This window comes from Anabas testudineus, chromosome 3, assembly GCF_900324465.2.
Source record: "Anabas testudineus chromosome 3, fAnaTes1.2, whole genome shotgun sequence".
Lineage (NCBI taxonomy): Eukaryota > Metazoa > Chordata > Actinopteri > Anabantiformes > Anabantidae > Anabas > Anabas testudineus.
The window spans coordinates 19,834,211-19,906,299 of record NC_046612.1 but is presented as its reverse complement, the minus strand read 5'-3'; the positions used below and the strand labels follow the sequence as shown (position 1 = coordinate 19,906,299).

The 72,089-nt window shown below is 40.6% G+C and overlaps 3 protein-coding genes across 3 annotated transcripts; all 3 read left to right on the top strand.

The window, feature by feature from the left end:
- The first annotated feature begins 24,219 nt into the window (after positions 1-24,219).
- On the top strand, positions 24,220-36,621 carry mmp2 (matrix metallopeptidase 2). Its single transcript, XM_026378308.1, has 13 exons — positions 24,220-24,507; positions 24,695-24,921; positions 25,736-25,884; positions 26,573-26,701; positions 27,161-27,334; positions 27,997-28,170; positions 28,904-29,077; positions 29,315-29,470; positions 29,607-29,730; positions 32,089-32,225; positions 32,816-32,975; positions 33,292-33,401; positions 35,130-36,621. The coding sequence occupies exons 1-13, from the start codon at positions 24,361-24,363 to the stop codon at positions 35,231-35,233; spliced, it is 1,965 nt and encodes a 654-aa protein (XP_026234093.1). The 5' UTR covers positions 24,220-24,360; the 3' UTR covers positions 35,234-36,621.
- Positions 36,622-37,365: 744 nt separating this feature from the next.
- Positions 37,366-44,610, top strand: lpcat2 (lysophosphatidylcholine acyltransferase 2). The gene is made up of 14 exons (XM_026378180.1): positions 37,366-37,627; positions 37,985-38,127; positions 39,157-39,374; positions 39,828-39,940; positions 40,222-40,282; positions 40,483-40,541; positions 40,855-40,889; positions 41,111-41,165; positions 41,342-41,424; positions 41,735-41,860; positions 41,987-42,140; positions 42,379-42,477; positions 43,110-43,251; positions 43,430-44,610. The coding sequence occupies exons 1-14, from the start codon at positions 37,517-37,519 to the stop codon at positions 43,606-43,608; spliced, it is 1,578 nt and encodes a 525-aa protein (XP_026233965.1). The 5' UTR covers positions 37,366-37,516; the 3' UTR covers positions 43,609-44,610.
- Positions 44,611-49,879: 5,269 nt separating this feature from the next.
- Positions 49,880-71,088, top strand: slc6a2 (solute carrier family 6 member 2). Its single transcript, XM_026378179.1, has 15 exons — positions 49,880-49,961; positions 50,384-50,842; positions 52,263-52,394; positions 53,596-53,830; positions 60,913-61,051; positions 61,391-61,525; positions 62,415-62,518; positions 63,651-63,775; positions 63,889-64,001; positions 65,087-65,215; positions 65,573-65,672; positions 66,216-66,316; positions 68,238-68,405; positions 69,024-69,095; positions 69,339-71,088. Exons 2-15 carry the CDS (start codon positions 50,545-50,547, stop codon positions 69,360-69,362), a joined length of 1,875 nt encoding a protein of 624 aa, XP_026233964.1. The 5' UTR covers positions 49,880-49,961; positions 50,384-50,544; the 3' UTR covers positions 69,363-71,088.
- The last annotated feature ends 1,001 nt before the right edge of the window (positions 71,089-72,089 follow it).

Sequence of the window (72,089 nt, the reverse complement as noted above, 5' to 3'; positions counted from 1 at the left end):
AATGCAGACAGAGCAGGCGGTGATGTGGATGGGTGGTGGTGCTGGGCATCTGTGACTGGCACCAGCATAAGAGCTCTTTCATTTCCCCCTGTTCTGCTCAGTGCCACAGGCACACACACACACAGAGCCGGGCACGGGTACAGGCCAGGGCACCAACACATGTCAGGAAATACTTTCTCTGTGATCTGACTGAGTGAGGCCCAAGTTAATACTCCCCCGACATTTGAACAGCAGCGTGAACGCTGTATAGAATGCAAGAGAGAAAAGTAGATGCATGCAGAAGATCCAGAGGGAGTCCACTAATTTTACTCCTAAACACCAGAATACTCCTTTATCCCTTATTAACTCTGACATGTGCTATATGGTATGATACAATGTTTGATTCAAGATGACACAATATGAAACAGCATGATACTGAACCATGTGTGAAATTAAACAACACAAGTATGATACATGATATTCTGTATAACAGAGTCCAAGACATTACAGTACATACTTCACAACACAATATGACATAATACGATGATCATGAGAACATGATGTTATACTGCACAATATGATGTGATAAAACATGATACTATGTAATTTACATGCATAATATATAATACAAGGAAGTCTGATATCTTAAAATAAAATTCAGAACCAGAACTGGATATTATACTATACAGTACAATATGATAGGATACTGTCATACATTTCATTACAATAGAAAACTGCAGAATACATTTCAATACTGCAATACTACAAAATTATCTGATAAAAAATTACAACATTATAATGAAACAACATGGTGCCATACAATATAATCTTCACACAAAACAAAACAACATGACACAAATAAAACAAAATTACAGTAAATGATCTGAGACAATATGATTCACTAAATTACATAACACAATGTGATACTCTCATACGACACAATTTCATATGAAAACGCAACCAAATTATCAAAATTGTTCATGTATCATCAGTGTAATTCGAAAAAGAAAAAGATTCAGAGAAGCTGGAAAAAATGCTGTGTAAACAGGAGAAGCCTGAAAACCCATTCATTCTAACCCTAATCCATACTCATTCATACACACACCAATGACATCAGAACTGCATTGTAAAGCGCAAAATATGACAAACGTCATCCAAGTCATTCATGTTTTCACCTCATCATTCTACACCTCCATAACCTTCTTCTCTCATTCGCACACCGGTGACGGATCCTTGTAATTAATGTAACGACTGCTGCGTGTGCTGTGCTTCACGCAGCTGTAGCAATGAGTCATTGCTGCATCTTTTTAAAGTTATAATTATGAAAGTGGCAACCCATTGGACAACAGTGATAAAACGGGCATTCACTTAACAAACCCTGGGAGTGTCTGCTACCTAGGGTGTAATTTCCGTAACCACCATTCTCAGCAGTTAAATAGAGGCATTTGGGAGAAAACATTGTGCAATCCTGACACACTGGGCCCTGCCTTGAGGCAGCCGTTGCAAATTAATGAGTGTACCTTCCTCATTACACCAGAGAATAATCAGCCGTTTAATGCAAACCTATAATTTTCTGGGCCTCTGAAGGCCACAGGTGGAATCATACCATTTAGCTGCTCACACTGCTGTAAATGTTAAACAAGCATGACTCACCTCTGTTTTTAAATGTGTTATTTATTTTGTCTTATTTTTTAACTTGTCATCTCAGACGCACATGATGGTAATCTCAGATATTGATCGGATATTCCTGAGACAGCCTGTTCACACCTGTATCGTGAATTTGAGGTTTTAAGAGGATAGAGAATATATACCCATAAAGTAACCAAAATATATATACAGTATATAGGATTTTTCTGTCTGGCTGGTCAAATAGCCAACCTCAGACCGATATTCATAACCACATACAAATAAGAAAAGCATTCATGCCTGATCTTCACAGGACCAGTTTGCTTTAGACTTCTTATAAATCAGCCATAATTCTTGTCAACAGACTGCTAAACACACACAGAGCTAAACACAGTTCACCAAACACTCTATCACTTGAGTTGAGAACAGAAACCTGACTCTCCATTCAGAACAAAGTGGAAAAACACAGGCCCGGTTAAGAGGGAATCAAAAGGAGAACGATTTAGAAATTCAAGGGGATCAAATGGTAGCTTTATTAGGACCTGAAGCCGCAGGGCTGGGTGGAATGAAAGCCTGTTCTGTGCTAGTCCTAACTGGCCAGGTCAGGCGAGACACTCAGTGAGAGAAAGCACTCAGGCCTGGAGGAGCCTTCACACCGTCAACCAAACCCTTATGGGTCATTCCACCCTTTTGCCTTAGCATATCGCTGCACTAATGTCTTTCTCAGCAGGTACAGTGAGCATGGGGTAACCCAATGCTGATGGGATGAGTCAGCCTCTCTGCAGGCAGGGCGGTCATTTTTGTGATCATCGTGTTAGCGCTGTCGCTTATGAGATGGCAGGCTTTTAAGTGAATGGGCAAAATGAATGGGGAAAGCATTGCTGTGAGCAGCGAATGCAGGTGACGACAATTCAGGTCAAAGATTATCTTGTGTCTTACAGGGGTGTGTGGAACAAATCCAATTTTTGCAGCAGGGACAGAAAGTAAAGCAGGCCAAAGAGGATATCATTCATAATTACAAGGCTTAGCCAAAGCAAATTCTCCCCCACAGAGAAATTCAACAATGGCCTTAATTACATTTTTTCCTCCAACCCCACCTCAAAGTAAAAACATGGATGACAAATTTGGCATTGGGATTCCTGCTCATGGCTATTCTCTGTGCCAATTTCACTTTTTGCTTGTTGCCAAGACAAATCATATTAACATGTTACTAAAGAATGCTAAAACCTTTTGGCTACATACCAGCCTACTGGTGCCAGTAAACTTCATTAAAGCAAAAAATGCTTTTAGGAAACCTTTCCTCAGTTGCAATTATAAATAAGTTCCTTCATGGAGCTCCCGTCATGGGTGGGCTAGCAGCCCAGGGGCCACTGGCGTGCAGACAACTGATCACTAGGCTGAATAGAAAGCAAGCCCAGGGAGCCAGCTCAAGTAACTGCTTTGTTACTGAATAAATGTCGCCAGCAACAAAGTTTACAAAGGGCCATTTGTCAACATTTTTATGCAATAACGGCCTATAACTATGGTGACTACAGCCGAAAAGGGAGAGGAAAAGAGCCTGTTCTGACCTAATACAAAACAACCTTGGTGGGTACTGTCTAATATGACAAAAAGAGCACAGGAGACTCGGTGCATGATCCAGTGTGAATGTGAAAGCTGAGATGACTGGAACTTCTACAATACAGGAGACTCTTACATACTCCCGCCAAAGGCCTCTGTCTCTGCCTGCTGTCACTGCTGATAAAACTAAAGTCCTCCCTGAGTTGCTTTACCTAATTAAATCTAACTCGAACACATTGAATATGCAATCCGTAAGAAGTGTTTTACAAATCTGGCAACGCTCACATTCTCTCAGCCTCCTTACAAACCCCAGAGGTATGTGTGGGCACATTATAACATATCAATTTAGTCTTAAATTGCATTGTTTATTACTCCATTTATTTGTTTAAGAAGAACTCCCAACTCTGGCAAACAAGTTTCACCTGTCTCCTAAACACCAACGTGTTGAGATGGGCTTTCTCCAAGCTTGTAAATCCATACTAATGGTTATGTACAGTACAACACATCAAGTCTAAGCCTAAAAAACTCAAAAGTCAAAATAATAAAAGAATCAGTTATTACACATTTTATATTTTAAAGACGTTCCAATCCCCTCATAATATTTAGTGCCATAAATCTAGACAATATTTCTGAATCAAATCATAGTAAACAAACTTTTTTCTGTTTCTCTGTTGTCCTTAATCTGCCCTAACACAGTTTAGTGTACATAGACAATTAAGAATTATTAATAATTAGAGTAAGTACTTCAACCTGTGTTTGTCATCATGTTTCTTCTTTGCCCAAATCATTTAGTACGGTATTTTACTTTGTTTTCAAGCTGCAAACCTGTCAGGTTAGTTCTATACAAGCCCGTATTTTCATATCCTCATTAGATAAGGAGAGCTGCTGAGTGTTGAGACCTACTGACAACCTATTAGAACCTTTTCATCTGCAGCTGGCCTCTAGAGACTTGCTAGAGACTGGTCTATGAATGAGGGAGCTGTTTGAAGAGGCCAGCCAAAAGCAGTCTGCTGTCTTCTCACCACTCCATCACTCAGTGACCTTCTCCACAGGACACGCCAAACCAATCAGCAGAGGGGCCTAAAAAAATCACCCTACCTGTCCCAGGCAATCCCTGATCAGTTAGAGGAACCCTCATTTGAGAAAGGCCATTAATCTTTCTTTCCTTCTCGTTCTGACACCTGAACCAGTCCCACCCAGCAGCCAGCCACTTCACAACAGCCTCTTCTCTGAGCTCAGTGCGGTCTGATCAGAGTCGTGCACGACGCCGCCTGCAGAGAGCCGGCATCGCCATGCAACCTCCAAACAAACGTATGAACAAACACATACGATGTAAAAAAAAACAACATACTATATATACTGACACAAACATGCACTTTTTCTCTGCTTACTAACAGTTAACCATCTGAGACTGACACTGACAGCGAGCTGATCCCCTCATCTCCCCCACACTCACATTCACACAAACACATCTCTACCTGACAATTTCTCTCATTGTAGTCAGATGCCAAACGGAAGGGAGTTGAGGGGTTTAAGAGATGACTTTACCGACACAAACGAGGCGCCTTAAAGATGCTCTTGAGGATGGGGTTTTTGCCTAAATGCATGTTTGTTTGAACACACGCAGGTGTGCTCACACCCAGATGTTATTCCTGTGTTACTGACACTAAAATGATGTTTCTCACTGAAACCCCTGATACTAATGCTTCCTCATGATGCTGATGACGCTCAGTGATACGACAGCTTACAGCTGCGATACCTGTTTAGACAAACCCTCCGACAACAACATGTGTCACTAAGCAAGGCTTTAGAGCTGCAGATTCCCTCATAACAAGATGCGGATTTGTTTGCCTTAGATGTATGGAGACTAGTCTCTGAGCCTCTCTTATGACAGTTAGCACTAAGCCACAATGTTTACACAGCCCATTGGGGCTATTTCACTTTTCAGCTCCCAAATCTTCTTGTGAAGACAGAAAGTCTCATAGGTGAGGATAAGAGGAGAAAGGGACAAGACAAGCTCGGGGTTTAGAGGCCCTAAACCCCTGCACAGCACACTCCAACGTCTGGTACAGCGCATTGAGCCGTCTTGACAGAAGGGGGACGTATGGCATTTGAGTGGGTTAGATAGGGTCATGGAGCCTTGCTCAGCAGGGATTAGGAGGCGTGTGGCCCCTTTCGCTTTTAATCAAACCCTTCCAATCAGTTGAAATTACAATGGGATAAACAGCATTGTGCGGTTCATATTCTTCCCGTGATGAGTATCCCAAAGTCTCCCCTCCCTGTGACCGTAGGAGATCTACATTATGTCAACAGAATATAAATTACATTTATTATTGCTTTTTATATAATAGGTTAGTTGAAGATGGTGAAGCAGCATTTAGAGATCTTGTTATATGGAACCTTCTCTGATTTTTGTTTGTTGCTACCTTTATTTATCCTGAATATGTCTGTGTACTTCAAGGCAAATGCTCTGCCCTTTAATGCTGCCTTGGAGTTGCTGCACATATACAGCAAAGCTCTGACTGTCAAGAAAGATTGATTCTCCACAATTTTTTATTGGTAAAGAAAATTGATTAGAGTCCTATATGTGCGGCTGCTGGTTTGATTCACATGCATCTCTTCAGGTCCACATCAGGCAGATCACAGGGAGGTTTTGTCACAACTGACTGTTTTACTAGTTGTATCAACTTTGCAGAGCTTTTCTGAAGAGTTAGGTAAACAGTGTTAACAAGGTAAAGGTTTTCATGGTCTGACTGAACAAAAGCCCGAGACAAGGAACTTAGCCTGCTCTACCATCCAGCCTGATCAGTATCCTTAATCTGGGAGTCAGGCTGCATAGCTTCTGATTTCTCTGTTAGAACAAGGAGAGAAGAACGGTCCATGGAACATCAAAGGGGCAAGGAGACGCACATGGCTGCTAATTTTTCAGACCGGGCATATGTGGCGGAGAGCTTGGATTTGAGGCTCTCCTCTCACTTCAAAGCCAGGCGCCTTAAAAGGTCTGGCTGTGTTTTGACGTGGATCTGCAGAGGTGAATGAGAATCAAGCACCCGCTGCAGACCCTTCAGAAGTCAAGCTCACTCTGTTTAACACCCCCCACCCCCTATTCTCCCTCTGCACACACTCTCTCCTCCCTGCCTTGACAAAGAGAAGAAGAAAAACAAGAAAATTCAATAATGCCTTTGAGAGGCAGGATTACCTGAGGAGACGCCTGCGCTGCTATGCTGCGAGTGAAATCTCATGTGCCCTCCTCTCCTTCTGCTCTCACTACATCCCTCCCTCCTTTCACTCCTCTCTTCCTTCTACTCCCTAGCTTGGCTAAAGACAGCCCTCAAAAGCACATCAAAACTCTCCTTTGATGCCATGGCAGGCAATTAACCCCTCGGGTCCAAATTTACAGATTGCTGGGGATGTGACACATTTTGGATGGGTGGGGTGGCAAGTGTGCATGTGCCTGCTCAGGGGGATGTGGGATTGGGGTGGTTGGGTGTATTGTTTGTTTGTTGTAAAGCGGGCTACTTCTTTAATGAAGTGATGCCGTGGCAGACTTGATACAACCCATTTCTGTCAGTTTGAAAAGTAAAGTAGGGTAAACCTCTAGAGAAAGGGCTAGCCTCACCGGAGGAAGTGTTTGCACTCGATTATTTGTACTCCTGCTCACTTCTGATGAACAATGCTGCAATACAGAAGGAACAAAGGAGCCAGGCTCCTTGCGAATTTTAATTAAGTTGTGGGCGCAGCCAAACAATGATGAGGTCTATCCCAATTTCAACTGTGTTTTTGTGTCACTCTCTCCTCTTGTGTTGTTTTGCATAAAAAATAATTAGCCTGGGTTGGAGCAGGAGTTTTGGATGGAGATGGCAGATAAAGCCCTGTGTTCCCCCGACTGATGTTGGTGATGAAGTACATTATACGTCACTGGGTATTAATCACAGATTGAATGCCACGTGCGGTCTCGGTGCTGAAAAACGATTTACAGAATGACTCTATTCTGGAGACCTCTCTCAGGACGCAGGACAGGTGTGTAACAAGCCTTGCCAAGTAATGCAATGACACTGTGGTGAAGGTGTGACAAGCATTACACAATGTGACAAGAATGGTCAAATGAGTCCAGTCATCTGGCGTGCCGTGACTGGCGACCCCTGGCAAACAAGGGCTGTCTGTCTGATAAAGTGCTATGGCTGTTGCTGTCCAAACTGCTGACATTAAACACATCAAACCATCTGACACCTTCATTGCATGGCATTCAGCCTCTAGCAGCCTGTGCACACCAGATAAAACGCAGCATGGGCCAAATAGCACTGTAAAAACACAGAAAAGAATGACTGATGAAGACGCGTATACACACACGCTTTTCTTTTTTCGCCTTTACATTTCATTATTCATTAAAGCAAGGACGTACCACAGCTTTTTCTCATGATGAGTCCCATTTCTGGCTTTCACACATGGGCCTTTCACTTGCTAGCTTTAGAGTTAGCGACGCTGTCAGTCATGGTCGTGGGTACCCTCTACTCTGTTGTTCATATGAGGCCTCGAGTTGTCTCTCTGTGCTCTCACCCGCACAATTACCTAAGTTCAAGCAAACATACAGCACTCTGATCTAGACAATTAGCACACATCACAGCGGTCGGGTACACAACAGCAATCTGTAGTTTTTCTCTGCTGACGACCAATGAGTCATCCTAACTCCCTCACTGCAGACTCCCTGCCTCTTTATCCTGCCAGATACAGGCAAAGGCTTCTGATCTCCTCAAGACATTGTTTTACAGAGGGATTTCGCGCCGCCCTCCCCTGGCAGACAGTGAGATTACACAGTGATTATAAGGAACTCAATATTGTATGACAGCCTTTTCCACGTGAGGGACTTACTATCATGTTTCATTAATTCAGCTTGAATGAAGCCTCATTTCAAGCATAGAGGAGCTTAAGATTTATGTGAAATTAATAACATAACAGATGTCTTTGGAATATTGTATCTCTGGCATAAATAAGGGAAATCAAATGTTTTCAAAAACACATAAATATAGACTTTAGGCAGACATGCAACCGTGCTTACAAAGGTGGCACATTAAAGTTCAAGAGCTCTCCACTTACAACATGCTTTGTAAGATATTATAGGGGCTGTCAAGTGACAGATTTGTATCGCACGTCTTTATTTACCACTATCTCTTGGCTTTAATTCTGCCAAGCATTGTGTTGGATATTTCAATGGGATGTAATCATCCTGGGATCTTGTTGAAACATGCTATGCATCAGAGCTTCCCCTTTTTTAATTTTCATGAGTTGCCATTACTTCTCATCTATTCTTCTGTAACAAAATGCATCTGTGTTTCGAAAAATGTCTCACGCACTTTGTTCAAGCGCAGGGAGCCCTACACAAGATAGCCTCGGGCCAGAACCGCTGTACTGCCTTTCCCTTTTGTGTGCAGTCTCTCTGCCTAGACTAAATATGGGGACAAGAGCTTCACAGCCTTCTGTCTCGCATGGTGCTGCCCTCCCCAGGTACTCCACCAGCGCAGCTCAAACACAGGCTGTGAGGAGACAGCATTTCTCTGCTTCAAAGAAGGGAAAAAGATAAATCATTCAGGTTGGGCTTTTGTTCCAATATGCCATGAAGCTGCGATCACAATCCCTTTATCCACTCTCTTTGTTTCCCAAACTAAAGCTTCTGGATGTGACAGTGAATATGACTTCCTCTGCAGGTTGTTTATGCAGCTCAATCACTTTAATTCTTCAAATTTGAAATGACACCGCTGACATGCTGGCTTTCATAAAAGTGGAGCTGTGAGATCTTCTTGAGAAAAAGATTGGCCACTTGACATTTAAGAAAGAAGTATATACACACACTCAGTGTATACTGCCAAGTGCTCAAATATATAGCTACACATTGTGGATAAATGATGTGCTACTTTAAACTCTACAATAAAGGCAATTGAGTGACAGAACAATAAGTGCAAGATCTGAAATGAAAAAATATGATTAATGGAAGCTAAACTGACAATGATAATTGTGATTTTTGAAGCTATTTGAGCTGAGACAGTGATTTACTCTGTAATTAATTTCCTCACATTTATTCTGCTCCACTAAGCCACAAATTCAACTTTTTGTTATCCTGGGCCTGTATTGATTCATGCTCTCAGTCACTGATGTGAGCCCTGTGTACGTCTTTGTCAGGCGAAGCTGCAGAACTCTTGTCTATGCCAGCCCGCCATCCAGCCCGGTTAAGTCGTTTAAAGGAATACAATGCAAACAGAAAAAAACAATAAAAGAAAATCTGAGTTATTAAATTGGATATTGTGGTAATGCGTAATCTAACTTCATCTCAATGAATCCGATGGAAAGTCTTTGTTTAGCCAGAGAGAGATGAGGCACTCTAATAATTGAAAAACCAATTCAAATTTATATGAGAGCTGGGTCTACGCAAAAGTGGGCGGATGGAGGAATGAGGTGTAAGGGTGCATTAATCTTTATAACATTATTATTTTTTCTTCATTTCTCGAATAACAATTGTCTGCTGTATAATAGGATCAAAGTGAGTTTGCTAATAATGTCTGAAGAAGAAGGGGCTTACAGTATGTCAGTCAAACACTTTCTAATGGTGTCTAATTCAGTCTGAACCCAGCAACCCTTTGCACTGCTTGCTCTGCTTTACACATCAATGGGCACAGTGGCCTCCAGCTCCTACCGTGAACATAGTGAGGCAGAATGAAACACAGCATTGTACTAAACTGTCTTTAATCTATTCACTGTTAGAACTCGGCTAATGTTCAGTGTGTCTGTTTTATAATTACATCCTGACAACCACTAGTACAACTCTTAGCATTCATCTTACATTCTTGCTACATCGCACCATCACACTACGGAAGCTCTAAAGCGTCTAAAGTCACTTAAAAGAATCCAAGTCTTTATGTGTTTTTGCAATTCTGCATTGATTGACAGCCAGATATTTCACATCTTGAGTTATTTGGGGGACGGGATGAGTGTATCAGTGTGACACGGTGTAATTTACTAATAAATAGACAAAGGCGGCCCCAGGACAGGAGGTCCAGAAAAGGGAAAGTGCTGCTGCTTATGGCCCCTGGGGTGATGTGTGGAGAGACATGGAGGCCAGAAGCTCTGGCCATTTGCCAGCACTAACTGTACTTCTCCCACCCCTCCCTGCTGAGAGCACATCCATCTCCTACCCCAACCTGACACTCTGTTTATTCCCACATTCATTTGTCATGTCCCCAATCAGCTGGATGAATAGAAATGCTGTGACCATGATGGATGGTGATTCTAATTAAGACCAAACTTGATATGCAATTTTCCCTTTTTTCACCTTTTCTGTTTGTCTAACAAGAGGATACCCCCCATCTTTTTTCCTGCTGGTGGTGATGGTGTCTTTACAGTCACTGTCAGTCAGCTGTAGGTCATCTGACAACAGACAGGGAGAGACACAGAGAGAGGTGGGGTGGGAGGTGGTGGAGCAGCTGAAGTAACTCTGGACCCAGGATGCTTTTGTTTGTTTGTTTGCTGTGTTTAAAACAAAGAGCGCATGGCATTGAGAATTCCATCTGAAGGAACTCCCCTTAGAGATTAGTTATTCAAAGGCATGCAAATGACATTGCCATGTGCTGGTTTACAAGGGGGCTGTGTTCATTTTGGATCTGCTTAATTGCTTCATTTCTAAAATAACTTCTCTGTTGTTTACCAGTTCAATACAGATAAAGGCTGTGTACAGCAGAGCTGCAGCACATATGATGCATTCTTTTTTCTTATTTATTTTTTTTGCATTGTTGTGCATTATTTCACTAGTTGGCCTTCAATGTGTTTATCAAAAATCCATACGCTGCTTTTTCATTTTTTTATTTCATTTATGAGTAAGGTAATTTGACAGCAATTTTAAAAAAAAAAACACACACACAAAACAATGGAAACACATGAAGCTGAATGAGCTGAGACACATTATACACTTTTAAAAATTAGGACACACCAAACCAAGAATGCACAATGGACTGAAAATTTTATGTTTTGATTTACTTCTAAAACCAGTACAGCTGATCTCAAAAATGAATTTGCTATCGGCCCTTGAACAATCTTAAAGAAATGCTAAGAGGAATTAGATCATTTAGCACTATTTTTTGTGTTCTGCTGTGAGTATACAGCAAAGTAAAATTTAGGTTTAGACCAAGGTATGAAGCCCCTACATTTTGCCTTTGTAGCATTTCCAACAGTCACCAAAAAAAAAAGCAACTAACCAATAACATTCACATTTCCAAAGCCAAGTCAGATAAAAAGAGGGTATCTATTTCCAGACTGTGTGTCATTATGCATGAGATTACATGGAGAATGTGATAATGGGCATAATCCAGGGGAGGAAGTCCAGCAGCACTTGTGTCCAAAGGAGTTAATCACCTTGGTTAGGCGCAGCAAGGCACGGATTGAATTACAAGGCAGAAGCATATCTGTGGAAGTAGGCCATGCGTGACATGCCTGCACTCCTTTAAACATGCAACGCCAGCAGGGGCCTCAGCATTTTAAAATCATTGAAAAGAATCAATTACTGTAAATGCATCAGGGGCAGTCAAGCATGTAACATCTGTCGTATCTTCACAGTTCAGTTTGGGGAACCTGGAGCAGTATTTGGACTATCTATTGTTAAAGTCTGTAGGGCAGCCAACATTATTCAAAACTAATGCCAATAATTCATGACACGTACGTCCACTGAAAAAAGCTGTATATATTAAATACACACATGGAAATGTTTTCATGTGTTGCTGAATCAAAGCTATTGCTTTGGACAACAATTTAATTTTGAATATTTCCTAAATATTTCGACAGGTAGCTATTTCTGTTCTCAATTGGTAAATGGCACACTGTAGCATCTCATCAAGCCTATGATACTTATACAGAAAGAAGTAATATGAAATCTGTGGCTTTTAGATTACTGTCCTCAACTGAACCTTATAAAATAACTCCAATATTGCCCAAATATTCTTATTATGTACATCACATAACCTGCTTTCCTTCCAATCAGCCCAGAAGTCTTACTTCAGCTTTGTATCAACAGTAACATGCCTAATCCCATGTTAAAACGGAATAACACATAATAAAAGGGGGGGAAAACATCATCCCTTGGTGAAGGCCTAAATCTGTTTTCCATGTTCGTCCTGAGTGGACAAGCAATGTTATTTATTGTGAAACAAGATGAGGACAAGGATCAGAGCTCCTCTTTGGGCACCATCTTAGGACCGAACCACTGTTTTCACATCATATCCCAGTGTATACAAGCTGTAAACCCGCATTGGTATGGTCTAGACCCTTTGTTAACACTTGTATATTGGTCGTTCTCTTGATCAGACACACTCACAAATATTGATCACTACAAATGTCCCCATTGCCAGAACAGCAACCTTGAAATAAATACGGGGTAATGCTGAAGAGGATTGCCTGTCTATCTCTGTCTGTGTTATGGAATGACAAACCCCCTCCACCCCTCCACCTCCTCTTCCTTGCTGACCGTGCTTGCTTATTCTGGCTGTTCTTGTTTGAGGGGCATTGCTTGATCATTCATTATTAACTCACGTCTGTCAAATCAAACAATGAATAGACTGCTTAAAATTGATGACTATATAGAAGTGCATATGAGCAAAAAGCTTTTCATTTAGTGCCCTACTCTCCATGTAGGAGGTGACACCCATGATGGATATGACACTATACACCAGATTTATCTTGGAAATGGAATAATTATGCATTTAATGCATGACTGGTGGTCTGCATTTATACTGATAGCTAACAGGGCAGGCCGCAGGATAAGCAGAGGGGGTTGGACAGTAAAATCCCCGAGGCTGTATAGCCTTGGGCCCCATTGAAAATCTTTAAGTACTGGAAAATACATTTTCTTTGGTCAAGGTTAAGATACAAGTTCACATATGCCAAGTAACACTCTGACAGTGTCACCTCCACAGGGACGGTGGGTTCATCGCAAGGTGACCTTAGAACAGCTAATGGTGACTAATACCCCCATAGAGGAGCGCTAAGGGTCACAACATGCTGTCCCACTTACAGAAGAACGATACAGGAGACACCAGCTGACACGATCAATACACTGCATTACAAATTCCTCCATCTTTCTTTGTTCCTCTCTACAAGATCAGACACGGGGACACGTAATGTAAAAATAATGTGGATTTCAGTGCAATCTCCTGTGAAAGCAGAACATAAACACCTGGCATCTAAATGCTCAGTGTTTCAAGAAAACGACTTTCCATTCCTTTGGCTGTTCTGCTCAGGGAACTGAACAAACAGCTTTACATGCAGCACTGCCTTTATAATTGAATGTGCACTTTCCAGACATCAGAATGATCTGAATGTGGCAGTGGAGGCCTTTCTCTTCATTTTACCTCAGCCTAACTTCAGACAGGGTTTCTCTTTTTATACCGTGGGGGGAGGATGGAATCCCTCACTAGTGCAGCTGAGTGTTTTGTGTAACACTAGACAAATAATCCTTCCTTCTCATTTTACAGGTATCACTCATCCAAGTGTCAATCCTGCCGGCAGATTTCACACGCCACTGGCACCACTGCACCTCAGCCTGTTCACTTCCTGATTGCACAAATACTCCCAGTGACACAGTGGACTGCATCCAATTCCACACTCGCTCAGACATCTCAGGCAAGTACATGCACAAGTCACGAGGGAGAGTGGGAAAAAAAAAAAAAAAAAAGAAAATTTACTTACACAAAATGCCAGTTAAGGACAGGATGAGGTTTTCATCATATGCATGCATAGGTGTATATGCATGTACATATCTACAAATACAGCAAAAAAATGTTTTGTCAAAATGATTAACACCGTGACTCATATTAGCTCAATACTCCGTGTCTCCACACCTCAAACAACTACTCTGTGATTAAAGTAATTGCAGTCATTAGCCTTGCATTTTTAAATAATAAATTCCCAGAGGCTTAGTGTGACTACACTGTTGTGCAGAGGCTTTTCGAAAAGCCACAAATCCACCCTGGTGCTAAGCTATGTACAACAAATGTTACAATGCCAAATTCCAGGTACAGGATGATGAACAACAGCTGAATGAGAAAGGAGTTCAAATTCATCTGGAGGTTTTCTATTCATCGCTGCTCCTGTGGCTTTAGAAGCGTGTGGTGGTGGTTCACTGCCGTGCCTTTGATCAGCTGGTGAAGACAATGCAGTTCTCCCCAGCCCGGTGGCACAGAGTTTACCTGCTGCTAAGTCAGGTATCACAGCTAGGGACCAAGCACCTTAAAGAGGCTTTTACCCTCCTCTGGATCAGGCTGACAAGATTCATGTGGGTTGGGTGTGGATTTGAGTCCCTGCTGTGGCACAGCGTCTTTCATGTCAGACTGTTTATGAGAATATGGAGATGGGTTATGCGTGCTTACGGTGTTCCTTAAAGCAGCGATACGACCTCAGGCTGGGCTTGATCCCTGACGAGTCAGAATCTACCTCTCGATGAATCTCTTGTAGCACACTTAATACCCATAAGAACATGGTGCACGAGGCCCCTCATCTTGGTAACAGAAAGGAATTTGAGAGCAGATTAATATTATGAACAGTAATATTCCCCCGGTGGCAACTGCATGTGCCAGGGATTACAGGGCTCTGGGGTGATTACCGGCAGGGGAAGAAGGGTTACAAGTCCAAAAAACTTTTCATCTTCACCCAAGGCACAAGAGTACATACATAGAAAGACATAGAAACACATAGTGATAGAGCATATGTTTTGTGTGCATCCACTTTTATTCTTTGCCTTACTATGATGTCCACTCTGCTTTACATTTCTTTAGATAATTACTAACTAATCATACATAGATCACATTTTCTTTTTAAAATAATTATATAAAAATCAGTTTATTGTGCAGTAGGTTTTCACATACAGTACAAGGTATTTGCCCTAGTTGTAATTCACAAAACAATCATATCAATCAACAATCATAAATACATGATATATACATTTAGGTGTGCAGCTAATATAAATAGATTTGTGCCCATTATGTATGCAGATTTAAAAGAAAAATAGATATAAAAAAGGAAAATGCAGAAGTACATTGTGTTAATGTGATGCATTGAATAGTTGGATCTCTGTCTCTGTCAGTGAGAGATTTGGGCATTTGTCATGAGGCCAACAGCAGTTGGGAGGAGTCAGTTTTTGTGGCATGAGGTACTTTCCCAATGGAGAAAAACTATATGTGTCCACTTGCAAACCATATTTCTGCAAGTGAACACATATTTTAATAAACACATCAGAAGAGGTGCATGAGCTTGTTGAGCTACTGCTGAATTCCATCACCAGGACTATCATTAATAATATAAAGTAACTACAACAGATTGGATCTTTACAGAGGCTGCTTTCTTTGACTATTTTATCTGAGGTTTTTTTTTTTCACTGAAGTGTGAGAACACTATTAGCTTAGTGAATTAAGAAAGGAAGCATACAAGGTAAGGAGTAGCAAAGCTAATCTCCCATAGGACAGCATCAGAGATCCCTCAGGGCTCTTTGTCCGGCCCGCTGTAGATATCAGTTTTCAGTGAGGCATGAGGACCTGCCAGCCTTAAGGCTCTGCTCACTCTAAGCCTCATTATTCCCCTTGCCACCAGGCTGACGCCAGGCCACGCGTGCAAAGCAAGCCAAGGAAATCTCCTTCAGGACTTGTCTTATGATAGAACACTCAGCAATTTCCTCTGGTCTATTTGCATGAGGATAACACACAGTTCACTTTGACCATATGCAACCAATAAGTGAGCTTAATGAAGGCCAGGCCGCACAGGGAAAGGGGGGCAAACGAGAGGGCTGAAACAGGCCTCTCATGTCTGAAATTATCCAAAGGAAAGTGGTCACGCCATTCTGCTGCTAGGTAGTGGCATGAACGAAAAGAAACAACACTGTTTCCATTTAGAGTTAAGTTGGAATCACAGAGCACCAGAGATTGCACACATTTCTAACAGTAGGATATTTCCCTTCTTTAGACTTCAGTGTTGACTTTGTAGATTCCACAAGGTCTCTTAGATTGAGCAGAGGAAGGAAGGAGAGGGGCACTGCAGTACGCCACCATGCAGAGTCTGAGTTTGTCAGCAGCTCGTAAGCCTGAAGTTCAAAGAGCAATCTGAAAAAAAAAAAAAAAAAAAACTGTCTTGGCAGCGGTTTCCTCCTGTGTGTTTGTCAGTAGACTGCTTCCGCCCGACTGCACCCAGTAGCCATCAATTAGAAAACTGAAAGGTGCCATCCACGCACAAGCCCAGCCACCATTTGGATGTGAGTAAAGCAGACAGCAGTGCTGAAAGTGATTTCAGACCCACAATCATATAAGACCAATGAACAACAATGTTACACAGTGGTTGCCTGCGCAAATCAGCATTCTTTGTAGTTTCTGGTTTAATGTCTCTCATAATAAAATACAAAAATGAAACACAATAAAACCTATACTGTTTTACTGTCTATTAAAGTACGTGCTCCAGCATATTCTGTGTTAGAGAAACAAATTTAATTTAGAATAAATCATCATCATTTGGAAGCAGGATGTTGTCAAAGTGATTATACATGTAACACCTGTACATAAAGTAAATTTGAAAGGGCTTTACACACAGCATATAACTGTTCCTTTTGATATCCAGTTTCTAAAGTTTTGGACAACAAATGAAACTCTCAACATGTTGATTAGCACCACTAACAGTAGAGAGATAAAGTTAACAACCACCTGCTGAACATTGTGTAGTGGAACATTTAGCAGTTACTGTAAATGGACAAATACTTCCCTCATAAGTTAGAGGAAACCAAATCAGAGCTAAAAGGTGAACATTTGGATATTTGGAATCCAAGTAACTGCTTACATTCAATGTGCAAATATGAAACTGTTTGCAAACAATTATCAATTTACAAATCAATTACAATATCAAAGGGGAGAATTGGTCATTTTTGTGTTCCCAGCTTGTTTATCCTGCCCCCAAGTGGGCAAAAATGATCTATTTGCAAATAAATGTCTGCTGATATTTTAAACTAGTTAAAAAAATCTAAATTATTAAAGGAAAATAACTAAGATAATTGTTTTTGAGAATGCTATATTCATAAAACAAAGACCTGCAGAAGCTTCAAAATAACTTTTTTATAACTGCTGCATGAGAAATAGACAAGAAAAAGCAAATGAGTCTCAGACCTTTTACCTAAATATCATTTAAAGTCTTGTATGAGGGAACATCCCAATTCATAACACTTTAAATTTATCATTTTTGTGATAATGCATTAGATAAATTACTTTGCAAACAGGAGGCGCTTGCAGGGTGACCTGTGACAGTCTCATGTAACACCTCTTTAGAGCTGAAGAAATTCATTTTCCTCTCTCACAAGCAGTCTTAATCATATCTAAATAGGTTTTTTGTGGCTGCCTATTACAATTCTTCCTTCTTGTAAAATCAAGTGAGATTCAAATATTAAAATGCCAAGCAGTTAGTTCATGTGGAAAAAAACAGCTTTCAACAAAAAACCAAAACACAGCAAAGACAACCTTTGCTGTTCTGCGTTGTTTAAATGACAATCCTGGGATTAGAGAAGTAGATGGAAACTGTGGGTTGTAGTAAAAAGAGTAATATAAGCCCACGAGGAGGGATGCTGTAGAAATCAATACCCCATTTCATTTGCATTACTTTGATCGTGTACAGCAGGACGAGGAGATTAAGTAATACAGATTCTGCCTGACAGGCCGATCATTAACACTAGTTTGCAATCTGCCTGTGCATTCCCTCGTCCTGTCTAACACCTTGGTAAAGACAAGTGTTCTACATAAGTGAATTTAGGAGGGCACATGTAAGACACTGGCTGAACAACGTGCTAGGTGAATGTTGTCTGTGTAAATCATCGCCTGACTTCAATCCCAGCTAAGTCAGTACAGGTGAGATCAAATGCTGCAATTTCCTGGAAAAGAAATTATCTGGTCTTTTCAGGGTAGCTGAGGATAGAGGGAATTAGGGTCAACAGTGATCATGTCAGAGGACGACCTCCACCCTTTCCTCTCCAGCCAACATAGGTCTCAGTGTCCCATTGGCTCACTCCCCTCCTTCTAATCCAGGCAAGAGTCACTCTGCTTGAATTCTTTAGCACAATGATCCAGGCACACAATCTACCATTCCATATGCCACTGATAACCACAATACATGACATTTAACTCTCCTGGTCACAGTCTACTTTTCTAAGTCTGAATACACGCGAACACATGAGACGATAACAGGCTAAATCAGATCTAAATATGTTGTGGAAATTACAGTCCCTAATACATTACAAAGATCTAAAATATAATGTGGCGGATTATGCTTTGATATCAGTTCCTACTTACTATTGAGCGTTAGGGAAGAAAACACCTGCCCTCTATTCCAATAGGATCAGCGGATTAATCTTGGTAAGATGTAACATACACAGATGGTCAGACAGGAAAAATTAGAAAAATATGCAATGTGAATACATTTGTCTTGTGTAATATTGGATATGATTCATCTATCACCGAGATAATGGCTTGATGCATTGGTGTACTTAGCAAAGAGACAAAGTTAATTTCTTTATAGGCCAAATATTCCTACCAAGATCCCCTGTAATAAAAATGATTCTTCAGGGAATATTATATAAATTAAATGTACGCCATCTATTTTTTTTTTTCACAGCAACGGCAACACGGCTACCCTGTGCATTGATTCATTTCTAGTCACTTTTCACTTCTGCAAACACAATGCACTCAGAAAGATATGTTACTGCCTGCCATGTGTTCACATATGTATTGCATATTAGATATAACAATGAATCCACTGCAACAGAAATCTATCACAGATTACTTATTGTTGCTCCTTGTTTGAAGGTAATCCTTTAAGGCAATACAGCACATTGCATGAGCGTCACCCTCAGATGGATGACTTTGTTGATTATTAGGATGAAGACAGAAAGGTGATATGCTAAATGGAGCAGCACAATCACTGCTCCCCAAAGGCCAGTGGGCCTCAGTTTCCTGAGAAAGGTCTTTTTCAATATCCTGCAAACATGGATGGCAGCATGCGTGCTAGTCGGTACTTAAAACACAGGGGGCCTATTGGGTGCAGAAACTGACCTAAAACAGGAGTAGAGATCAGGCACAGCTTCCGTGCGGCGAACACTGGCTCATACAGTGGCACACTTCTGCAGCCACATCACACAACAAAGCTGTTTTTATGCAACATAGTCTGGAAACTAGACTTTCCTTTATACTACTCTTGCTGAAATCAGCACTGCAGCAAATACATACGATAATTTTAGCATATTTTTTTTATTTTATTTATTTATTTATTTGTTTGTTTAGACAGAGAATAGATATATTTTATTGAATTATTAAGATTTACGTTACGTTAAAAGACTTTTGCCAACATAACATTGCACTTTAAAGGCATCACTATTATCTTGGAAGCATATTTTAAAATGTGACAATGGTAATTAGTTTAAGTCACTTTAAATGTGACGGATGTTTGAATTTAGTGGGTGGACAAGCAAATACACAAGTATTAAGTTCTTCAGTTATTATATGATACTTTACGTAAAGTAGGTATGCTGTAAAACCTGCATCCAATCAAGTTAAATTTAATATGTTAATCTGCTCTGATCAGAATAAAGCTGCTCACCTGCATGTATCACACTTCCTCTAAATAAAGGCCTGCTGAGACTGACTGTATAGCATCCTCCTGATACAGTGTCTTTCAGTATGAAATACCTGTGTATGAAACTGTGCAAATACTGCACAAGTGTCAACAGGAGGCAAAGCCATTTTTAAATTATTGGAGCCAGGAAGGATGTTGCCAGACCTGGCCATCTTCTCTTTTTAACGAGTGAGAGGAAATGATAGTGAATCTGATTTCCCAGTGGGTCTCGGTTGTTTTTGAATCACTATTCTAATTTTCTTTTAATGGATGATTACTTATCTTCTGATTGTTTTTTATTTTCATTCCTAATTACACTCAGGGGAGGAAACAAATACTATTAGCATAAAAAAATGGTGTTAATGTATGAACTAGAGCTGAGGTGGGACCTTCATATTATGAGCCAAAATGTGCTCAGATAAACTGTCCCAAGTAACGGATGAACACTGGGGTAAAGTACTAATTATCGCAGGGTTCACTAATTCACATTTCATATTGGTAGACAGACAAAAGCTTTCAAAGCCGACGTGAGAAAACAGTATAATAGCTAATCTGCGGCGCAGGTCTCAGAACTGCCAAGAGCACCAGACAGACAACAGCGTTTCAACATTCCTTTCACTCACTTGCATCATGCAGTTTGATTTTCATCTAACAATCTAGGTAGCAATGTTCCTGACTTATCAAGGCTATCCATTTACTGTGACGGCCAAATCAGATCCCCGCTGAAAAATTCATCTCTGTGTGTCAGCCTGCGTACAACAAGCGGGAGCCATGGTACTCCAGAAATACCACTTTGAATATTTCAGAATTACTAAAAGCAATCCAAGGTAAACATTCATATTTCATCCGCCTGTCCTCGTACCTCAAGATATCTCTGGAAGTAATTTGACTTTGATGTGAGAAAGGCATCAATATTTGAATTTCTTAAAAGATCACACAAACAGGCAGATAATGTCTCCATCAGGAAACACAGGATTAACAAACAGGCTGTTTAGTTGCCCCGAGTTGTCATAAGTAAAACTCAAACAGTAGCTCACGTTGAATCCTGAGGGTGTGACAGAACTTGTGTGCAAAATCATGTCTGATAATACACTGTAGCACCACAAAGACATTCATTTACAGATGCAGCAACAGTGAGGAAACAGGGTACAGGCCATAGAAATAAAGAATCAACAACAGAACTGAACAAAGCTTAAAGTGAAGCAGAGACAGATTGAGAGAGGGAAAAGAAAGCAAATCATTCTGCTGAGAGAGAGAGAGAGCGAGTCGAAACTGTGAAGTGCTGTTGCGGGGTCAGCCCTCCCCTCTGATGCTTATTTCCATCTGCTGTTGCCAGCCTCTGCCACAGAGTGGTGCCGATGCCGCTGTCTTGGAGCGAGGCAGGGCCAGCCCTGTGTCCTATAAACACACACAAATCATTTACATGCTGTACTCATCAAAGGCAACTCTTCCTCATCTCCGCTGAGATTTGCCGCTGATCTGAGCTTCCAATATTGCAGCTCAGAGCGTAGCGGCTAACCTTTGCAACTGCCAAGAATGTGATTAATTTTTTAAATACAGCTGTTGACCTATTATTGAGATGGAGAGGAGCCACAAGAGACGCTCATCTCCTCTCCTCTGTATAATGGAATGCATTATTTCATCAGTGTTTACAAGGCATGCTAAAAGAGAAACAAAATGAGGGAGAAAGCATCGAATAAAGCAAATCAGCTAATGTCGCTTTTGGCCTCGTGCATACGCAAAATGTCAATCAAAAGTCGCAATCCTTTGATTCATTGCAGTTTGCTCTGGCAGTCGCATCTGAGAGAGGAGTGGTGACAGAGTGTGGAACAATAATTACCCTGCAGTGTTAAAGTCCTCCAGTGTCTTGGTGCATTCATAAATAAAATATGTTCAAGATAATGGATTTATGTTCAATAATTCATCATCAGAATGTTTCAAACCAAGTGATATAATATGTGTCACAGCGTTCTGTAACACAGTGCTTAGCCAAATTAAGTTATCTTGAAACAGATTTATTGACAGAGCTGTTGCTGCATTCATTTACTCCGCAACCATTGCTTAATTACTCCTGCAAAGAACATAAAACAAACAATGCCAATAGTCTGATTCTAAACCACTCAGTGTCAGTATTAACTACACAGCCAGGCTAACTATGCATCCGAGCCTGGTCCAAACAGCACAGGACATTACACTTTATCCTCCCCGGCACTTTAAGCAGCTCTGAGATAGACTAAGAGAAGCACAGTGGGACTGCGATATTTGTCATTCATGACCTTGATGCTAGCCAGCTATACAGGCAGTTTGTTTTGATGACCCATCAGAGAATCTCAGTCCTTGCAAGAGCCTGTTGAGAGAAAAGGGTGACATCCAGAGCTGCAGTCTGTTCAGCTGGACCGGGGTCAATCAGTGGGCCTGAAGACCCTGAGCCAGCTGGAAAGCCATGATACGACTGGCCTTCATGTCCAGAATGTCCCATTCCCAGTCACAAGAGGAGGCCATGCTGGCATGCTGAAGGAAGCCACTCGTACTCATAATTAATTACAGGACCAGAGCAAACATGCTGCGGCTTTACATTGAGCAGCGTGCGTAACGCATGTTGAAATCGGCATTGAAACTAACAAGAAGTTGTTTGTGATGATGGTTACAGCTGTGATTTATACGTGCAGACCAGCTGTAGTCCTGCGAAGCCACAACCGTGTTTAAATCAGCCATCTAGACGACAAGCAAAGACGAACAGAAGAGATGCACCTGCAATCGGCAGCAACAAGACACACGTCTTTCTAAAACGCCCACAGTATTTCATCAAAACACACACACACACACACACACACACATCATGTTTCAATGTAGAAACTTAAACATTCAATAGAGGCAAAAAAAAAAAGAAAACAATTTACATGCAAATCAAACCTTATCATCTGAAATCTCTCTATGCCACTTGCTCCTGTAAGATTGCATTCATATGCACAAAGGCATTCAATTACTGTAGCTGTGGCTCAACTTTTCACTTCTCAGCGTTTTCTATTTGGAGAGGCAGGCCCATGTACATTTAATAGGTAGCCAATCTGTTCCCCAGCTCTGCAAGAGATCACTGCGAGTGTGTCAGTTTGAGGAGATGGCAGCATGTATCAGTGCATGAAATAAAGCTTCTGCTCCAAAGTGACAGGCCATGGATATTGCTGGCAAATGGATGTTAAATTCACTCTGCAACCACCAACAGCAGCCCCAGCAATGAAAAATTAACTGTACTCTGGCTAAAGGGAAGGGAAATTGCTTTGCTAGATATACCACAAAATCCTGTTTGTGAGCTATCCATCTGTCAGATCTCTTTGCAAAAAAAGTCCTTCAGCCCTCTCTATTAAACTCTTATATGCTGTTCGGAGTAATCCAGTACGAGAGCGGAAACAAAGAGATGTCAAAGAGAGTTAGAGGAAATCCAAAATCTATGCTGTAGACTACAAGTCAGTACAGACGACTGGCTCCAAGGGCCTCAGAGCAGACAGGAGTGCTACATTCATGTCAGCCACCAGAGGGCGCTGATACAGATGACTCTTAGCACAAACCCTAAACAAACTCTGTGCACTCATAGTACCTCTCCAGGTTTGGGTAGAGTTCTTTTGAAATTGGTTTAGTAAAAAATCAAGACTCTAAATCCCAGTTTCCAGTGCGCTGGAGAGATTTTAGCAACACCTGTAAACAGCATAATAGTGTAATGGTAGTGGTGCATTCATGGTCTCACTCCCCTCTTTCTGTTTTTACAGTTCAATCAGGCTCAACGTTGTCTCAATGCTTGCGTAATTCAGTTATTAAAAACGAATCAGGTGCTGGTTTTCTAGCGACACAGGCTCTCTGTGAATTTTCCCATCCTGCCACCAGGTGTCAATATATCCCTGAGAATAAGTTGGAGCTCGTTTTCCAGCTGGGTGTCGCTTTGATGCCCACAACGCTCTTGACTTTCAAAGTCTGCAACATGCACAGTCTCACAGCAGAGTTGGTGCTGTGCTAGAGTGGAAATGATTCTTCTCTCCTTCTCTTTAAGAGTCCAGTTTGAAGTTGGATATTGTGCAACCTCCGTGCACTTCAGTTTTCTCCTCTGTTGCTAAATCCCCACGTTTTCTCCAGAGTTTACCGACATGTGCAGGCTGCGACACAGCAGCAGTCAGCTGATGCTGTCTGCACATTGTGTTCCCCTCCTCTTTTATTCCTTGGAGGTTTCCGATAACAAACAAGGAGTGAGAAAAAGAAAAACACCCACCCATGTGAGTAAGCATCAAATCATTTTACTCATTCCTTCATTTATTTATTTCTTTATTTTGCGGCCTCCCCCGCTCCTCTTTCTCAACCTGGAGACTGCGCAGTACGCGTCTGGAGGGGGGGGGAAAAGTGCGTGTGCAAGCAGAACTGAGAAAGTTCCGAGCGCAGAGGTGCAGGACGTCCCGTTAGAGAGGCAACACAAGCTGACGGACTGGGAGGACTGCAGCACGGACAGCGCTCAACAGCAGCCAAGACACTGTTCACCTGGGGGAAAAAATGGGATTTCCGACGATATTTAGTTGTCGGATTGCTCTCAGAGTGTATTTGCTTCAGTTCATTCTTCATTCTTCAAATTCTGCCCCTTTGCCTATTCTCAGGTTTCCTGGAGACGACAGCCCCAGAACAGACAAAGAAGTTGCTCTGGTAAGTTTATTGGTTGTTGTTTTCTTTCCCTAAAAGTGGGTCAGCCAGCTGTGAAATGAGCAGTTTTTACTGCTACAGTGCAAGAACTCACTGTGCACTCACTGTTTATGAACTGCATCTAAAGAGTTCCACCATGTTTATGTCTTGTTTTTCTATTTTTTTTTTTTTTTCCTCTTTTCTCTTGCAGCACTATCTGAATAAGTTTTATGGATGCCCACGAGACAGATGTAACCTCATGGTGCTCAAGGACACACTGAAGAAAATGCAGAAGTTCTTCGCTCTGCAAGAAACCGGAGAGATTGATGCCAAAACTGTGGAGATCATGAAAAAGCCCCGCTGCGGCGTCCCAGATGTGGCCAATTACAACTTCTTCCACAGGAAACCCATGTGGCAGAAAAAAGACATCACCTACAGGTCAGGCCATTATCATTAGTCCAGCAAGAAGCTCTTTATGATGGGATTGGGTCTTATAACTAGTAAAGTGGATGGACCTTGATCCGGGCAACAGTGATAGTTATTGTGGCTGCATTATATTTACATCAGTTCATTTTACAGATGATGTCACAGACCACACCCAACATTAGTAATTCCCAAAACAGTGTTTGAACAGTGCAAAACAGTATAAATACAGAGAGATGGACCACAGCTTAGCCCCGCCTGACCCCCTCCCCACCCCAAACCCTCTCTTCAACCTCCAGTCCACCCCACCCCCACCCACACAGCCCCGAAAGGCTTGCATCTTGTGTCTTGCTAAGCCCAGCATTCCTACGCAGTATGTGTCAGGTCTTTTGTTTTCGCTCCGTTCGAGGTTTACAACAATGTGGAATCGGTTTATTTATATCAGCAGTTTTGTGTAACCCCGATCATTCCAGCCCGTCTGCCTGCGTGTTTGTAAGAAAGGCTGCGAGCCAAAGGCAATAACAACCAGAAGATCTCAGGCTGTTTTTTAAGGGAAAAAAGGAAAAAGAGTGGTGCAGAAAGGTTTGTTCAGGATATTTGTTTTTAGGAGAATTTGCACCAGATGACTCAGAGACAGTTACTCACTGGCTTTAACTGGAGTCTTTTCTGTGATCTAAAGTGGTGCTAGCTTTCCCAATGTGACACAAGAACACTATCCTGATGACACTTCCTCTTAAAGCTTAGTACAGCGTTTTGGTACCAACATGAGTCGTCTTACTTTTTACATTTCTGGCTCTAAAATAAAAACTGATCTCTGTTTGCCCTCTAGAATTCTGGGCTACACTCCTGACCTCGACGAGGACGTCATAAACGACGCTTTCTTCAGAGCCTTTAAAGTATGGAGTGATGTCACCCCGCTGTCATTCACGCGCATCATGGACGGAGAGGCTGACATCATGGTTAATTTTGGACGCAATGGTACGACATTGAGAATGACTAGATGGCCCACACTGTAGATAATGTATTGGGCTAATGCGAAATAGTGAACTATTGCAGTTTAGTTGCAGCTGCAGTGTGTGCATGGTGCAACCTACGTTTTCATTTGAGGTTTATTTTATTGCCCTCAAAAAACTTACTCCAGTTGTCACATTGTGATCTCTTGGATTTGAGTAATGGGGCCTTAATGGGACACATGAAGGACAACATCACATTAAATAGATTCCAGGTTTAGTTGAACTAGTTGACTAACTGTGGAGAAGCAATAACACACATTATTACAGGGACTCTGCACCCGGCCAACCTGTATTTTAGAACCACTTTGTAAAATAATGGGACTAAAAATAACCATTTGCTAGTTACTCTGTTAACTACCGTTAGCCATTGATGAGCATGTGGAGAAGGAACACTGTAATCATAGTGTAATGCAAACAAAGAAACATGTACTGCACAAGATTCGAAACAGTTGTTTTAGAAGCAAAAACATTACAAAGGATGTCACACCAGACACATGTCGTGTTTGTCTTGTTTCCTGTTATTTTTGCTTGTTGCCTCATCTAGACGCTTGTTTACCAGTGAGCTAAAAGCTGGACCACTGCAAAAAAAAAAAAAAGAAAATCACTTGTGATATTTGTCTTGAAGTGTTATTACTGAATGACGTCATTAACAGAGCATGGAGATGGTTACCCCTTCGACGGCAAAGATGGCCTCTTGGCACACGCCTTTGCTCCGGGGCCAGGGATCGGAGGGGACTCCCACTTTGACGATGATGAGCAGTGGACACTGGGAGAAGGCCAAGGTAACTGAAAAAGAAAAGATGCATCACTAGTACAGGTGACATGAAGTCGAGTCACTATTCTCTATTTTGATTGTAATTAACTTTGTCTGAACCTTCTGGCGCTCAGTGGCAAATCTCCGCCATCTGGAAACTGAGTATCACACGCTGGCCCAGATAATTGTGTGTATTTCCCATTATCCCAATCCCTCTGTCTGAATTCATCACTTGTGTAAAGTAATCTAACTCCCACTCGCCTGGTGGCACAAAGCAGTCTCACAACCATGGAATGGTTTTCTTATTATAGCTAATGCTTATTAAATGTTTTCTCGCAGTCAAGGTACTCTTTTGTTTCAAGTTGATTAAAACCACATTAAAGTGGATTTGCAAGCACTTTAAATTTGCTTGAGTACACAGGCTTATATATTGAACAAGGTGACATAATGAACGATGTATTGTTATGGTCCTTTATCTTTCTAACAGTGGTGAAGGTGAAGTTTGGCAATGCTGATGGCGAGTTCTGTAAATTCCCATTCTTGTTTATGGGCACCGAGTACAACAGCTGTACGTCTCAGGGTCGCGACGATGGCTTCCTGTGGTGCTCCACCACTTACAACTTCGATGAAGACGGCAAATATGGATTCTGCCCTCATGAGTGTACGTCTGTCTGATGGTTCTTCTTTTTTTAAGTAATGGTTTTAATGTCAAGCCGTACCTGCGTCTTACTGAGTCATAACAATATTTAGCAGTCTGGTAAATGGCAGCAGTGTTTTTCAACAGCGGAAAAAGTAATTCTTCATATCCAATTATTGCTGTATTCAAATCTTTTCTGCTGATTTTGGACTGAAAAAACTAGGTTGGACTGTATGCCAGGAAAGTGTTTTTTTCTCTTCTTCTCTTTTTGTGTTTGTTTGGAACAGATTATGGAATATTTCTTTTCCAAGTTACTGTCCCACTTTAGAACAGTGGGCTTTGTCAGACGTTTTGTTTTTCTGTGTTATGTTGCTGTCCATGGTACTAACATGATTCCGTGCCAAAGTACACATGTACTAAGTTGTTTAATGTGACGAGAACATGAGTGAGGCCTGTTCGTACTGGAACCATCTGCTTCACTACATTTTGTATTGGTGTAAAAAGAATTTCCATTCATAGATCTTTTTATTATGACTTATCTTCTTGTCAGAGCACATTTGTCTTAAATCATCAATTAAGATTATTCATTTTCTTTATTAGCAAGTTGAAAAGTGCTGTGTGAGATTAGATTCTCTATAGTCTAGCTATAACCTATATTTGTTTTTTTTTTTGGCTGTTTTCTGCAGTACTGTTCACGCTGGGTGGAAACGCAGAGGGCTCGCCATGTAAATTCCCCTTCACCTTTCAGGGTGATAAGTATGACAGCTGCACCACTCAGGGCAGAGATGATGGCTACCGCTGGTGTGCCACTACTGAGGACTACGACCGGGACAAAACCTATGGCTTCTGCCCTGAAACTGGTAGGTGGGGTCATATCTACTTAGCTGGGATAGAACCAAGTAAAAACGGATTTTCCTTTTCTGTCACACGGATGCTCACATGCATTGTTTTCAGTTATGGACAGTTCATTTGCTTGTGCAATATACTTTGATGTGCAATGTATGGCGCTCTGCTGTGTGCTGGTTTACAGGAATGCCCCAGTTGAGGTTTTCTGTCTTGCTCGTGGCCGTGAAGGTATTTTAATGTGCAGTGGCAGGGTTTACTTTCCATGCTGTCACTGGCACTGGCTTTAGGATTGAGGAAGAGTAGCACACAGTCAGAGACATAAAGTGATGGACAGTGAAGAGGTACAGCCACTGAGGCTTTCATTTGGTTCGAATTGATTCGGTTTCTAGATATGTTGTTAAGCCTTATACAACACGTTGTGCTGAATATTAAATTATGTTTTTTTTTTTGTTTCGTTTAATGACACAAACCAGTCTTGCCAGACTGAAAATAGTTTCTCTTTGAACAAAAATCTATTTGGTTGTGTGGTTTTTGTTTTTTTGCCTAGTGAATGAGATAATGATGTGTGTTGTGCCAGCTGCTTTCATGATGCTGTTTTCAACATTATTTGTGCCCATTTCACAATATAATACAAACCTGAATCATTCTGGGAAATGCTTGGCATATGAATATGCTCGTAAGACAACGAGATAAACAAACTCCATTGCTCATTTCACCTCTACACTTATACTCATTGTTCCTCAACAGCCATGTCAACAGTGGGAGGAAACTCAGATGGAAGCCCGTGTGTCTTCCCCTTCACCTTCCTCGGAGATGAGTACGATTCCTGTACCTCATCCGGACGCAGCGACGGAAAGATGTGGTGCTCAACCACCAAGAGCTATGATGATGACCGCAAGTGGGGTTTCTGTCCTGACCAAGGTATGAGGGCAATGGCCAGTACTGGAAGTATACAAGAAGTACAGTACAAGTATGCATTTTGTTACCCTTTCTTCAATCACACTCACCGCAACCAAGAAAATAAAGGGAGGAATTGAGGTCTTACGTTTCACAGAAGTGTGGGAGATTCATTCTTTAGTCTGCTTGAACCTGTCAACCTTCAAGTCCTCTGTTTTTAATGTGCTGATTCTCTCTGTGTTCATTGTATCATGTGTCCAGGCTACAGTTTGTTCCTGGTGGCAGCCCATGAGTTTGGTCACGCCCTTGGCTTGGAGCACTCTGACGACCCTGGAGCATTGATGTTCCCCGTTTACACCTTCACTAAAGACTTTAGACTTTCGCAGGATGACATTAAAGGCATGCAGGAACTCTATGGTGAGACCAAATGTCCAATGTGACGAGTCCCCTATACATGCAGAACAAAGAGTGTGTTTTTTTTTTTTTTTTTTTGAGCCAGTGTTGTAATCGCTACCTCAAAGATGATAGATTCTGGCAAATCTCTTATAAACAGGTGTGCCGACAGACAAGCCTTTGCCAACCGAGGGTCCCGTCACTCCAATGGACATCTGTAAGGAGCCAGTTGTCTTTGATGCTGTGGCACAAATCAGAGGAGAGACGTTCTTTTTCAAAGACAGGTAACCAGATCAGCTCGGAAGACATGATATTGTTGACCAAATTAGAAAGTTACTATATTTTCATTAGCATAAATATGATGTGAAATCCATGTCCAACTCTCTTAAAGCTTACAAGCACTGTCAAAGTCTGGCTAAACCCGTTGAAAATGGTCTATGGGAAGATGACAAACATAAACTAATGGCCTACTTCTGGCTGTTAGACATGGGACAATTAGTAACAAGCAGAATCAAACCATTGCTCTACTTGTGTAGTGACAACCAAAACAGTCATCGGTCATAAGCGCAGTGTGCAGTCCTCTCCTCCACTGGCGCCAGGCAACCTAAAATCTAGTAAGCTTTGTGCGTGTCTACTATTTGACCTCTTGTATGAGAGGAGTTGTGGTTTGGTCAGCACTTTGTGAGTCAGTGCATTTTCCCCATACGAAGGTGAATATTTTCTTTGCAGCAGCTGAAATTTGTTACAATCAAGTTTTCCTGAGTCACTTGGAAGAAACACAGTAATCAGAGAAAAGCTCATGTGAAGAAGCAAATAGTCCTTGTTGGTCATGATGTGTGAACTTCTCAACGTGTGCTGTGTAACTCCTCACAATTTCAAGGTTAACGGTTAACAGAGCCGGATATCTGTCGTGGCCGTTTTGGAAGTGGCCACAAAACAATCAGGCCAGCAGACCTCTCCACTAAAGAGTGTAGTGTTTCAGTGAGATGGGTCCTCGTCCCCCGACGAGTAAGAAGCAGCGCCAAGCCACAATCCCGCTCACAAGTCCCGCTTTAACACAGAATTAGTTTTCACCTTGCTGGGGCTCTTCCGTGCATTCACAGCGATCGCCAGTGCAGCACATAAGCTGCGCTCTGTGGACCACGAAACTTTACCCCAGTTGTTGGAAAATCAAGCACGGTTAAAACTTTATTCTCTTCAAATCTGGTGACACTTTGGCAGTCGAACTAAATTAGAAGTATAATACAGATGCAAACATGACATGTAGACACCATATACAGTAATATTCATTTGAGCTTTTGTCACCCGGCCGTGTGCAGCTTGTCCCGTTCACCAGATGTTTGAACTATCATCATCCAGAGTAATTGCTTTCAGCTAGTGAGAAAATCCGAGTCATATTGCATTACTTTGTTGAAATTGACTTGGCATACTGTGTTTGTTAGCTTTCTTGTGTAGCTGTAACTGTTTAAATGTGCTGTAAATGTGAAAAGTGATGTAGGCAACTGAGGTGAATGGAGGAAAGAGTTCTCTGAAGGACCTGAAGTGATCCTACAGTAGAATATATCTCCTCAAAGCCTGAGATCAGTAATGTTTCAGCAGGGCCCTGTTGTTCTGACCTTCACAGCAACTTAATGAGTTGCCTGAAGCCTATGCCAGGCTTGTAAGCTGCAGACCTCTGGTACATGCTGAGTTTTACATCTTCAGTAAAAGAGTGGTGCACTGGAGGCTGCTGGGGTACTATTTACTTAAATCTGCCAGTGTACTAGTATTAGGCCCTATTTTCTCCTGGCTCAGCATATTTATGATGTAGGACAAATCTTGACGTGATGCAATGGGTTATACTTGTAGCACTCCCTGAGCTCAGCATAAATGTGTGTCTGTCTGCCTGGAGGCTTAAGGAGTAGGCAATTATAAAGTCTGTCTCACAGAAACAGTTTAGCTAACCCAATTGTTAGGTTTTCTGTGTGTTCACAGCTGTATTTTTAGGAAACAAATATTGACAGAGGTCTGTTTTTTGTTCCATTACCTTCCAAAAAGTTAATAAAGATAAGTTTGAGGAAGGAAGTGCCGGAAATAACCAAATATTTTATAGACAAAGACAGTAAAAGCTGCAATGACAAACCTTGTGTCTTGTGTGGCATGTTGCATGTACATTAACAGGAAGTTAATACAGCCTGCACTGGATAACGTGAAGGCATCATTCACCTTTGATTCCCCTATGCAAAGATAGGTCGTTTTTTATGGCACGATTTGATGGCAAAATTAGTAAAGTCTAATTCTCATCTTAGTTTGATCATTATCAAAAGTCATTTTTTTGCAATTGGCAGATCCTTTCTGCTTAAAAAATAGGTCAGTGGAAAAGAGTTTGGCGCTGTTGTGCAGCTGTGTATTGGGGATCCAGGCAAGATGGGTCTTGTTCCGCTGGCGTCGGCAGCCTCAGTCCTAACGAGAACCAGATGCTCATGAATCAGACCATTGTGGCTGCTGAAGCACTTGCACTAAAACCTCCTCTCTCGCATACACAAAAAAACACCCACTCCCCCATTGCTCAGCTTCGACCCCCTCCGGCCCTCTTTCACTCTCGTTTCATCCCCAGCTCATCTACCTTACCGTTGCTCACCTACTCTTTCTCTCTCTGCCAGGTTCTTGTTCCGGTCAGTGAACTTCAGAAGCAAGCCCAGTGGCCCTTCCCTAGTGGCCACATACTGGCCTGACCTGCCTGCCAAGATAGATGCTGCTTATGAAGACCCAGTGGAGGAAAAAACAGTGTTCTTCTCAGGTATGTTCGGGGAAAAAAAGTAACGGCTGAGAATCTGATTTAAACTTAAAATATAGATGCTTTATTACATGAACTATGCACCCTGTTTATTTCATCCCTGTGCTTCTGTGGCAATTGGAGAAAGAGTCAGTTAACTTCAGTGAGTAATGAGGAGGTGTCTTCACTCTTTTGTCATGTGAATTCTTTTCCCCTAAGGGATATTTCTACATACTGAAACATTAGAGAAGGCAGGAATGTAGAGCGAGCACTCTTGCGTGCGGTGTGCTCTCTCAGGGCATTTGAGATTTTCCACCATAGTTATTAGTGGTTTATGGTGCATTGTTTGCATTTCACTAATATGACAATCGTCCTGAATACTGATGAGATTTATGTAATATATTTGCCAGCACTGAATACATTAGCAGCAGAGGCAGCCTTAGTAGCCTGAATGCTGATGGTTTCATGATTTATTGTATTTGTTTAATAGATTTGCAGGAATATGAGATACAACTTTGTCCCGTGTTAAAATAGTTGTCTTCAATCAATATAACATATGCCTTCAGTGTTATTTTAGTTATGGTTTTACTTTACTGCTTACTCTTCCACCCCAGGAAATGAGATGTGGATCTACAAAGCAGATCAGTTGGAGAGAGGTTACCCCAAGAGGCTCACCAGTCTTGACCTCCCCGCTGACGTGCAGCAACTGGACGCTGCCTTCAACTTCAGGAAGAACAGGAAGACTTACCTGTTTGCTGGGGACAAATTTTGGCGGTGAGCAGCAAATTCTGTGCAACCACTTGTGAGCCTAAAACCCTTTATCTGACTCATGCTACTTTGTGCTGCTGAGGTCATCAACTCTTACTGGAGTACTGGGAAATGTCTGGATCTGGTTAGTGTTTGGTGTGACCTAAACTGCACTGTAAACCACAGCAGCTCTGCTATCCCTTGTGCAATACGAGAATTTATAGTGTTGAAAACAAATAGTTTTATCACCATGGAAAAGTACGAATGGTGTTGTGTTCTGTGCATGTGTGAGACCTCTCGAGCCGTGATTAAAGGATGCACTTATGCTGTAATGTTTGTACAGATATGATGAAGATAAGAAGAAAATGGACCCTGGCTTCCCCAAGCTTATTGCTGATTCCTGGAACGGCATCCCAGATGGCATGGACGCTGCCTTCAGTCTTAATGGCATTGGTAAAAAAAAAATATATATAATAATACTAATGTGTTATAATTTGTGCATTAAGAGGCTTATTGTGATTTAATGAAGCTGATTGTGACCAGAACATAGCAGCAGGAGTTACCAGATTAATTATACAAAACAGTTTCTCAAGTATATCCTATAGCACATCAGTTCAACCTTGTTTTCTATTGCATTTTCTAAGCAGCAAATGGGTTCAACCCAGTGAAATGAGGACACAGTGAACCCAAGCACAAAGTTATTCGAGCAACAACCTAACAGGCCCCAAAGTAATTTCATTTCATTATTACCATGAGAGTATTTGCTAATCCTCTTAAGAGAAAGTGCAGCTGAAGATTGTGGGAATGTCATTAGCTTTGCAGGTGCAATTTCTGGTCAAAGGCCAAAACATTGGTCATATTCAAATCTGGCCTTAGGACATTACTGAAATGTCAGGGTTTCACCACTTATTATCATTTATCCTCAGGGGGACATGGATTTATATATTTTAGATTTGATTCCAATCCACTCAATATTGGTGGAGACATTTCACTTTTAAAACTACACGAGGCTTTGTACCCTGCGGCTTTGGCTATTTACATCAAACTGTCCTCCATCTAGTATTTGAGAGACATTTCTTTTCAGTTCAAAAGTCATGACATGATTCATTGGGATCATCAATGCCTGTACACAATTTGGTAGCTATACATCAAAAAATCATTGTTGATTGTTGGTAGACCAACTGAAAACCGTCCCTCAAGCCACCCTTACATAGCTACAGCAATTACATGAACTGCTCTGGTTGTAAATCGAGACAAATTTGGGGAAAACAACGCAGAAGAATTCCTTTCAGTTACTCAAATGACCCTCAAAGCACAACCAAGAGGAGATTTGTATTTTCATTTGGGTTATCCTTTCTTTAAAACATAACTGGTGCTCTGTGTGCCAGTTCAATGTCTGCACGCTTGCATTCCTTCTGCTAAGATTGCAGGCAAATCCCGTAAGCTCTACCAGCATATCTGACAGTGTGACTCTGTCAATAAAACTCTCCATTTACCAGAACCAAGCAAGCCGTGATGATGTCACCTAGCCAAAATGAACTGTTTAGAGAAACTGACTACACAAAGGCAATAAGGAAGTCAAACAGGCCTGTGGGAGTAGTCCTCATCTGTGGTCTGATGTTGATAGAAAACGGTCAGTGAGAGTGCAGTTGTCTGGCATCTCTTAAACTTTAACTTGCTGTGAGTGAATAACATACAGCTTGTTGGTGACCAGTGCGTTTAAAGAGTGCAAGAAATATATGGTGGCCAATTTTTGGCTTGACGCTGCCGGTAAACTTCATCTGAGACAGTCGCTGTCAGCCATGTACACTTGGGGTTAGAGGTGGTATGCAGATTTTTTTTTTTTTTTTTTTTTGTCAATGGCAAGCAACCAGGGATTTTTCCATTACTGCTCTCTGAACGTACACGCAGTAGTGCAAGCATCACACCGTGAACAAACAGATTCGTATAAAGCCAGCCTGTGCCCCTCCACAGAGGTGCCTCTGTGTATGCTTCCAGAGTAGCATAAATCAGAGAGAGAGAGAGAGGCTTGACTTTGGCAGCATCAGAGCCTGATTAGATGTTTTAGTCCTTGTCACTTTGATCGAAACTGATTACTTTGTTAGTCTATATGTTTTTTGAAAACCTTGCATATTTTACTGTGATAACACGGTGTTTCATTTTCCCCGGTGTCTTTAACAGATTACAGCTATTTCTTCAAGGGCAACCACTATTTCAAACTGGAAGACAGCAGCTTGAAGATCGTTAAGCTGGGTGAAATCACAAAGGACTGGCTCGGGTGTTAAGCATTTCCAAAATGTCTCGCAACTGGCTAATTCTGTAATGATGCCTGGCCTCATGAGGACATTCCCATAGTAATAAACACAAGTTGAGGTCGCAGCAGTGCACACTGTTGTAATGTTTTTTTTTTATCCTGGCAACTCTGCACGCTTCTGTGGGATACGTGCCCCTTCTAGCCTGTATAACCAGCCTCCAGCTTTGTAGAAAGGCACCTCACAACCTTCTACACAGGCGAAACATAGGTAACTGGATATGTACTATATTACTGTGTGATACTGACGTTTTATGTGTTATGCTGATGCAGATTTATCACATGTACCCCCTGATTTGTTGTTTTTTTAGTTTTTGTTTTTTTTTAAAGTCAGACATCAGGTATGCCCGTACTGCATTGAATGCAGGGCTTATACTGTGCTGTGAGATATTGCCGTTTCTTTTGTTTGTTTCTTTGTTTGTTTCTTTGTTTTTGTTTTTGCAAATTTGATTCTGAGACAAGACTGTTTTACACCATATGAGGAATCCATGTTGGCTTAGAGTTACTTCTATGTCCAGTGTACTAAGTGCAGTTTTATAAATGTGTCAGTTTTACTTTAATTAATTTTCTCATTGTTGTGCAATACATTTGTAAAAATGAATTTGCACAATGTATCTGACCGAAAATGGTGCTTTAGAGATTGCCTTTTTGCATATAGTCCTGTATATGTATATCTACTATACACATTTTATATTCAGTGTAACTATGTCTGATGGCTCTACTTAGTATCTTCTGGATTGCAGAAAGTAGTATTTGCAGGCACACATTATTCTTCATTTGGTTAGCACTTTTTATAGGACTATGCGAGGGAACGGCACAATATGGAGACTGAAATTGTCATGGTAACTCCATGTTGAGTTTCCCTTCACTAATGTTACAGAAAGAATAAAGGCACAGGTTGCCTCTAGAGGCTGTATAGGTTTGCTGCATGATGGAATCATGACAAGAATACCACAGTAGTATTGTTTATTAATCTTTTGTTATATTATCTTTCTTGGGGTTTAACAATACAGTTGTTGTGTTTTGTGTTGATTTTAATGCTTGTGCACTTTGTTACTGTCACCAATAAAGATGGTCTAAGTATAATGTGGATCACTGATAAAGAGAAGAGGATCTCCATACAATTTGCACTGTTCGTCTGGTTTGTCACAGTTGCAGACATTCAAGATACTAAGAACTGTGGGAGAAGAAGTGTTTAGGTCATTTATTATAAGCCAAACGAGCAATATTACATTGTGAATGTACTCTATTACAAGTAAAAGTCCAATATCCAGAGGATTCATGTGAGAGGAAATGCATTATGAGCACGATGTATTTGTTTTTGAGTAAGATTCGCTAATAAAGCAGGTAGAGTGACTCTCAGCAGCTGGATTTGATCTGACTCTTAATATAAATATAGGTATTGTGTTGCTTGTCTTTGTGCAACATGATTCAGCTACTTTATAAATTACTGACTAGCACAGGCATGACATATCTTGTTATAGCTGACTTTATCTTTTCAATAGAAAATCTGAATCTGCAAACTGAGAAGTTGTAAAATAAACACGATAGAGAAAAAAGTTCCAGTACTCAGAATCAGTACTTAGAATAGCTACTGATGCAGAGAGGATAGCAATTAACTAACTAAAGTAACTGAAGCACAAGGTGTGCAACCATACTACAACCATACTACAGTCCAGATTTGTTCCAGCTGAAATGAATATGGCAAAGAAACATTTCTAGTAGTTGATAAAAAAAACCTACAGGCCAAAGATCTCTGATAGAAGACAGTTAGTATGGAACAGAAATAGCAGCTGGTAAAGATTAATCATTAATAATAAACCCTTCCTAAGTAAAACCCTTCACACTGTGGCCTCTTCTTTCTGCCAGTGAGATTTCTGTTTATTATTAAATTGCGCCATCTTGTGGATGTCTAGGAGAACTTAAATCCTGATGCCTGTGCTTTTTTACATTCCTTCACATGCACCACAGATACCTTATGTTTAACACTAATGTACACCATCTGTGGTTTTGTGATCTATCCCATCATTACCATGGGACTCGACCCCCTCCGGCTGCACACAGGAGGTCGGAGGTGGAGCTTGAGGCTGCGGCCACAAAGTCTAGTGTGTGTGTGTGTGTGTGTGTGTGAACACGACCCTGCGATCGTCTGATAGGGGAACGATGAAAGAGCCTGGTCACGGTTGAGGAAGTGAGATGATAACCTAACAGGTCCCCGCCGACAGCCCTCGCCTGTGTCTTCTCTTCCTGGACGACGATGCCGCCGCAGCGAGTCTCCGCTCTTCCGAGGCAGCGATCTCTGCTCCTGCCTGCTGTCATCAACCCGTTTGTGCAGGACACCGAACTAAGCCAAGCGGCTGTCGTTAAAGTGAGTAGGACGCCTGTGCGCTGCGGTGTCCGTGTCACAGCTCCCAGCCCCGCGGGACACGCCGCCGTGTTTCACCTGAAGTGTGAGATTAGAGTCTGAGGCTCAGTGTTTCATCCGGGCCGATAATCTCCTGCAGCGGGGCTGTAACAAGCAGCCTCTGTATGTGGGGGACAGTGAGAGCTGTCGTTTGCTTTCTAGAAAGTTGCCCAGTGCAGTTTTTTTTAATTTTTTTATTTCCAGTCATGCATGGTTTGTGCTCTGTGAAATGTCTAAAGCCAGGGTGCAGTTGACAGTGACAGGGTCTTCGCTCCATGCCACAGGCCTGCTCTGACTGATAATCCACCCTTCTCCATGCAGTGTGTCCTCCTGGGAGTCTTCCTCGTCCCTCTACGGGCCATCCTCATGTGCCTGGTTCTCGCGGTGACATGGCCGGTGTCTGTCATGATTACCTTCAAGCGTCCTCTGAAAGGAGCCGTGGAGCCACTGACAGGCTGGAGACGGTAACTAAGACACAGACACCATGACCCGAAGCATCACAGCGTCCTGCGGAGCTCTGCCTCATGGGCGCCAGTTCACACACTGTCATCAAAAGCCGTGGCCTTTTGGACATCAGACTCACACAGTCACTTAGAAAATCTAAATCAAACCAAAAACCCAACAGCAAAGTGTGCAAGTAGTGTTTTTCTACTTGGTTGCATGTGCAGTTACCCAGATTAGAGCATCAGAAATCTATTTGGCATGTTTTATCTCCTTTCTTTTAAAAGTAGGGTGTTGCAAAAGCATTTTGTGTTTGCAAAGGAACTGCATAGACGAATGTGACCACCATGATGTCGCTATATAGGTTCACTCAGTTAATCCGCAGTGAGGAAGTTGACTACTGCACTAAATCCAGAAGAAGCAGCTTCTTCTGGAACGTTTACTGGACGGTACAAGTGATCAGCGTACTCTCAGAATAATAGCCCCTGAAAGCTCTTGGTTCCCACACTTCTGCTGAATCATGCTCGTCTTGATCATATCTGCACCACAAGCATCACTTCTGTTGCCCTTGAGCTCTCAGAAAAGAAAGTATTAGTGGGGGAGGAAATGAAAAAGTGAACCATCTCTTTAGTTATAAAGTAAGTTAACAGTTTTTTAATAGTTACTGTCATCAGGTCTAAAACAGCTATGGCACTACATCTAACCCATTATCTATATTATGAGGAAGTGTGTGAGGAAAGTTTCTCTATAGACGTACAGAAAAGTCCACGGTGATGCAATTCTTCCTGTTACTAAATTTGTTAGAAATGAACATTTTCACCCCAGTCGCACAGTACACAGCCCCTGAGGCTGATTAGGAAGAACGAAGTTTAAAGACAAGCGCTGGAGGTGTATCTAAAAACACATTTGACAAATGTAGAGCAGCATGTTTGGATTTTACACATTTCTACCGTAGTTCACACACTGCGCTGCTTTTGATTTCCCACTGAGCGACATTTTGACTAACCCCCCCTGAATCCAAAAAATCTAAAGTGTTATGCGGTTATGTCCAGCTTCATGTGTAGGACAGTGTTGGCTGCCTTGGGGAGGACCTACTACTTCAGCATGGGCTTCAGAGTGGTGGTCAAAGGCAAGCAGGTCAGCAGCACCGAGGCCCCGATCCTGGCTGTGGCGCCTCACTCCACGTTTTTTGATGGGATTGCCTGCGTTGTTGCCGGCCTGCCCTCCACTGTTTCCCGTGTGGAGAACCTGGCTACACCTATCTTTGGCAGTGAGACACTTTTAATTTGGTTTGTTGTTTGAGTACAAGAGTGGGCATGTGGAGAGGCTTACTTCTCTTTATTCACTGTGTGTGTGTTCTTACTCATAGAGGGCGTGCACTAATAGTAAGTAGTTATTTTACCGTATGCTACCTATAGATTAATGATCTGTTCAACTCTTTGAGAAACCCACAGACATAGACTCGTTTCAATCAGATATCATAACTAACATTTGCAAACGTACAATATGATGACGATAAGTTGCCCATGTGATAAATGTGGCTTCTTTCATCCATCTGTTCGATAGTTGCAAAACCACAGAGCTCGTTTCACAGAATGATGATGTCATGAATAAGTGGCTGCTTTAAAAAACACACAAAAAAAAAAACAGTCTAAACTATTCTATCTTCTTAGTGGAATCAGTATATTGACATACATCGTGTGTTTGCCCCCCCCCTCCGCAGGGTTTCTGCGCTGTCTTCAGCCTGTGCTGGTGTCCAGACACGATCCGGACTCCAGGAAGAATACAATCCAAGAGATTGAGAGCAGAGCCAAGTCGGGAGGCCTCTGGCCACAGGTCCGTCACAGCACACCAAATGACACATGGCCAAACACAAACTACAATAACAGTTGTTAGCTGAGTGGAGAATACAGTGGCTGAGAAAACCTGGAGCCTGTGATCTAACAAAACCAGAGAGTGACATGTCAGGAAGTTGGTTTGACCTCGCAGTTTCACTAGTTGTTTTGTACCCTCATGTTTTATTTTTAGGCCTCTCGTTTGAAAATCTAGTTGGTAAAAGAATAACTGTGCAGCATTAAACCTTTACTAACATTTACTAATGAGGTTTTGCTCCTCAGGTTCTGATATTTCCAGAGGGAACATGTACAAATCGCTCATGTCTCATCACTTTCAAACAAGGTGAGGTACAAAAAGCTAATTTAATGTAATATGAAGTAAACAGATATTTACTATACGTCTTTTGCTGTCCTTTGTAGCACAGCTAACATTTCCGTTTATGTGGCGTAGTCTTTTTCAGTCGATGCCCACAAATTAAGCAGTCAGACAACCTTTCAGCCTTCTTTATATTGTAATTAGTTTTGCTTTTTTTTTGTTTTTAGGTGCCTTTATCCCAGGGGTCCCCGTGCAGCCGGTGCTTATTAGATATCCCAACGAACTGGTAAATGATTCTCATCCAGCATCGCACCGTTGCATTGGAACACTGTACACTCTAACTAGGCAAATATTCTGAGTCAGCGCCAGAGATGAGTGATACTTCCTGTTGGGGTATTCACACTTATCAACCACATATTAACACTGGTAGTCATTAGGCCAAACCTGAGCAACACATTTTTTCCATTTGAGATCTCTGGTTTTAAACCAGCCTCGGTTGCAGCACAGCTTCGCTGCCTCACCCACCACTCAGAAAACACGTGTGCAGTAATAGCCTGGTTTTACGAAGCTAAGTGCATTCCTTTCTCTCTGCTCTCAAGGATACAGTGACATGGACTTGGCAGGGTTTCGGCGCGTAAGTATTCTTTAACCAGCCGCGCATTTTAAGAGGTTTTTACAGAGTTTTTAAAGTGTACATGTTTGGCCGAGGTGGAATCTGCTTCTACTTTGTCAACACTACGTAAACAAACACTTATAAAACATCCGTGCATTAATTGTCTCATATTGCAGTGGACGTTGGTATTACTGAATTAATAAACTGTGTGTAACTGGCTGCTCTGCTTGTGTTATGAACAGGAGGACGCTGCTGCTTCTAACGATGTGCCAGCTCTACACCACAGTAGAGATAGAGGTAACAGGCATTCTCCATATGTGCATAATGTCCTAACCTAACAATGAAGGTAGTTTACATTTTTATTTTCTGCAGGAAGGGATTCCACATCTCCATGCTAAGTTTTTTAGCAGTTTAGGTTCTCCTTGAGCTTTCATGTGATCTTTATCTCATCATCTCCTTGCTCTGCTTTACAGTTTCTGCCCCCGCATATCCCCACAGAGGAAGAGAAGAAATGCCCGGCACTGTTTGCCAACAGAGTGCGAGAAACTATGGCAAAGTAAGTGCCATGGAAAAGTAAAGTGTAGTGAACATGTTGGTACTAGTAAAAAACAACACGTTAAGCACATACGGAGCCCATTTTGAAGAAGTGGTGAGATTATGTGGTTTAAGACAACACCCACAATTTAAATGAAACCAGTAATTCAACATATTAACTGACATCAGATCTAAATGAGTGTGTAATAAACCAGGTTCTTGTGTTTATTGTGTTTCTCTGATCAGGCTAATCTTTGTATACATACATACATCTTCACAGTCATCACAAGCATATGAGCTGACCACTGTATATGTCCACTGTGTGTTTGCAGAGCTTTGGGTGTTCCAGTGACTGACCACACATACGAAGACTGTCGCCTGATGATCTCAGCTGGCGAGCTCACACTGCCCATGGAGGCCGGCCTGGTCGAGTTCACCAAAATCAGCCGCAAACTCCAGTAAGAACATCTCATTTAAGTACACAGTGAAGATCGAGACCGGCAAGTATGGCTTGAAAGTTTGGGATTTCTTTGTGGTTGTGCTTGAATATGACACATCTTTCTCATTGTGCCCTGCTCCCTCAGTCTGAAGTGGGACAATGTCAGGAAGGAACTGGAAAGTTTTGCAGCCATGGCCAGTTCCTGTAAGGGTGGACGGATCACTGTTGAGGAGTTTGCCGGATTCCTGAAGCTGCCTGTTAGCCCAGCACTCGAGGAGCTGTTTTCACTGTTTGACAGAGTGAGAGAAGTTCATGTTTACAGTTTCTTATATTTGTTTTTGTATAAACAGAACAACTTCGACCACTGATTGAAAGAAAAATAAATGACCAGTTTAATAGTAACATAGGCAAAAAAACACAGCCAACACACCAATGAAAAGCATGCAATAACATACAGAGTGAAATACTTTCCGTCATAATAATCTGCTTATTTACACATTTGAATTTGTTTATTGCTGTGTCTTTGACCCTGTCTAGAATGGAGATGGCACCATAGACTTCAGGGAGTATGTGATTGGTGTGACCATCCTGTGTCGACCAGCTAACACTGAAGAAGTTCTTCGAATGGCTTTCGGGGTACGACCGAGATATTCTGGCATTGTTGAACACCCACTAGGACCCAAATTATATACAGCACAGTAGCTGAATATAAGCTGAATGAAGAGGGGAATAGTCATTGTAGTAGTAGCTTTAATGTGTCAACAAACCTAGTACTCGATGGTTCTCCATCCTTGGTAAACTTGTTGTGGGCAAAGTTGACTTTTCTGATGGACTGTAACTGTAAAGCTAACTTTTATACACTGGAAAAAGTAAACCTTATTTTAACAATAAAATAAGCAGAATGCAACAAAGGAGTAATTTGAGGATAAATCACACAGCGCTGCTACTTGACAGCATGGGCAGCGCTGTAGAAAGAACAGAACAAGCATTTAGAAAGACTTGGATAACGTCAAGTTAACAATGTGTGTCTGTTGCAGAGTGCGGAGTCATTTTACTGGACCTAAGGTCAAATGTGCCTTTGGACAAATGGTTCTGCTGTTTATGTAATATGACTAAAAAACATGTTTTGCCCAGATCATTTTACCTAAATTAATTTCCTCAATTTGACGTAAGCTTATTCTCACCTCAAATCTAATCACAATTCCTAATGGAAAGCCTTTATGAATTATTAATTTATGAAATAGCATGTGGTGTCCCATCCTTTGCAGCTATTTGACACAGATGAGGATGAAAAAATCACTCAGGAAGAGTTCACCGCTCTGCTGCGTTCTGCGCTGGGTGTGTCAGATCTGAACATGGCCAAGCTTTTTAAGGAGATTGATGCTGACGGCTCAGGATTCATCACTTTCAGTGAGTAGACAAAGCCCTAAGACAAAGGTCTGAACTCTGAGCTGCATTTGAGCCTAGTTATTATCTCCCCCAGGACATTGTAGAGTGGGATTATATACAGTAAATAAAAGTGTCATGTTACTTTTTGCTCCCCTGCTGCACTGTATCTTTATGCTTTTCTCTACCGGTGATCATTCAGGTGAATTTCAATCCTTTGCCACAACCCACCCGGAGTATGCCAAGCTCTTCACCACCTACCTGGAGCTCCAGCGATACCAAGCGATCCAGGAGGTGATGCCGGGCGATCTGGAACTGGCCGGTCAGATGAGTTCGGGGGAAAAACAGGAAGACAGCGTGTCTGACAAGAAAGACGACTGAGGCAGGATGCAGATGAAAACATTGCTTGTCTGTACAGAGAGACAGAATGATATAGCTACTGCACTGAGGAGGAAGAAGCAGAATGTTCTTTCAGCAAATTAAGTTATTTGCCACAGCAGAGCCATATTACAGCTCCATATGCTTGCCTATTTCTAGATGTGTGTTTTTAGAGTCCTTGTACTTTCAATTTTAGTGCCTTATAGAGCTTAAAGAACAACTCCAACAAACTGCATATGAAATGTTACATTGCAGCGCTTTCACAGGTGTTTTGATTATGTGTCCGTCGGGAAAACCAGGACATAGGATGAAAATACATCTCATCAGTGTTTTAGTTAATTGTCTTCAGAGTTTTAACGGCAGCGTCGTTGTTTTATGATAGGGTTTATCATGCTTTCCCATAGTCCTTGTAAACCGCCTCACAATGTCTTTGACTAGGGTTCTATACTTTTTCCTTTGTCTTTGTGCTCTTTGTGAAAATTAGGCGAGAAATTGCCAAAGCAACACCTTTTTAAGATATTAGCAGGGTCCTCTGTGCTTTCTGTGTTACAGTATAATTAGTGTACAATAAGCTTTACTAAGACTTTTCTCAGTCTGGCAACCTGCGGATGTTCTGTATTACAACTATGTCTGGCAGGAGCATACATGCTGTGCATTACAGTTTTTCAGCGCTCAGGGACACAGACCTTGTAAGACGGCTGTATAATTAGCCAGAGGTTTGCTTTGCATGTGTATCTATTTGCATTTCTACTGAAGATTGTTGTTGCTGAGACAGCAGCATGCCCGGGCAGCCTTAAGTTGACTTAAGCAAATGAACCACCGAAAATAGGACAATTTGTGAGCAAAAAGGCGACCGTGCTTCTGTTCACAACAACATATTCCAGCGGGGTATGCTTTCACATTAACTAGCTGCACTAGTTTATTTATTTAGCAGGGTACATTGCAATTACACTGGATTTTTTTTTTCTTTTTTGTTAACACTGCAAAGTTTGCTTTTTCAAATAAAACAACAAAACTAATTTAACCTTCGTCTGACTTGCGTTTTCATATTCACCACCAAGGAAACTTCTAATGACTTCTGTGGACTGTTTGTAATGAGCCATGGTGGAAGTGGAGCGACCGGACTGAACCGCTGCTTCTCCAAACCACCACCAGGTGCCAGCAGTTACCTAGTGCAGTTCTATCACCTGTTCTGTTTTTAGTCAGCTTGTGAAGACCAGTTTGAATAACCCATTGTTACTTTGATCCTGTTCTTTAGATTGAGGTTAGGGCCAGACAACAGTAGACTTTATGATGAGTTAGAATAGGATTTAAGGTGTGGCATGCATTGGTAAACACTGGAGCCTGCACAGGTGTGCGAGCACGTGTGCAATGCAGGTACGTCAGTCTGAAGAGTGCTAGTTGTTTGTCAAAGTGGTGGACATCCATACTGTATGTAGATGTTCCAGATGTTTATTTGTTATGTCTTTATAATGTTACTTATGAATGTGATCCCTTTTTTATCATAAGGGAACTAAAAACTACTAAACTGAACTGAACTGAACTAAAACAGAAGCTATCGTATAATGTGAATCATTTCTGTTTTCACTAAAATTACTGTTTTCATCTTAACATTTCAAGAGCTCTATCATTATTGTTTTGTTTTGTTTTTCAAAGCTGGGAAAACCTTGCTCGTGTGTGTTACAGTATGTGTGTTCCATTTCTTCTACGTCTACGCCTCTTTATGACCCAGCCTATTTCCACTGTCAGGAGGGAGTCAGACCATATCATGAATAGGGACAATTTCTCTGCACAAAAGGAGCATTTTATAAAAAAAACAACAACATATCAATCCACAAATGCACCTTAAAGAACAATAAACTGTATGTGTTGATAAAATCACTTTTACATCAGTGTTTGCCGTCTCTCAAAAATCAGTCTGTGTTGAATAAGCTTTCCCTTTTTCTTCTTTTCATAAAACAAGTTGCACAACATCCATCATCTATTGGTCAAAACATGGCTTTTACTGTCCATGAATCCCTTTTGCTGCAATTTACTTTTTCCTTATTAATGAGGAATGTCAGGGGAGTAGGCCAACGCGATAAGGAGGCCATGATGCCAACACAAATCGAATATGTGCTGCTCTAAATTCAGCGTTTGCTCCATATGCTCAAGGAGCCTGAAATGAATGATGAAGAGCTGCTTGCTTCATTAAAAGCCGCTGTTAGACGAACTGTGATTACCAGCTGTGATTTCCACCTTCAATTTGTTTTAACCTTTTCAAACGTACAGAGGCTCATTTCATTTTAATCAAAATTGATGAGACGGCATGGAATCAATTAAGTCACATTGTTGCCGCGATTACAACAGTGTGACTCCTTCTCTACCTGCACAGCACCCGCTCCCCTCTTTGGCCCCGCACCCCCTCCATCCTGCCTCTTTCCACTGCACGGCTGTTGTATATTGCTGTTTCCATTTCAGCCCTGCCTGAGGGGGTGATCCTGTCGCAGTAGATTGTGGGAGATATGTGTTGGTAATCTGATTTGGTCTCCTTAGGACCTGAGTGAGTGAGCAGCCTGCGTTTGTGGACCCAAGCTGGACACAGACCTCTGTATGGATGGGGAACTCACTGTGCCAGGCTGGAAGGAAAGGTCACGGTTGACAGGCCTCACTCTTGAATTGATGTGACACTGCTGTGTGCCTCAGTTTAACCAGGTATCCCAGCTTTCTTGTGCATTTCTTTTTCACAAACCTTGAAAGTATCTGCCAAGTGTATAGTGTTAAGAGAGGATAAATACTATATTACATTTTAACTCTGAGTCACACATGTTGTACATCTCCATAAATACAGGATGTGGAGACTTCACACAAGTTCAAAGTTTTACCTCCTGTACTGCAAAATCACAACACAGCAGAATGCGTCACTGTCTGTTCAACAGTGAAACATAACAAAAAAAAAAGTTATTAGGCTTCCCGACCTGTCCAGGGTGTGCCCTGCCTCTCGTCCAATGACAGCTGAGATAGGCTCCAGCACTCCCTCGAACCTTAAGAGGACAAGCGGTTGGAATAATGGAGGGATGGATTAGGGTTCCTTAGTGCAAGTGTATTTTAGGAATGTTACATAAGAGGAAGAAATCAAGAAATATTTTGCCTTTAAATTCCTATGAAATAGACCTTCCTGCTTGTGACAACAGGATACCTTAGCGTGTGTATATACATTCATGTGACCTCTCCTTTGTTTTGCTTGACAAAATGGAAACAACGTTCTCTAAGGATCAGAGAACTGCACATCAGAACGTCTGAGTGACCCAAAATACTGTACATGTTCGACAGGGCAAGGAAGTGTTCAAGGTAAACAGTTTAAAGTTATTATGACATATTATTTCCATGTCATTCAGCATATTTTGGCAAAATGATTGATGTTCAGTGTAACTTACAATCAAATTGTCTGATCTGGACAATGCTTGGCAGCATAGCATAACTTTGCATGGGGCAATGAAAGATGAAAGATTGACATGCTCTCAGAGCAGATATGGCTGCAATCCAGCCGCTAAGTGTAAATAATTCATTCAACTCTGATGGGTGTTTCCTTCTGTGCACACTGGCATGGTTTTATTCATTTTTGTTGTGTCACTTACTCACAAGCACACGCGAAACTCAGCACAGACATGTCGCATCACCCTTGACTCCTGCAGGCTTAGGCCTGGCAAGCTGTCGCCTTCAGTTCTTCAGGGAGTTCCTCCAAACCTCATTGTTACGTTTCCCTATCGCACCAGATGACACCTTGATGATTTTCTCTCTCCTATTATTATCTCAGGAAAGTGATTGTTCCTCATTTCCTGTGTGATAGTTTATATGAACAGAGGAGGTCTTGGAGAGGGCAGGGTTTGGAACTGTATCAGACACCAATGGCCCGATGGCGTTATGTGCACCCCAGATTTGTTGTCTTTCTCAGTGTTTAGGGTGTTTCACATCTCTGTTGGGTTCTTCTCCAGATGGGTTTTGGATGACAGGCAACAATTTTTCCTGTGTAATATTCGAGGATTGGTCGTCACGAAGTTGTGGAAAAGACATTTGTCTTTTACTTGTCAGTCGTGCCAAATTAGGTTTGGAAGCATTTATAGGTTTCAAACAATCTCAACTCATCCCTCCAAGTTCACCAAGACAAGGAAAAAAACATCTACAGTCACCGTAACCAATAGTTCTCAAAAGAGGGAAGTATATGTTAATGTTTTAATCACTGGACTCTATTATGCAAAATTATGTAAGAGGAAATTATAACGGAAATGAAAAATATATATTCACTATAACAGATGTCCATCTGAATCTAACCTTTAGTATGAGCGGTCAGTCAATCATCCACTATTTCTGTGTTTAAGCACTGTCATGGTTCAAACAGCAGTAAATACTTTAATTACTAATTGCCTCCCACTTTTCTAACTAAACTTGGCGTGTACCCCTTATTGTGCTCTTCATTCACCAGCTGCTTGAGCATTAAAGGAACATAACTGTGAGTTGCTAAAAGAGACTGCCAACACTTGTTCCAGTAATTTTAGGCATTTGAGGACTATGGAGCCACATTCTCACCAGTTTGCTTTGTGGAGAGTAGCTGCTGGGTAAAGCATGCGATGGGATACACTTCCCAGGTGTGCGTGCTGCTGAACATCGGATTCATGCTGCTATTTCTTCTCACTGAATGTATACAAAAGTGAGACTTAACATTGGTGAGGTGCTTACATCTTTGCAGAGACGATCAAAGCCCAGAGAGAGAAACTTAACTAAACTTGCTTGCTAAACAAAACAAACCGCACACACTGCATGACCTGATTACCATGTGGTCAAGATGTGGAATTGCAAGTCTAAGGAATGACACAACAAGAGTGTTTTTTCACTTGAGAGGACAAAGGTAATTGATGCTAGAAAATTCTATGTGAGATTATTCTTAATATTATGTGGGTTATTATTGATATGAATGACTTTGGGTCATGGTCATTTATAATAATAAATAAACGTAGCAGTGGATGTTTGTGCACATTCACAGACATTTAGAAAGGCAAAAAGGAACAGAAGTCCAGATTAAATGCCTGGGTTAGGTCTGTGGTGAACTTGTGTCTTGTTTCATTAGTTTTTCATCATCAGTCCAAACCTTAAGAAAGAGGAAGAGGTGAGCTCTTTAAAACCGCTCACAATCAGAACAGGGGATCCAAGGTAAAAGGTTAAGGATGATACTATTTTACCTGTAGTACTGTCCTGTACACCTCAGTGTTCACAGCATGATGGACTTGTCATTGTCAAGTCTCAATATATAATGTGCAATTAGCATTTGGGCTTGTAAAGGAAGAGTTTCCATCAAATTGCTACTGTACATTAATCATGCCTTGAAAGTTGCTGATGTACAGCATCACCTAAGAACCTATTTATCCCATCATACAGGACACTATCACTGCATTCACACAACACACAAAACATGTGTGTTTACTTAGATAATTGAAAACAAAGAACTAATTCAGGAGAAAATACATTATCCTTACTTGTTACCTGGTCCTTTGTTTTACCATCACTGCAGTTATTCAATCTTCACAAACAAAACGCCCAAAACCAGTCCTATTAGGGTTTTATAAAAACAAGCAGTGGATAGCAAAGGGGACATTCATTGACTTTAATGGGATGAACTGATCAACCATATCTAATAGAAATCATTGCCCCTGGCAAAAGCTGCTGTAGAATTGAATTACACATGGGACACAATGCTTTTACTGCTTCTTAGAAAACTGTAATTCAATCTGTTTAGTACAGAGAAGAAACAGATAAAGTCCAAATGAAATGATTAAAAAAAGTTTTGTTGTGCGACATTAAAGCATTAATGTGAGGCTGAAGGTAAAGTGGTCTTATGTCTGGTGTAAAAACCGAAATCCAAACACCTACTGGAGACGCAAAGGCATGGTCTGTCTATCAACCTGCCCTTCACAAGGAAAAGAAACAAATACTTGAAATCATAATTCAAAAAACACGCCCATCATTTATATAGTCTGTCTCCTGATCAAAGTATTTATCTATATAACATCATGTACCGCTCTTCTCAGATAAGTCCTGAACCCAGTGTGTGTTTAAGTCAGACGCAGATGCACAAGTTTATGGGAACTCGAGCTCAGACAAAAAGCATTCATGTGAAGTCGACATCAAACTGGAGAGAAAGTGTTCAATTATAAAATATCACGTGGAGGAGAGAGAGGAAACCGATTTAAAAGCTCGCATTTTATATCGTCTCAGCTGGAGAAGGCGAGTCTTATAGTTCCTTCAAAATGGGCAGTCTTCCCTCAGATGCATCTGGACAACAGCAGCATCGGGTCATGGAGAGGTGTCCCTAACTTTGCTAAGTACGGAGGGAAGCCTTTCAGTTGCAGAGCTTTAAATTGCTTTAGTCAATCGTGACATATTTAAATAGCAATTTATCTTTCTCGTTGTCCTTATGAGTAATGTTTTAGTTAATTGTTTGATTAAGTTGCAAAACGCGCTCAGAGCGCGCGGTGACGTAGAGAGGAATTCGCTCTGAAGTGTCTTTCACTTGACACCTGCTATTGCTGCGCATCAGATACTACAGATGAAATGTTTTATCTCAATGCTGTGCAGGTATTAATGTGACACAGACACTGTGTCTGTCTGCTTAAAGGAGGAATAATCGAATCTATTCTCCCCTAGCTGTCCAACACTCTATTTATCATTGTGCGTAATTATATTGAAACTTTGCGCACAATCACCAAACCTCGCCAAACTCTTTGTTTCTCTCCCTCCTCTCCAGCCCATGTACGCTGAGTTGTGTGCTGTAGTTTCGGGGGAGAACGCTGGCTTATTCGTTTTTTGTCTTTGGGATTGCCGTCCTTATCCAAGCGTACCGACCATCAGCTCCGCCAGAACCCGCAGGGGGCCGTAAGCGTGGGCTTCGTACGCACCGCAGAGAAGATGAATATCCAGGTTATGCCGGAACACAAGCTCTCATCGGTGGCCCCGCTGAAACAGTGCAATGTGGAGAAAAAAGAGGTAGAACTGATACTGGTGAAGGACCAGAATGGCGTCCAGTACACCAGTTCTTCCATCATTCCCACCCCTGGCCACCGCACAGGTCCTCCCGGATCCACCTCCGAAGACGACCGAGAAACTTGGGGCAAGAAAATAGACTTTCTTCTGTCAGTCATTGGCTTCGCGGTGGACCTGGCCAATGTTTGGAGATTTCCTTACCTGTGCTACAAAAACGGAGGAGGTGAGTAAAAGATGTATTTACGATCAAGTGATGCGTTTACACGAATACTTTAAAGCAGTAACTCAGCCCGTGGCGCGCCGCCAGGTCCAGGTACTAAAAATGGGTCGAGTAGCTTCACAGAAAGTTACAACAGGCCCCACAGGAAAAGATAGATGCGATTTCGAGCTTCTTTGATGTGGTTCAATTGACTTTTTAATAGTTTCAGGTGGATGAATAGGGGAGAGCGTTGGGTTTACATGGCGAAGGAAATAGGCTTTCTCCTTTCGTCATAGCATGCATTTGGGAAGAGGCACTGTGTTCAACACCAGCATCTGATCTGATGTGAGACTGAGAAGTATCAGTATCTAAATTCAATGGAATCTGTGGAAAACACATTGTAAAAAATTGCTCTTTAATCAAACATTGGATCAGGTGTCCTGACTAGTCTTTATAGTTCGTTGACTATTATACTATTAAAGCTGTAGGAAAGGTGTAGCCTACTGTAATAAGCAAGTGGACGTGTGGAGTAGAGTCACTAACAAAACCTTATGTGTTTATCTGTTCCACTAATCATTTTAAAAGCAGGGAAAATCTGCTTTACCTAAGTTACTTTACCATTAAGCTACAATTGAAGTCTCTCAGTGATGACTTCAAATGTAGCTGACAAGATAAAAGAATTCTCACCTTTTCCTAACTTTAAGCCACTGTTTTAAATATGATTTAAATATATTGCTGAGGTTTGGAGCAATTTAAATTTTAAGAATGTGTGTCTGAGCTCAGTGGTACTCACTAAGTCTGAAAACACTGACAGATTGCCCGACTGGACTGTCGAGAGAAATAAAAGTACAGCGTGTATATGTGTGTGTGTGTGTGTGTGTGTGTGTGTGTTTGAATCAACAAAGGACTGCTTTACACACAGCGCTGTTTTACCTTTAACAACTCCTGACAACAGAGTGCTCACTGGAAGGTGTGCTCTGTCCTGTTTGCCTGCGTGTCCACTCACGTGGCAAAAATCAACATGTTGTGCTCAGTGGCCCCAAAGGGTCAGCTCCACCACTGCCCTGTCAATCATACTGGCCCTCAGCAAAACGTATTCATTACTGTAGATAATGTGTCATTTGTGATGGGAAGTGTCAATAACAATTCAATTATGAGAGGTCACTTTTCTTGTTGGTGGACGGGGCGCAGCACGAAAATAGCTGTGAGCCCTGCTGCTTATATGTTATGGTGTGTTGTTTTTCCAAGAATGTCAGACCCATCAACACCCGTTTTTTCTTTTCTTTTTTTAGGTCTTTTGTTCTAGCACTTATTTTCATATTGAGCACCTACTGCATTCTCCTACAGATTTTTTTATACTGATAAACACTGGATTCATCCTAATGAATGATTGAAAAATGCTTAAAATGGAACACGTCAACTGCATCGATCTCTTTGTTTCCAGGTGCCTTTTTGATCCCCTACATTCTTTTCTTGGCCATTGCGGGTATGCCATTGTTCTACATGGAACTTGCCTTGGGCCAGTACAACAGGGAGGGGGCCGCCACGGTTTGGAAAATATGCCCTATCTTTAAAGGTGACATGTAACACACACACACACACACACACACACACACACACAAATATTCACTACTGCACAACTGTATGAACCAGCATGTCTGTTTACTTCAGCCTTTCTCTAACCTCTTAATCTGTGCTAAATGCTGCTCAGTCATGCTCTATTTTGCTTCTCTTCAGTGTCTTGCCCTTTTATTCGATTCCTTTGTTCTTGCCCTTTCCCCCTGAAAGGTTCATAAGTGTCACTTGTAACTAATCTCAGTCACATCGCCTCCTTCTCTGTATTTCTTTTATCTCTCCGCTCTTGAAAAGCTTTGCGCAAAAAAAACCTGACAGACATAGAAGGATGTGTAAACTTTAAGATTAAGCTTGCATTGAGTTAATTATAGCTACTAGAGTATTAATAAAACAATTAATATTTGTGTTCTCTCTAACTTTTGCTTCTTGGGCAGATCAGAGAGAAAAAAATGTCTAGCATCATGAATCTCTACAAGTGTGACTGTATATACAATATGATTTCTTACTCTGCAGTCTGTTATTCAACGGATTATTATTTGATGCTGTCAGATAAGCACCTTCGTGTTCTCTATTAAATCAGCTCCAAACCTTGCTTTCATTGGCTTCAGTGCCGAGGAGGGTTTGTTATTTTCCTGCCTAGAATGAGTGGGTGATGGGTTTTATGGACTTCTCTGTTTTCATGTAAGGACATCACATTCCAGTGGAGGCAAAACAACCCATCCCAGACTAGTTTAAAAAAAAAAAAAAAGTATGCATTAACGCCCAGTGGATGCGAGTGTGAATTTTGAGAGGTTGGTTAAGTGGTGTTTATCTGCATGGACCCTCCACCACACTGCTGAGGGAGTGATATGTGTACCTCACGGTGAAAAGACATGGTGCTGTTGCGAGTTGCATAAGCAGATATGAAGCAAATATGACACTTACAAACTTAGCTAAAGGGGACTTTACATCAAAGATATATCTCACAATTTTAAGTGGGACATATTCTCAGAGATGGCGGTAGTAAATGTGACTAATATTATAAAGTTATGTCCTTGAAAGTGTACCTACTATACACAATTTGTGGATAATCCAACCAGTTCTCGGTTGGATTAAGGTAAATGCGCCCAGTTTTGGGATGCAATGTGAATTGGTACAAATATTTCGAAACTCATTAATACGTCTAGTACAGTGTGAATAACTTATAACCCTGTGTTTACCAGGTGTGGGCTACACTGTGATCCTCATCGCCCTGTATGTGGGCTTCTACTACAATGTCATCATTGCCTGGTCACTCCACTACCTGTTCTCCTCCATGACAAGTGAGCTGCCATGGCTCAATTGTGGCAACAGCTGGAACAGCCTGAACTGCACTGACCCCAAACGCATCAACAAATCCATCCCCATCAATGGATCGTACACCAAGTACAAGACCACACCAGCAGCAGAATACTATGAGTAAGTGATCATGAGCTAATCCTGTGTAGATCAACAGATGATTTAGAGTCTACACTGCCTGACCGAAAAAAATTTCATTTAGCACATAGAGCCTACCTCTGGTTAATTACTGCAGTGATTAATATGTTTCATAAATGTACTCGGGTATATCCCAAGATGACATCATCAGACTCTAGGCCATCAGGCCAGGCAGTAAATCTTAACAGCGTAACAGAACTTTAAGCTGATCTTATTACAATATGGAGATCCTTCTATTTCTTACATTTCACTAAAAAGCTCTTACCCAGGGTAAGAAATTGGGCCAAAGGTACGTACATGTAAACATTTCCTCCAAAATTTATCTGAGGGGCACTAAGCTAAATTACCCTTCGAAGAAACAGTGGGATTTAAGGTCAATTTCAGTCCCATTTGGTTCACTTGAAAGTGGTTCCAGCTGCGTTGTAGATAAAATATTTTTCTAAATGATAATGCAAAAAGCAGACATATGACGAGATCGTCTAAACAAGTCTCAATCAACAAGCTGCACAATCTGTGAAATCACAAACTGTATGTCCTAATTAGTAAAACAGTTTCGTCCACCGCACAAAACATCTATGACTCAAAAGTAGAGTTAGTTGCCCGACATGTGGCTCTGTCATTAATAAGAATCAGGCACTTGGTAATGTTCTATCTCTGTCACCTGACGTGACTTCACGGAAGAAACAGAGTCATGAACTAAACTGATCAGCTGAGATAAGATAGAAAAAAACAGCTGAGACTACTAATACACGTAAACACGAAAACGTAAGATAATCTAACATTCACTAGTTCTGTGCTCTAGCTAGTGTTAATAAATATCACTGTATTGATGTCATCCAACGATCTTTTCTTCTAATCCTGCATTAGATAGATTAATATGATATATTAACATTATATAAATATCAAAAACACAGGATGGGATTGAGAGAAGGCAATAATAGATGAAAACCAGACAACAATATATTTGTTTTTTTGTTGACACAACGTGACTTTAAACCAACAAAAATCAGAGCACTACAATTTGATTAAAGTCATAAACAGGTGCCAAAATAAACAGTCACATCTAGCTATGCTGTTTTGACCTGGCTCTTTCCTTCACAAGTTGTAAACGGAGATGATTTAGAAGTGAATTTACACTTTGTAGATTCAGTAGCACAGTATGTTTGCAATTTGTGGTTTTAGGACTCAAACAGCTACATTGGTCCCCGGCTTCCCGTAGTCACTCGGTGCTTCGCCTGCTGTCATCCAGATGTCTCACTTTGCTAAATAGGGCTAATGACACGGTTCATGTTTGTCTCCAGGTTGCTTGAAAAACAAGCAGCGGGGGGAAATTGTTCCATAAATTCCCCCTGGTTGTTGCTAATAGTGGTCAAAGTGAACATAAATACACCTTTTGCAAACATGTACATGTACACATATACTGTATAAACCAATTTTTCCGCGGATGGTCACAGTAGATTTGTTGTTGAGAACGAGTCTGAAGCTGTAACATCACCAACTAACAGCTCATGAGGGGGTATGTGCTGTTCATTTTGTAAATTAAACAAACTAATATTGTCAGTGCAGCTGTGTGTGTGTGTGTGTGTGTGAGATATTGTTGTTAAAGGATCACCAACAGCCAATCACATAGGTGACACTTGCCTCAGCCTCAGTGCCTCAGTGTGTGAACAGTTTATAAGGACCCAGTATTGTGATATTGAGGTACATGGGATAGGATCTTAATTACTGTTACGATAAATAGAGGCATGCTACTGTTTGTTCACAGTATTTTCATGATTGCAGAAAGTTCAAAGCTTTAGTAGCCGGCCCTCATAAAACTATATTTGTCTACTACATGTAAATGCCTGTTTTATTTGGACAGTTATTACTGCCACCATTTGGCTAAGTCATTCTTAATTATAGTCCAAACAACAGCGTCACATGGAAGTGATGCTTTCTTGTTTTGTGAATGGTGCCTGCATACTACTAGTACAGTGCATGCATCCCCTTGGAATCACTATCCACGTGAAGCGAGGGACCAGTCACTGAAACATGAGTAGAGAACTTCAAAATCATTCGGCCGTAACTGTTTGCACTATAAAAGGTGTATACATAAAAAGTTCAACCGCACTCTTTGAAGTACATGAAAAAAGCTCCATCTGTTTATACTTCAAAGACAGCCAGTTCTTCCTCAGCTTCTGTGAAGTCTGACTGTGCAGCCCAAAGGAAGTCTGTGAAATGACTTGGACAATACAAGGGACACACGCTAAGTGTGACGCACAGAATACATTCAGCATGTCTCCCAGCCAGTCATCAGGCTTGTGGCAGTTCCACTTCCATTCTGCTCGGATGCGCTGTCTCAGTATCCGTGGATGTGTTTCCAACTTCCATCAATCTTTGAAACATGACATATTAGAAGTAAGAAAACCTTTTCACTCAACATGAGATGGTCAGTGTTCACACGAAAGCTACAGACCTTCAGGAAACGTGATGCACTGTTCCTCCAACGTGCTCCATAAAGTCAAAAAGACGGCCAAACATTCCAGGTGGACTATTACACTTAAGTCATAGAACAAAAAACAGTAAATGTGCTTAGACAGGCTGACAACAATAGGGTACTTCAAGACAGATCTTGCATGAAGTTCGGCTCCATAGGGGATAATAAATCCTCCTGATTTCAGCTAGCTTTGAGCACAGAAGCAATGCCAAGGCACAGCGTGAGGGAGTGAGGCCAACTGAGTCAACAATGCTCTTGCTTCACCTCTTCTACTCTTCCACTGTACATGAACAAGACCCAGTGAAGTCTACTTTCTTCAGCTGTCATGAGTGTAAAATTCAACAGTAACACAAGCTGTCTAAGGGATTATTGTTTCAGTTTAGTAGTGTTTCAGCGCTGATGTGCTTAGCTGTTGGTAGAATAGGAGAGAGCTGTACTGTACTGTAGAGATAATTAAATAATATTTAATTATCTCTGTATTTGTCATTAGATGTCTTGACACCTTTGACATACATGTAGTTACCAGAGCCACTGTTGGTATAACAATACTAAGTATAAAACCATGCCCGATAAACTTACTAAGTATTAAAAACGCTGCTTAAAAAACAAAACAAAAACAATTATCACTTGATTTTGATGAGAATATACAGTTGTGACTTTTCACATGTGATGGAGATGAAGGCAACACTGATACACTAGTCTTTGTAGTTTATTTTGTATTAAATTAATTTCAGTTTATTTATACCGCTTCCAGTAGGCAGATTGTGGCAGAGATAAAAGCCACCACCAGAGGGGGCCTTTTTCAAGGTCATCTAAAAATAATTAGTCATCATAAGGCAGAAGATGAACAATACATTCATAAATTATATAGAAAACCCAACAATCTAAGTTGAACAGCAACAGTGGAGAGGAAAAACTTCCTTTAAGGGAAGACACCTCCAGCTAAACCACGCTCAGAGTGGGCGGCCATCTGCCGCGACCAGTTGGGGTGAGTGGAAAAGAGGAGAGAGAAAATAACAACAAGCTACAGCAACAACAAGCAGCAGACAATACAGTGGTGAGCTTGGTAGTCATGCAATGGTGGGATATACATGGATAGAGAGAGGAGAGGAGCTCAGTGTATGAAATATCAGCAGTCTAAATCTATAGCAGCATAACCACGAGATGGTGTAGATGGAGGGTTCCTTAATGACTTACTGCATGAGTCATCATTGTGCACTTAATTGTCACTTATTCTTGAATGTGTTTAGATTGCGACATTTGTCAGACAACTTCTATCTACGTGATTTCTTGATTCACCAGCTCTGGCGGTAATCACGCCTCAGTGTGGCAGTTGAAATTTAACTCAGCTATCCAAAAAATTTTATATATATATATATATATATATATTCTCAAGTATATATACATATATATATACTTGAGAATATTTATGAATCACAAATGGAAAACTTATTTTTGGATGTTTAGGTTTATTTTTCAAAAAAATAGTTGTTTATGGATGATATCAGTGCCAGAGTAGTTTTGTCACTTGCCACTTTCTTTTGGGAGTCATGGGAATCTGAATATACAAATTTTAGTTTTATCAACAAATACCATCTGCCCTACATTTTGCACTCATGCTCCCTGTATCAGCGCACTCTCATCTCCAAGTTTCACTATGCTGTCAGTGTGGTCAGGTCTGTGCCAAACTGGACTCCATCTGGTCTGAACTAATTTATTTTAGTTTAATTTCACCAAAAAATGTGCTGGAAATATTCATCAGGCTCCTTTTCATGTACTTTGGCAAGTTAAATCCTGCAGTTTTGAATTCCATCTGTAGAGGTTGACTTCATACATTGTGCTTTACACAGTCTGATTGTCAACACGATGTAAAAGTGGTGAAAAGTGGTGTAAATAGGGAAACTTTGTATGGTGTAATTTTTTTAGGATGACCTCTACTGTTATTGGTAGTATACCTATACTATACCTCTTAACCACTGCTGCAGCTGTGTGGCTTCTGATGTTCTCTAACATTCTTGTATCCTTTCCCATCTCAACAAAGTCTCTTTTTATTAGTAATAATTTCATGAATTATAAGTAATTCATCAAAGTGTGGAGTCATGTTGCATTAGACATTACCCAGGTTTAAAACTGAGAAAACTGAGGAAGAGAAAAGTGAGGAAAAGTTAGTTTGTTAACTTGGTGATAACTTAGCCTAACTACTGACTAACTGCTGCCAAACTGGATTATGTTGCAGAAGTCACAGGTGTATTCACTGTTGCTGCATAGGGCTTGTACTTTGGGGACCAAATTCTTAATGTAGTAGAATTCTATATAAGATATTGATTGCGAGTTCTCATTAAAACTCAAATAGAAAACCGCTATTATAAAATAGATTTCATTAACATTTGCTGACACTTGTTCTCTTTAGATCTAGCCTGAAGCAACTACACCTGACTGCCTCATCTTGTCAAGGATAACTAGACTCTGTCCTCATTTAAACAAAAAGATCTACCTACACAGACACTTGTGCTTCAACTTCACACACACAATTTAACGTATTTGTGTTTAAGTAGACACATTTCAAATATCTAGCTCAGAATCATTTGGGATAAATGAACTAAATCAGGTTGAAATTGAATGGAACACCTTAGCTGTGTGTTTTGATATTTCTTTTTATTTATTTATTTTCTGCATGCCCTGTTTCTCATTCTGAAATCAACATAAAGACCGGCCTGCGTGCAATAGAGTGCCAGCATCATGTATACAGAACCCAAATAATGACAAAACCAGCAGGGTGAGTGATGATAAGAATAAATGTGTTTAGAGTAAATGGGCCAAAGGGAGCTGAAGTGAAGTTCTAGGGAGCTTTTACTGGCAGTGCACTATCAATGCTATCTGATGAACATGGAGGCCTTGGGGCAATACAACACTGTGCCCAGGCCTCCAAACTTTAAATTTCTTTCCCCAAAATAAACAGATTTTTTTTTCCATGTCACTATCTGTCTCCCCAAAGGCCTTGTAGCTTTCAATTTCTTATCAGCCTAAGATAAGTAAATGCTGAAGAGTTTCGCAGATCCCTCAAACCCCTTTGGATTATATGTCTGGATGTACTTTAGTGTGTGTGTTTCTTCTTTTTTTTTTTTTTTTGTTTCAAACTGTTGTGTAAGCAACCTGAGTAACAGATCCAAATCCAGTTCTGCTGTTTATCAAGACATCACATGCTGACTAAAGTGAATTTTTTCTTGAGGAAAGCCTTAAGGTAAATGTGAAGGGAACAAACATGTTTTTAAATGTTTGACTGCAGGATATTGATTTCTAAATAAATTACAACCCGCTAGAGTGCGTCGACTCTGGCGAGACATCTAACAATTGAAAACATCACATAGTCTTTGCTGTCTTGAAATAGCCTTATTCTGTATATGTAAGCAGTGATAGACAGAAAGGTCTTAAAATCACTTTGATTGTCATTAAGATGTGTCTAAAAACAGACGCACTCTAGAAAGGCACACATCTCTGCATGTGTGTCATACAGTTCACACAGCAGGACTAAAATAAAGTTCAAAGTTCAAGGAAATCTCTGTAGTCAACCATCATTCATTTGCAGCCAGGTATACATCAGCAACAACAAAAAGCCCTCTCTAAAGCTTTGAGTGCTCCCTGAAGTACAGTTCAGCCTCAGTAACTGTGAAATTGAAGAAGTCTGGAATCACCGGGACTCTTCTAAGAATCAGATGTCAGGCCAAACCAAATAACTCGCAAGAAGGGTCTTGGACAGTGAGATGATTTAACTTTGAGAATGAGAATGAACTTTGTCTCTGACTGTCCTTTAGTGACTGCAGCTACAGCCAATATTTGAAACCCGTACAACATCTGTGCCAAGACATCTGGCAGTTCACAGATGTTCCCATATAATCTAATGTGAAAAGGTGTGTTGAGTTTGTTAGAGACTTAACCAATTTCTGGGTACTGACTGCATTTTGATGAACAAAAGGACATTTTAACCATTAAGAATTGCAACGATGTAAGTGAGGAAAACATGAATGGGTCTGAATACTTTCTGAAGCCACTGTGTATCACAGCCGTGTGCCTCCTTCCTACTACTCGACATACAAACTCACAGCTGGAAACAATATTTATCTAGGGAAGGAACAGACACTATTTGTATCCCCTTGTCTCATTATGTCATAATAAACACTTGTTTTATGTTTAGAGCTAAGGAAATGACTGATAATGACCAAACAATAACAAAGACTGAGTTATTACAACACCTGGTTGAAGGTGCAGTGTCGTAATGGATTTCCCAAGAGAACCCCTGTCCTGCATACACGTATATATATCTGCTGAGTTGCATTTTTATGCCACGTGGCTTGTAAGTAGTTACAGCACTTTGATGAGGCATATCTCAGCTATTTTTAATATCAGTGTTTTTCAAAATAATGTGAAATATGAGGCATAATTCTATGTGATAACAATACAGTGTAAAACACAATAGTGGGATTTCTGGAATAATAATGTCAGTGAAAATAAGAGTGAGAGGTGTTTTAAAGTTAAAGAATCATATCTAGATTATGACAGTATCTTTTCTATTTCATGTGTCTGTCTGTAGACGGGGTGTACTGCATCTCCATGAGAGCAATGGTATCCATGACCTAGGCCTTCCTCGCTGGGAGCTGAGCTTATGTCTGGTTGTGGTGGTCTTCATCCTCTACTTCAGCCTGTGGAAAGGTGTCAAGTCCTCAGGGAAGGTACAGGCCGTACAGAATGCTCTACTACGTTTACATTTATGTAGTGGAAAGAAAAAGTATGTGAACCTTTTGGAATTTCGTAGTTTTCTGCATGAATTTATCATAAAATGTGATCTGATGTGATCTGAGATTATTAACAAATATAATGTAAATATTTTCTATCTGCTATACTTTAGTTATGTATTCTAGCAACAAACTGTAGCAACTACTACATTTAAGATATCATACCCACTATACACTGTATTGTGCATATGGTATTTTCACATGGTCTATGGTGCAGCACATAATCTCCCCTCCATATAACAAATGTGTTTTTTTCCCTCTTACCTGCTTGTTCAGGTGGTGTACATCACAGCCACTATGCCCTATGTGGTCCTTTTTGTGTTGCTGATCCGAGGCATAACTTTACCAGGGTCCATGGACGGCATCAAGGCCTATCTCCACATTGATTTCAAGCGGCTCCACAACCTAGAGGTTAGGGACACTGCGCATTGGTCACAACCCATGCATCAATGTTATTATCTTTTAAAGGGTTTCAATTGGAGAAGAAAAAATGAAATAATTGTTAGTAATGGATTAATATGATGTCCCAGTTCACTGCTGGCCAGACCTTCAGTTACATGTAGCTTATTATTTGATGAACAGTGATTTTGTGTTCTGTCCATTTATATGTGAGTGGCATTTTCTTCAGTTCATGTCTTAAGATGTAGTTTTCTACTAGCTAAACTAATGTATGGTCGTCCGGCTTTAAAAAAGATCAGGTTTTGCAGAATAACTTCAGAGATCACTTCAGAGTAAAGTTTACGTATTCAGACACATTCAATGTTTGCACAAGTCCACTTGCCTCTTCTGAGGCTCCTGAAGGTCTGACTCTTCTTAAGGACTTGTCTGAGACTTTTACATTTGCAGACTGTGTCTTTCTTAAGCTCTGGAGAAAGGGCTTAGGCCTTCCTAAGTCTAGTAGTCTTTAAGACTCGGCCACTCAAGGGGCAGTTTGCAATTTCACAAATACTCCTCACCATTCTCATGCTGAAAGGTGAACGTTGTGAACACCAGTCGCAGGTTGTATGCATTCTGAGCAGGTTCTATTCAAGGACCCCACTGTATTTGACTGCATGTATGTTTTCTTCAACTTTCACCAGTCTACTCGTCACAGCCTCTAACAAGTCCTGCATGATGCACAGAAGCAGTGGTCATAGCAGTCTGCGTAGTATTTCCTGGGAATAGTGCTTTGAGTTCTTCAAGGATCAGCTAGACGTAGCCTCTAAAGTCATGTAATCTGTGTGGTATTTTAACCTGGAATATTTAGTTTTATATTTTTTAGGTATTTAAAAGAATAGTTTTTCTGTTGTTTTTGCCATAGGTGTGGATTGATGCTGCCACCCAGATATTCTACTCACTCGGAGCAGGATTTGGTGTTCTCATTGCATTTTCCAGTTATAACAAATTTGACAACAACTGCTACAGGTGAGTAGTTACGCGGCCTTTTCCAGTTGGATCAGAAAGGTTTGTCATAGTGACGGACTTCCTCATAAAAAGCAGGCATGAGATTGTCTAATCCTTTTCTACATTATTGGGTTGCACCGGTGCTGTTGAAGGCACGTACTGTTGATACAACAGCAGTTTGACGTATTATGGTTGTAAAGGCGGGAGACAAAACATATGTTGCCGGAACAACACAAAACCTCTACAGCTGTTCATACTGAAATGATTTCAGCCCTGCATTACTAACTCAAAAATAATGTCCTTACAAGTTCATCATTTTGTGAAAGCAAATAATCACCAATAGTTGGAATATTAAAAAAAAGTGTCATCAGACACTACGCAGCAAAGTCAGGTTGTGGAATCAAGCATTAAAGCACACATCCTATTCTGTTCTCTCATTTCACAAGCTTCTTCAACCCCTTACAGGGCCTCTGGTCCTCCTCCGCTTTCGTGTCCTGTTTAGAGATGTGTACGGAATGCTGGCAGGTGGTATCTGCATTATGCCCTTACTGGCAAATGAACAACTCCCGAGTACAGTAGGTAAAGGGCAGCAGTCCGGAAGAACTGGTGATGTTAGAAAAACAAGCACTGAACACACTGTTGTTTGAATACCTACACAAATGGAGGAAATCTCTAAAAGGGTGCAATCAGTGTGCTCACATGAGTATGTCCCCTTTATACTGTGCCTGAAAAGATCCTGAAAGAGCTCACAGATCTCAGGCAACCTGTGGAAAACTTGAAACACTTTACTAAAGACGTAAAATACTTACTATACAATGACTTTAGCTTCTACAGGAGCTCCTCACATTGATTATTGTTATCAACTGTTGGTGGTTTTCGTAGTAGTTCAACAATGTTAGTAACACAAAGTCAAAAGAATGATACTAATATACTATGTAATATGTCTCTTAATAATAATAAAATAAATAATGATATAATTTGCCCTGTTTAAATATTAGGTTAAAGCTAGAACTGAAAACACAAGTGTAAAAAATTGGTAATATCGAGCATCAATATTGGGCAGTTGAGGATTTGAGAAATAGGAAATAAACATACAAAAGAATGCTGTTTTCTTTGTAACTGTTTTGTTTGCTTCTGTGTTTTCTTTCTGAAGGGATGCTATCTTGACCAGCACTGTGAACTGCATCACCAGTTTCTTCTCAGGGTTTGCCATCTTTTCCGTGCTTGGATACATGGCTTACAAACAAGGCGTGAAGATAGAAGATGTGGCAACGGAGGGTACTTTTTTCGTTTGGTCATGCATGCTAATTGCACTTTGCATATTTTATAATCTTTATGAGTTTATATATTATAGTTTCTGTGTGACCGTGTTTCTGTGTGTGTACATACAGGGGCAGGGTTGGTGTTCATAATCTATCCTGAGGCAATCTCTACACTGCCTGGCTCAACGTTTTGGGCTATTGTGTTCTTCATCATGTTGCTGACCCTGGGAATAGACAGCTCGGTGAGTTCCAACAACCATGAGGAATGCTCTATGGAAGAGTTCATATCCTTATGAACAGATATAGGAATTCTTTTAGCATCATTTAATTGATGGAGACTCAATCTTGTACATAGTTTTTAAAATAAAGGGCATACTGCAGGCAGACATACTGCAGTGCATCGACTTCTATACGTGTCCAGATGTGAATAACGTGTGTTTAGGTAAGGCCCTTCAACATGTATTTGTCCCAGCTGTCAGAAAAGCAGTGCTACATTTACTGTGCATGCACATAAAATAGCAGACAGTGTACATTAGGATCTCTACAGTAGCGGTATTCCTGTACAACATTTCCCATCAAACATCATATTTCTTATAAAGCAATGCTCATCGTATTGTTAATGTGCAAGTTCCTCTCAGAGAAAACCGAGCAGGCTTTCCCCTCGTAAAACACAAGTTTTTCTTTGAATGATGGTATATTACCATGAGTTAACTGTGAGTTAGTGTTTTATGACATGACATTTATCACGGATCAAGTTGTCTTGGTAGAAATCCCCCCCCAGTAGCAGCCTTTACAGTTATTACAGCTCAGGTTCCAAATGATGTTAAAGCTAAGTCAGAACTAAGTACTATTAAATTATACTTATGACGCAGAAATATTAAATCATTCTTTTAAATGATTTATTACCTAGATTGGATGAAAACCATGTATTGCATTCTGTGATATCCCAGGAATGTGTATTTATTGTATTGTATTCTTGAAGTAGGATCACATTTGCCTTTTTAGCACCAATAAAAAATGTGCATGATATTGCAGTTGTACAATAATAGTATTTAATGTAGGTTTACCTGGATATGACTATGGTATATGGATTTATACATCTTAAGATTTAATGTTCAGTCAATTCACATATTTATACATATCCACATGTCAGTGTAATTGCTGAGTATTATTATTATTATTATTGTTATTTATAGGAGAGTACACAAACAGTATCAGTTAAGTATATAGTACAGTGTGTATCAGCATAGCCGGCTTTTGTTGAAGCTCTAAAATAATCTAACAGGAGTATCACATCTCTCTCTCTCTCTCGGTTTGTGTCCACCAGATGGGTGGCATGGAAGCAGTCATCACAGGTCTGACGGATGACTTTAAGGTCCTTAAGAGAAACAGGAAGCTCTTCACGTTTATCACAGCCTTTGGGACATTCCTGGTGGCGTTGCTCTGCGTCACTAATGTCAGTATAAGTGTTAGAGTAAAATGTGTGTTAAAGCTGCACTTTCCATGTAAAACGTAAAATGTTTTTGTTGTTACTATTCTGCTTTAAATCATTATTTTAAAAGATTTTGCTCTACATGTCCAAATATTATACAAAGAAAATGTAACCAATGTCTAGAAGTGTCATGTGGAAGTTTTTATAGAATAGAAACTCATCACATCTTCACTTGGACCATACGATTCCCCTCCAAGTGCAGTATATGCAGTTTACTGAGCACTACTGACTGACAGCACACAAGCTTCCATTTATCATCACAGGTGAAGAATTGTACACCAGACTGATGCTCATTTTTTGCTTTATTTTCCCTCTTTGTAGGGTGGGATCTATGTGCTCACGTTGTTAGATAAGTATGCAGCTGGTACTTCAATCCTATTTGGTGTGTTGATCGAGGCCATTGGAGTGTCATGGTTTTATGGTAAGAAATTCCGCAGTTTGGTATTAAATCATCTTCTTCTTTGTACCTTCACATACTGCATGCGGCACAGGGTTTAAGTAAAAGACCCAAGGAAGGAAATATAACAAGTGACATATTATAAGATTACATGCTGGAAGAAATAGCAAACCCCACAAAAGAGACGGTGACATTATAGAAAAGAAAATGAAGAAACCTGAAGGAGCTCAAGTGGGATACTATTGCAGGCAAACTGTACAAGCAGAGCAATACAAATATATATAAAGCAAGATTGATGATAGCATAATGAGTTAATGAAAAAAATAAGTTAAAGGCGCATGATGTGTTATGCGAGCTCAAGGTCATTTGTGGTCAGACCAGGAAACAAAATAATCAGTGGATTATGAGGCTGCAGCCAATCATGTGTTGTGTATCCTCCTACTGTCTAGTGAGACTGCATACTTGGCACAGCGAGCTTGCTATAGTTTACACTGACTGACTGTTGAAGGTGCATAACCTCACTTTCCAGAGTAACCTTTGCGGTGTAACTTTCCGTGCTCTCTACAGGTGTGGACCGCTTCAGTGAAGATATTCAACGAATGATGGGCTTTAAGCCAGGACTCTATTGGAGGCTGTGCTGGAAATTTGTCAGCCCAGTGTTTCTGCTGGTGAGAGAAAAACAGCATTGAACTGTTACATTTAGGGCTGCTTTTCCTGGACAGCAATAATATGTCAGGAGATAAATTAGCAGTTTAATTAGTTTAAACATTAAAACATTGCAATATCTGTCAATCACTCACACTTTCAAGCTATCTGAAGGTATAATTTTTTCCAAATTAAATGAATAAATAGACATTTTAAAGTGACACAGTGTGGTGTCAAATCTATATCAGAATCAATAGCTAAAATATAAAAAAGTCAAGTCCATCATCGCAAAAAGTGTGGATTTCTACACCCAATTGAACCAAAAATATTTAAAATATAAAAAAGTAATGTATTAATTTAGAATGTACACAGGAAACAAAACAAACTAACAAAAACAAAACATCAACAATGACACGGCATCACAGTGATTCATTGCTTCTGGCTCGCATTCAGAGGAAAGTTGAGTTCAGGAGGATAGGCTGACCCTCACGGGTTTACTGGACAAGTTATTGAAAATGCATTCAGCTGGAGGTGCTGTTTCACTGTCACGTTTGAATAAACAGACCAGAACTCCATGGCAATATGAAATACTACTGATGTAACTTTTAATTCAAACATCTAATCAAAGAAATTGAGGATTAAATTGGCACGCTTTATAATGAATTGTCAGTTGAAAAAATGCATTTTTGACATGCATTTTTAAATTGAATTGCCAAATGCAAAATGCTGAATAAATGGAAATTAATTTATTCATTTATTATTGGATTCAAGGATGAACTGACTAGATTTTGACTGTCGTAGGTCCAAAGTCAGGGTCACTGTGACTCTGTCAGGAACACAGGGAGGGACTTTGATTACATGTGCTGGAAGCATACACTGCACAGTGCCTCTAAAATGTATTCATTGGAAGTGTAAAACTTTTAAAAACTGTAAAATGTTGTGATGAATGGATAAAATAACAAAGGTCACACAGAATTAATGGGGATTGGTTGAACATCGTAAATTCCCGGAGAGACTGACAAGTGTGGATTTTACACCCAATTTAACCAGGTCACTGTTGTATTTTTAGCTTCACAATAACACAACCCATTAATAATAATAATAATAATAATAATAATAATAATAATAATAATAATAATAATAATAATAATAATAATAATAATAATAATAATAATAATAATAATAATAATAATAATAATAATAATAATAATAATGATGCTCTATTAACTAGGGACTAATATTTTGTATTAATATTATTTTTGTACTTCAAAGACATAAATAGTTGGTTTCACATATGCAGAGGAGGAGACAAGGACCTTGTGTGATTGGTCAATAATGACTCCTGCCTCGACCCCACCTGCTCATAAAGCAGTCCTGCCAATAAGAAATGTATTCTGTTTGTCCTCCACATCGCGCCTGGTTGCACCTGGATGTGCTCTGCACTGCCAATGCCTGGTTACGAAAATTGCAGAAATATTGTTGGACAAGCCCAAAGCACCTTCTCTTGGAGAATTTGTTTAAACTGTGCCAGGTGTCAGCAAAATAGGATCCATAGAGTGCCATGGCCTTTGTTAGTCACAGAAAAGGAGTGTACTAACCTCGTCATGATATATAACTGCAAATATAACAAACCGCACATACTGTAGTACAGTCATCAATTTAGTCCACAATGAGTGAATCAGGTTACAGAGAGGGAATGTAATTTATTGCAGCATACAGAGATGCCCAACTCAATTCAGTTTCAAGAACAAGCAAACAAAAAAATCTGCAGAGGGACCCTTTATAAAGGATGTCTGTTCTAAAAATGTTTCAGTTCATGACCTGTGTCTGTTCTGCTCTTTTCTCAATGTTTGCATATTTCACGTGTGCTATCTCTGTCTTTCAATGATGGATGTAACACTCCTAATGTCTCTCTTTCTCTATTTGTTCTTTTCTCTTCTGTAGTTTGTGGTTATAGCCAGTACTGTGACATCATCAGGACTAAAGTATGATGACTACACCTTCCCATACTGGTCCAACCTAGTTGGCTGGGGTGTGGCTATGTCTTCCATGCTGTTCGTGCCCTCCTATGCCATATATAAACTACTCAGCGTACCAGGAACATTCAAAGAGGTCAGTATTAAAAAAAGCAATGTAAATCTAATCTGCTTTCCAAGAGCAATCTTCTTGCTTTAGGAATAATCACTGACTTAACTGATTTTCAAGATGATTATCAGACAGGTTGGAATGATGATAATAAATACAAGCACAAGCACTTTGTGAGACCAGTTTGCACCTGCACATGGTAAAAGAAGTATGTCACACACTGTACCTTTACCATGCTATACATGATCTTTACATGTAGCCTAATGTAATCAGCACAACTGTAACTTTTCCCTAAAGGTAAACTTGAAAATACTCGGATTTCAGCTACTTACTGATCCTGTGAGAACCCTTCAACACTTGAGCATGACATGATCACCTCACAGCATTGAGAGTTTAAGATTGCAATCATCAAAACACCAGAGAGCTTTTCTCTCCCGCAGTCCACCAGTGTCAGTTTCACTCAACTTTGACAATTCCCACATCTCTTTAGCATTTCCCACTGGGAAACTTAGGGTTGAAGATTCCTCTCAGTTCACAGGATATCAGGATCAGGGTGTTTGGTATACCTTGACATGCCTTGAAGATAATACACATACTGTATGAGAACTGTTGTGAATGACATGTTGCATTCACTTGCACTTGCAGAGGCTAGCCTATGGGATCACTCCAGAACATGAACATCATATGGTGGCTGATGGAAATGTACGGCAATTCAAAGTAAGGGCTCTTTTTCTTATCAGTGTTAACTTGGCTACAAGGCTGAAATTAATTCTCACTGGGTGGAGGGCTTCACAGCAAGAATAAAACCAAAGACTCTAAATCACATTGTAGCAATGAAGCCTGCACTTCATGCAGTGTAGGCATTAAAAGCTGCATCAAGCACAGTAGTTAAATGGAATTAAATAGTATATGTTTGACATTAAGTCACAAACAGGCTCTTTTTTTACTGTTGTTTTCCAGCTCAGACATTGGTTGGCCATCTGATGTCAAATACCCGGAATCCCCTAATCCATCCTCACATCTAGTGCTTGGAGTTCCTGTGCGCCACAGTGGTCGGACAGACACGGGGAGCCACAGGATCCAACCTCAGCGGCCCCCCCTCACCTGTGCATTTACCACCCAAGGCCTTTGTTGTCAACAGTTGCTGCGAGCACTTTGATTTCAGAGTCATGAGTATAAATATTTTGAAACTATTGTAGAGCTTCGGCTCATAAAGGAGGGGCACGACACATGGAAACTTGATTGGTATATGCCCATGGACATAACTTTTGTTATGATTTTCTATAGTTTGTGATGAGACTGTTATGTCCTGGAAGGGATAAAAACTAAAATAAATACCAAAACCATTCTATGTCCCCGTGTATGAACATACATGGGATCAAACTTCTTCATAGGCCAGTGATTATTAATTCCTTTTCTTACTGTCTCCTGTTGCCACTCCCTAGTTGAGTGGCCATATGTGTCAGTGCCTTATCAAGCGAGACACTTATTTTGTTTCTTATAATCCGTACAGGAAGACATAAAATAAACTGTGTTGACTCAGGAACCCACTAAATAAAACCACAGTTTGTGGATGGTGAGCTCTTTTGACCCAGTCCTCTGATATTTAAGTCAAAGAGCTGGAGGTTAACAGTGCATCAAGGTTAAGATCCTGTGTAACAATAAAACAGGCCTGATATAATGTGTTTGTGTCACATTGTGTTACAGAAAATGACATAATGCATGCAGCACTCCAGAGATTTAAACAAAAAAAAAGACACAGGCTTTGTTCACCTTTTAAGCTTTGAAAGGCCAGACTCATAACCAGGCTTTAAATCAGAAAGACTAAGGCTGAACCTGGTCAGTGCTTGGCTGCTAACGTAAGGTGAAGGGGGAAATCTGCAACACAGATGGTCTAAGTGTTACAGTTTTCTATTATTGTTGTGCGTGTGACTTACTTTCCAAATTTTGTCGGTTCAGTGCTTCAAGGGAATATCTGTGTGTGTGTGTCTGTATGTGTGTGTGTGTGTGTGTGTGTGTGTGAGCGAGTATTGAGATTTTGTTGCAGACACACTAATGCTGTTAGTGTACAGTACATGAAGGAGTAACAACTTTCAAATGACTCTTTCATTGCACTGTATTTTAACTCTTATATTAGGTGCAATCACGACAATTCATATTTTCGGATTTGTGATGTTCCTTTTTTCATCACTACAGAATACCAATGTGTCATTTTATAAGTTTTCTAGTTATCTTTTGTTTTTCTTTCTTTCTGTCTTTCTTTATTTTAATTTATTGGAATGGAGTTGAAGTTAAATTTTAATCTTAAATCACCAAAAGAAAAAAACACCCTAACTGAAAGGAATAAAGCCAAAAAGAAAAAAAAAACAAAACAAAACTCAAATATATGTGTAATATATAAGATTAAATATATATAAAATATATTCTTTTGTTATATCTAACCAAATTGTTTATAACAAAACGTGAATGTAAAGTATTTTAAACGTAACTGTCCACAATCATATCATGGTGTTTGATGTATAAAGATAAAGTTGTTCAAAAAAAAAAAAGTGTTCTTCATTATACCGTGGGTTATTTAGTCACATATGAATGTGGACAAATACACCCTGGCTTTCCTGGACTATGTTTACAAAAATACAGTGTACAATACCTGTGTCCTGTTGAACGTAAGTGACAAATATCTATGAAGAAGTCTGAAGTATTCCCACTATGATAATAAAGAATTTCTTCTACACAAACTTGAAGGCCACTTGTCGTTATTTGATATCAGTTTTCAGAGACACGTTTTTAATCCATTTTGGCTGCTGACATTACTTTGATGTTTATAGTAGAAAGACAAAGTACAACGTTGTCATGACATACAATGTCAAAAATCTTTTCTTTGTCTGTACTGTGATGTACTCTGTTCTCTAAATCCGAATTGGACTTCTTCATAGAGGGTATTCCTGCGCAGGTCGTCACATAATTGCTTTGAAACTATTTTTTCAAAGCAATTATAAAGATAAAGGTAAAGGGCAGATTGGATATTGGCTAAAACCTGTGAGTCTAGAATAGGTTTTTGAGTAGAGGTTTGACTACAGCGACCTTAAAAAGCCTGTGGTACGTAGCAGTCTAAGTAGAATTGAGGTCTTTTTTCTCTGATAGGTATTATTTTATTTTTTATTAAAGAAAATCATGTCATCAAGTCATTACTACTGATACTAAATAAAGACATTGTGACACATTTGGAAAATGTAGGCATGCTAGGAGGTGTGAAGATTCTTTTACAAGCTCTCAGACCTATTAACTCATCAGCCCTGAGGTATGTCAACAGTTGGCTTTAATGAATACTTTATTGATACCATTGGGGAAATTGCGGTTGGACAGCTGCCAGACAGTAAATGTCGACGCTACTGTGGGGTTTCGGTTTCTTGTCCAAGGACTCCTCAGCAAGTTGAGGAACCAGAAATTGAACCACTCAACCTGAGGTTCGTAGGTGACTGCTCTACCACCTGAGCTAATGCTGCCCCAGTAAATCAGAAATTGTACTTGGTGCCACTTTCAAAGCTTTATTGTGGACAGGTCCAGCCTAGGTGAATGCACGTGAGACACCTGGTTTCTCTGAGTAACATGGTTACTTTAGTGCATATAGTATGTATAAATGCAATCACTGACACATGGACAGAAAAGGAGAAGTCAGGGGCAAAATGCAACACAGCAGTCAGTAAGAAA

What these genes read in the sequence shown, in the direction of transcription:
- mmp2 (XM_026378308.1), top strand. Translation starts at nt 24,361, where the DNA reads ATGGGATTTCCGACGATATTTAGTTGTCGGATTGCTCTCAGAGTGTAT. An exon ending in AAAAAAGACATCACCTACAG is followed by an intron (nt 24,922 to 25,735) that starts GTCAGGCCATTA and finishes TTTGCCCTCTAG; the next exon opens with AATTCTGGGCTACACTCCTG. An exon ending in AGGCATGCAGGAACTCTATG is followed by an intron (nt 29,471 to 29,606) that starts GTGAGACCAAAT and finishes TCTTATAAACAG; the next exon opens with GTGTGCCGACAGACAAGCCT.
- lpcat2 (XM_026378180.1), top strand. Translation starts at nt 37,517, where the DNA reads ATGCCGCCGCAGCGAGTCTCCGCTCTTCCGAGGCAGCGATCTCTGCTC. An exon ending in TCTCATCACTTTCAAACAAG is followed by an intron (nt 40,283 to 40,482) that starts GTGAGGTACAAA and finishes TTTTGTTTTTAG; the next exon opens with GTGCCTTTATCCCAGGGGTC. An exon ending in AAAATCAGCCGCAAACTCCA is followed by an intron (nt 41,861 to 41,986) that starts GTAAGAACATCT and finishes CTGCTCCCTCAG; the next exon opens with TCTGAAGTGGGACAATGTCA.
- slc6a2 (XM_026378179.1), top strand. Translation starts at nt 50,545, where the DNA reads ATGAATATCCAGGTTATGCCGGAACACAAGCTCTCATCGGTGGCCCCG. An exon ending in TTTGACAACAACTGCTACAG is followed by an intron (nt 62,519 to 63,650) that starts GTGAGTAGTTAC and finishes TTCTTTCTGAAG; the next exon opens with GGATGCTATCTTGACCAGCA. An exon ending in AGAAGATGTGGCAACGGAGG is followed by an intron (nt 63,776 to 63,888) that starts GTACTTTTTTCG and finishes GTGTACATACAG; the next exon opens with GGGCAGGGTTGGTGTTCATA.